A 72,089-nucleotide genomic window follows, 5' to 3' on the forward strand; every position below is an offset into this window, starting at 1 on the left:
ATAGAAGTATTTGTTTCGAAAGAATTTTTTCTTCCGTGTAATTCAATGTTTATATGAAAGTAGCTGTTTCAGGAGGACTTTCTTTCAGTTTGTGTCTGAAAGTTACTTCTTTGTATGATCTACACATCCTTGTATAGAGTTACTTATTTTAAAATTGATTACTTACTTCCTTTCCATGGAAGATTCCCTCATCCTTGTTTTTTGTATCAAGATGTAGTAGTAGAAAGCCAAAAACTTTCTTTCCCAAAACTCTGAGTCATTTTGGATACTCTTTTCATTTCGATTCTACTTGACCTAGTATGTCTGTTCCATAACGTCCATTTGTAATTTTCTTAGGGTTGCATTGAAATTTCGAATAATGGATAGTTCTTTACTGAAATATCTAATCAATGTTCGTCGTTATTTAGCATGTTGATTGAATTGGTGAAAAATTCATCATCTGAAATATCTGAATTACCTGTTACTGATTTGAAAATCGATACAATTCGGTCAATGCACCCACGGCGCGGCGTTATCTTTCAGCACTTTGGGGAATTTCTTGAAATTCGATTTGAATATATTCCGAAATTTCTTTGAGCAAGCCGATATGCGTTTGGATTTCTGAACATAACGTGTTCATGGTGTGTTCCCGAGTTGAAGTCATGTAAATTGATGAATTGAGTATCTCAACATCATTTTCGAAGGCTTTTCTATACTGCGATTTGTTTTTGTCAACGAACAGGGTTCATTTATCGTTCGATACAACAAAATTATTTTTCCCATGATAATATACGCCTTCAATATTATTGATGGCTTCAATTTCGTGTAAGGCTACTGTTCCGAACATTGAACTAAATTGATTCTCAAAATGAGGTTTCATTCAGAGTTATTTATTTCTTTGATCAGTTTGCAGATTCAGAAGTATGACTGAGTTTTCAAGCAGCTGTTCTATAATGAATGGGTTTTCAAATTCATTCTCCAGATTACCTATGATTTGCAAATCTTCCTTTGTCGCCGAGTAACAGTCAGGATTCAATAGGTGGCAGTCTAAAAGGATCTAATACTTGTGACTGTAACAATATTGATCCAACAATATTCGACCATTCAAATATCACGTATATAACGTTGACTCTAAACGTTGAGATTTACTCCAAAGAAAAAATACATCTGAATTTTGTGAAAATACATTTTTTGCAAGCCTTTTCCAACTAGGCACATTTCGGTCTCGTCTACAGAATTACTATTACTAATCAACATAATCCTTTCATCAATATCACCGGCTTCACACAAAAATGTCTCTTTGTCATCGATTGTTCCAACGAAAGTATCAAAATTTCTAGTGTTGATGTGAAGCAGCTTGAAATTAAAGTATCTGAAGGATTTCTTCAAAATACACGAGCGTATTGCACTGTCATTGAACACCTTTCACTCAGCGGAATTGTTAAAAAGTGGAACTAATTTAGAGTTTTTCATCTGATGACAATTGCAAATCATGAGACTAGCGTCGTCATGGAGCACACGTCGTCATTGGTGTGTCAGACTGATTTGAAAAAATGTCAGTCGTTGTTTTTTTCCTATCTTACTGACGAACGGCCAATGATGTACATTTGAGACTACCTGTATACGTCTCGGACAGATCTTATTCAGGTCTAGAACAGGTCTCGATCAGGTCTTGAACAGGTCTCGAACAGGTCTCGAATAAGTATTGATCTGCTTAGCATTTTGAGGCATTTATCTCCCATTACCGTGTATTTTTTTTCTTAGACGAGACACCCTGTTTAAACGATGTATTTCAAGGCACTCTGCAGATGGTTAGCGAAACGCAATTTATGGTGGCCGTTATTGTTTCTCCTTAATCAACTATCATGTTGGAGACCACCTGATATATTGCATATTTCTTGTCTTTGAAACGGATCAGCTCCGTCTACTACTACCAAATGCGTCACAACGAATAACTTGTGGGCGATGCTAGACTGGCCTCTATCGGAACACGTGTGCCCTTTTGACAAAATACCCTCTCTGGTCATCACCTCTAATATACACCAACAGGGTGTACAATAACCCACGGCATTCCATTGTTCCCGGGGGTTCATTCATTTTTTGCAACTCTTCGCGTACCCACGTCACCCCTACAGCTAAGGGTGGAGAGAACTCGATGATTGAGTGCAGTGGATAAATAAACACAAATTAGCTTTTTTGGAATATTCGCTTCATCTTTCCTATTTTTGAAATAACAATTTTATAAAAAAACTACGACCTCGAAGGTCACATACAATAATTATTCGAATTGAAACCTCAAGAATGCAACAGAATTATCAATTATGGTAACTAATTGCGATCTCAAAGGTGACGTTGACTTGTAAGACCTCATGATCGGCTCTCTCACACATTGAATAACATATCTCCGATCCCAGACAAACCTTATCCATCTAATATGTAACTGTAACGAATCTTGAACCGCCCCTGACCAGTACGACGGCCGAATCATGATATCACCGCGAAAGAATGCAGTCGGGAATCGCAGTTCTAGAAAGGACCGTTATCGATATAAGCACCACTTTCCGACCCAAGAGGGTAGTTCAGAAAGTGAATCGAGTGGCTAAACAAGAAATTCAAATAGTGAAAATGAATTAAGCGTTAGTTGTTAAGTGTTGTAATGAATAAATTAGTTGATGAATATTGAAATATTGTTGGAAATAAGTTCGTTTGAGACAGTTCATTCATTAATTTGCTACATAACAAATATTCCACCGGAATTACCAATTAACAATATCAATTCACATAATTTTGAAGTGCGATGATAAGTGGCAATAGTTTCACAATTTTTTTGAACACAATTTTTTCAACGATGGAAACATCAGTCATAGTCATTTGTGAATTTTCAGTTTCAGTGTTCATATTCACTTCGAAGACTTTATCGTAGGATAAATTGAAAGTTGTCAATGGGAGTTGTCAATGGCAAGATACTTCGAAAATACCCCTCTGAATTTTGGTTTCAATTCACTTTCCATTACAGTTTCCGCAATGAATGATGTATCATCCTTTGCTTTTTGCATCACCTGTTCAATGTGATATGTATTGATCACCTATTTTTGATATAATTCAATTTCTTTCGAAAGTCAGTTACTTCAATAAACTATCTCTTCAAACATATTCCATCTCCATTTTTTCCCGCCATAATGTATTCACTACAAGAATCTGTACAATGAAGTGTCATCAACACTACCTGGCACTCAAATGATTCAATTGCGTTATGGAAAAGAATACTATGCTTATGAAAGCATCGTATTTTTTTCCATAACGTCCATAGAACACTTCTCGATCCTTATCAATTACTAGAAATCAATATTTATCTTCCCAACATCTCACACACATATCTTGAATTTAGTTGTATGTCACTTCTGGTGACACGTAGTCGGAAAAAATATGATTGTGGTTTATATAATCTTGCTTTATTTCAAATTATTTGTTCCTACACTCGTGAATATATTTGGGCTGGATAGAAGCAATCCAATTTTTTATGACGACTCATATTGGAATATGATCGTTTAACATTCTGTTTCTTACCCATTATGTCATCAAAAATTGATATTGCATCTGACGGCTTTACTATTTCAGTCGCATTACTGGCAAAAGTGTAAAATCCCAATCCTATGATTGGAGCTAAAACTTCACGAGAGTACTCATATTAAAGTTGATGAACATTTGCAAATCGTAATCCTGAAGGACGAGTAAGCAGGAAAACATTACATTAGTCTTGCTACAACTAGAAGGTCCAATAATCACACTTCACTTCGAACGGATAGTGGAAGTAAAAATCAATGACGTTGTTGACCACAACTTTCCGATCAGTTCTGATAATATTAGAACTAGTAGTGGATTGGTCAATTCCCTAAATAATAATCTACCATTAGAATTGAACTTACCTGTCTACCAGTATTGCGGTCCTAGTACGAAATTGCAGAAGACATTGGCAAGAGGTTTTCCGGGCATCAATCAATCGGATTTCGCATCCAACAAGCAGATATAGCATATTAAGAGAATTTCGACAATATCAATGTAATGAAAGGAAAACGCTGATTCGGTATGGTGTGTTCCAAGCCACGTATACAGTAAAAGAGGTATTATATCGGCAAAAGGAAAGCTGCAAAAATTTTGAAATATTCTATGGTAGTAGTTTTCATCTCCGGCATCGTTGGGAAAGTGCACGATGTTCTACACGAAGTGGAAGGAAGTGAATTTGTTGTGGAAAATCCTAAATGGACAGCTGAAGTCGCACTTGAGGTAGCACGCAAATTCAAGAAGGCTGCAGGTGGTAGAAAGAAAATTTGCATACCGAGAATTATCATCACTCATTTCGATTTTCGATGGTTTAAAGTTCTGCTGGTGCTACAGCTGGCATAACCAAAGTAGTTCAAGCAGCGAGAGCGAGTAGGGATGGTAAACCGTCATATAAACATATGGCCTAGAGCCTGAAGAGAGTAAGGCTTGTGCCAGATGGAGTAGGTTCCCTATCAGTCAGATGAGATCTTCTCACAACTGAAATTAGTTGAATTTGTGAGCATTTGGAAAATGATATCAAATCGATGCAATCTATTCAGGAAAAATCTTAATGAACATTAAAAAAATTGAGCAAAAACCATGGTGGTGAAAACTTCCAAGTATATAAGAAAAAGAATGCTGAAAATTTTTCAATAGGTTTCAGGATAGTAGCTTTTGGCTCCGGAATCAATCGCACGATGTTCTACACGAAGCGGAAGAAAGTGAGTTTGTTGTAAAAAATCCTAAATGAGCTGCTGAAATTGTACTTGAGGCAGCACGCAAATATATGAAGGCTGCAGGTGGGAAAAAAATGGTTAATCAGTGATAGATAGTTGAGCTGATGCTACAGCTGACACGATCAAAGCAGTTTGAGCAGAGAGAGCAAGTAGGTACATTTGAGTGAGATAAATCGCCATGATAAACACATGGATGCAATTGCTCCTGCTGAAAAAGGAAGTGATATATATTTGAAGCATTATCGTAAATGATTAGGACTCTATCAGAAGTTTAAAAATTTAGGAAACCCATAGATTTGCTACCTCAAAGAGCTCTCGCCTGATGTATCACACAGGGGTTATTTATTTATTTATTTATTTATTTATCTATTTATTTATTTGTATCCAGACCAAAGGTTCAATTATATAGATAATGAATATAAAATAATCTTTACATTTCAATAATTATAAATCATTAGAGTCAGTTGTGTACCTACTCAAAAACTTTGAGGTTGAATATTAATGAACTATATGTACTCTGTTATTGAATATAGTTTTGCAATAAATTCGATAATAATAATATATGCATATTAGTTTATCGAAAGAAAATCATATTCTTGCATAGATGAATATACTGAATATAATAAATATGTATACCGTATCAAACAGATAGATGTATTCAAGGAATAATCTGATATTACTCTACGAAATACTCCCTGATGTAGAGTCCAATCTAAATCTATAAGCACACAACATGTATTGGCCAGTCGTAGCATGGTCACGAGAGGGGATCTGTTCATTGCAACCACCAACGCAATATTGAATGGATAAGTTCTCCAAATTCTACGGGAAGGAGCATTGAATCTCACTAATGATAGGATTCCTAGTGTATTTATCCTGTTTTTTATTACATTATACAAAAAATACATAGATACTTCTTATAGAGAGAACTTTGAAGTCATGTCTAAGTTGATTGGATCTGATAACTTTATCGTCAGCCCTAATACGGTACTGTTCATAATATAAATACTTGAGCAATTTATTTTGTATTTTCTCGACTGCATTGATTGTGGACCGATATTCACGATATTCACCTGACCATATCATACTTTCAAATTCCAATTTAGGTCTCATAAGTTAGTAGTATAATAATTTTATAGCATTGTTATTCGCAAAGTCCCAAGTTTGTCTAATAATGAATCCTAACATTCAATTTGACGATTTAACAATATTTTGAGTATGTTTGGCAAACGATAAAGTACTGTTGTAAGTTACCCCAAGATCTCGAAACTCAGAACATCTGTGGAGGACTTCCCCATCTATCATATTATCAAAATTACCAGGATCCTTCAAACGAGTTATTGTCATGATGCTACATTTATTAATATTAAATTTCAATTTATATGTGATGTTTCATTTATAAATACTGTCGATGTCCCTTTGCAGATCAACACAATCCCTAACTGTTTGTATCTGTTCATATATTTTCAGATCATCGGCAAAAAGCAATGCAAGCAATTTCTTCAAAATGAAAAGGAGATCATTTATGAATAGAACAAATAATAGTAGTCCAAGGTTAGATCCTTGAGAAACACCAAAGCTAGCATGAAATTTACCTGATGTGTAACCGTTGTGTTTAACACATGATTTTAACAAATTCTCAGAAAATCCAATTTTATTCAGTTTATATAACAAAACATCGTGGTCTACTTTATAAAAAGCTTTTCTGACATCCGTGAATATAGTATCGAGTTGACTCTTCATTTCTAGTGCATTATATGCATAATTAGTAAAAATGAATAGATTGGTATTGATTGATTTATTGTTCAAACCCGTGCTGTTTTTTCATGACATATATTTTGGGTAGTGAAATATTCCTGTATAAATAATTTGCTTAAATAACTTGGCTGGAGCACACATTATGGAGATTGGTTTTCCACAAATCTGAAAGACTTTTGACTTGACGGTGAGGTTGAATATGTGCAGAAGTGGTATTTTTACCCAATCGCCACAAGCTTCCAGAATGTACGGGAGAATTTCATCAATACCAGCCGCATTCTCTGGTTTCAATTTCTTTATTGCATTTTCAAAATCTGACTCTCCTATTTCCCTAATGTCGCAAAAATTGTTAACTATATCAGCATCATTTATGAAATTGAGATTATATCTGGATCAACTTGTCTCATAAACAGATGAAAAAAAATTTGCAAATATCTCAGCTGTATCATTGTCATCTATTCGAATATTTTTGTAACAAAATTTTCCTGAAGTCGACGATTTTTTACTATTATTAATATAATTCCAAAATTGATTTACATCGGTTTTCAATACATCTTCTACATTTTAAACGTATTCTTTAGATTTCAATCTAATCAAGTTCTCAATTTTTTTTCTCAATTCTTTATACCTTCTTTCGTAATAGTCCGATACACTTAACTTTCTGAATATATTTTTTTCTTTTTATCAAACCAAATAAGAATTTTTCTTTCTTTTCGAATATTGTTACATTTGGGCACGCATTCATCAATAATTGTGTTCCATATAATAAAAAATTCATTTACAGCCTTATCCACAGTATTCTCAAATAACACACCATCCCAATCAGTATCTCCATATCGTTCACTTACTATAAGAAAATTAGCTTTTCTGTATATAAATCTTGGTTTTAATAATTGGTTCACACGTTCTTTTCCACGCTAAATTTTTATAGTGATTTCTAAGGCAGGATGATAAATATCTTCCTTGACAAATGATAAAGAATCCCTTTGTACAGTGGGTACAATTATTTATATTACCTCCAGAAGTGATTACCAAGTCCAGTGTTTTTCCCTGTAAATTGGAGCTAAATCTGCATTAGGCCAAGTAAAATATTGTGGGTCAACCAGGCAGGACTGACAAACCAGATATCACATCCACCGAACTCTGAGGGAGTCTGACCACATAATACCAGACCAACAGGATTGCTTTCAGATGCGACATGACGCCAATAGCACAATGAAATGAGAGTTTATTTTTTTGAAATACGATTTGATACGAATGTTTTCAAACGTTAGGCTGGGATTTTTATCCAATACAGGATAGAATCGGATCATAGGTATGATTCATGTATTGTTAATGAGATAGACGACCTGACGTATTGGTGAGTTCGAGTAAGGGCAGCACAAAGCTCCAATTTTGGCAATATATATGACTTCATAGGAGCCACGCGAGATTTGGATGTAATTGAGCAGATGCACACTCGGCCTTGGGAGTTAATGAAGCGCAGGTATAAGCTAGCGCCATAAGCCTTCTCATTTGCATCGCAAAACCCATAAAATTGAATATTCTTTGCATCAGGCACAGTAATTGAGCGTGAAAACCACAATTTTTTTTATCCAAGGTAACTGATTATGAAAAGTGAGCCACAATGTTAGAATATCTGCTGGAACAGAGTCATCCGATGCCACGCCCAATTTCAATTTTACCTGTATGATGATTTTTACATAAATTATAATTGGACCAAGAATCTTAGAGGATCAAATAACTTACCAATTCGTGATGAAATAGTTCTGTTGGTGTGGTTGTCCTGGTCAGAAATATCCACCGAGTAGAAAAAATAATTCCCGCGTGAATTCCATCGAATGTTTAGAGTTTATTTGATGAATCTGGATCCAAAGGAATTTGATAACAGTCTGAATGCATGCTCATGATTTTCAATAAGTAGCTCAGGATGATTGTATGTTCATTTTCTCAAAGGATTGCATAAGAACTACTTACAAACTACTATCCAAAAATGTTCCAAACCTTTTACAACTGAAGACAGGGCTTTAGATATAATGAGTTCAGAATCAATCACCAGGAAAATATCAGGTGGAGTCAAAGCTTGCGAAATTAGAAATGACAGAAAGAGCCAGACTCCAACAGTGGGCATTTGAAAAAACCCAGCGATTGTATAGAAAGTACATTAACAAAGTAAAATTATATTCTGGTAGAAAACTCTGACCGTATACTTCCAATAACAAGATTGCAATTTTGCAATAGCAAAAATGTTCCCTTTGTCGTTAAAAAGGTGTTGAAAATAATAATGATAAGAGATATGGCCAAATATTCACTAGCAGAAAAGATTCAAATAGTCACAATTTCAAGATTATTCGAGCCTGCAGTCCAAACAATCATATTATTTCATTGAAGGGACGCAAGCTCCAAGCTCTCAAACTGTGGATTTCCTAACCCGAATTCCATTAAGAGCTCATGTAATAAAATGTTTCAAACCTTTTACCACTGAAGGTGGAGTGTACCAAATTAGAGGTGGGTGTACCAAATTAGAAATGACAGAAGAAGTCAGACTTCAAAATTGGGCATTTGAAAAACAAAAACACTGATAGTACAGAAAGTGCATTAACAAAGTTTATTAACATTCAAACTACGACCGTATACTTTCAACAACAAGATTGCAATTTTGCAATTCTCACAATTTCAAGATTATATTAGCCTGCAGTTCAGACAATTATATTATTTCATGAGCCGGACGCAATTGCAGGCTCTCAAGCTATAGAGTTTCCAACCTAAATTCCATTGGAAGCTAAGAAAATAAAATTTTGACTCTAAAACATTTCTAGCAACGTAACATCTTCAATAACCGAAGATGTTATCAGTCTCTGCTCTAAAGCTTCATTTTGTTAAATTATAGCTTGATCGATCTTTTCAATAACAAATTTGAAATCAGTTCATCAAGATACAGTTAATTTAAGGCTGAAAAAATATAAAATATGTTCTCCCCTGTTACGATGACAATGATGATGTTCACTTCTTGGATTGGTAGATACTGGCTGTTATCATCGACGTCGTCACAAATACTCATCAACTACAAGTCCTATGGAAAAAAGTTAGGGAGAAAAATTATAGATAATGAGAAGATCTAAAACTTTTCACAATTTTTTTACATAACCTGAAAATGTATGTGAAAAATTCAAATAACCAAGATTTGGTTTTTTATTTTTAACTTTTTCAAAAAAAAATTTTACGAAATCTGGTGAGAACCCACCTATCTATGTCCCAAATACACTCTGATTCATTTGATTCAAAATATTCATTTTTCCACCTTATTTTGACTCGATATCAAAAAAGCACCCTAATTTTCAATCGAAAATTCTCGCATCAAAATATCAGCTTTTTTCAAAAATTTGGTGTTCTTTTTGTTCTTTGAAGTCTCTACTTTCTCATAGTGTATAAAAATACATGAAAAAGTGAGTTTTCATTAAATTTCGCTGAAAAAAATTCTCTGAAAAAGATGAAAATAAAATAACAAAAACTTCATTATTTGAATTTTTCACATGAATTTTTGAGTTATGTGAAAAAATTGTGCATACAAAAGTTTTAGATCTTTTTATTATCTACAATGTTCATTCAACTTTTTCCCGTAGGACTTGTAGTTTTGCCACAAATCGAGACAAACCATTTTTCACCTTTGAAAGCTCATCCTCTCCCACTTTTCGAACTCAGATCGCCCATAATTCATTTTTTCTTTCATTTTTATTATATCTTTTCCCTATTCTAATGGATTTCATACTACTATTTTTTTTTCACTCTTTATCATTTTTGAAGGCTTCAGCTCTGGTCTAAATGGGGTGGAATCATCAGCCCCAGAAATTCCAGAAATTCCAGAAATTCTAAAGTCATCTAATAGTGACATTTCAATGATAGTTTATTCGAGTTGATTATTGTATTTGTAATTCTCATTACTGAAATTCCAGAGATGGCCTTCTTTCTGATACTTCTGCTTAAAAAACTTCATTTTTTGAACAAAGAATTGTTCAGCAAATTTAAACAATTTGGTAGTATTGTTGATTCAATTTCATTTGTTGATCTTCTCAGTTATACCTTCAATGAGTGTATAAATAATTTATACACAATTATTGTGGAAATGGGATACACTTCTCGAAAAAAAAATTGAAATAATTCTTATTTGTCGAGAAGTTGGAATGTGCTCACGAAGGGCGGCATCACTTTTAAATGAAAGACATCCAAATTGCAATGTTTCTTATCTGGATGTGCTTGTTTTGGTGAGGGAGTATTTCAAAAGAAATTACTAGGATACTAAATGGAAAAGCTTGAGAATTGAAGTAATGAGAACATTTTCTGCAAAACCCACAAGATCCTCACGATCAGTAACAGAACAGATGAAAAGCACTGAAAATATTTAAATTTCATCCTCATGAAATGCAGTTTATTCACGAGCTCCATGTGGATAATTATGATAAAATAATATTATTTTGTGAAACCATGACTCACCAGAGTCGATGCCATCCTTAATCTTTTGTTAAATATAGTCAGCGATGAATGCTCACTTTCTCTGAATGGTAATGTTGATCAGCAAAATTATCGCTATTGGATTGATGAAAACTCTCATATTTTTTGAGGACATACATAATAATCACAAAAAGTTAATGTCTGGGCTGGTATTATGGGACACGCCATTATTGGTTTTATATCAAATTGATGCAGAAATTACCTTTCGCAGGAGGATATGTTACATTTCCAGCAGGTTGGTGCTCCACCTCATTATTTTCATCCCATTCGACAGTGGTCAAACAAACAATTTCTGAATTGAGTGGTTTCCGAAATCACAGAATTCAACTCTCCTAGAGTTTTTTTCTTCGGGAAAATCTTGTATTCGTTGTTTATAAAACACAACCTGATGATATCAATGAAATTGAAGGACAAATTATAGCAGCATATCGCTCCATTCTTAGTGATGTTTTCCGAAACGTTTGAGGGGAGTCCCAAAACAGAAAACACTACTGTTCAGAGCAGAATGTACAATATTTCGAACAGTTTACAAGATAGATAAGATGGTTTAAATTTGTTGCTCACTATCTGAATTTTTTGGAAACGTGAAATAACCAACAAATCAAAACTCAGACGTGTAGATAAATGTCTGTCAATCAATGATTGGAACTATAACACCTATCCTTCTAACCATTTTCATTATTATGAGAGTTAATACAACAATATTTGTTTTAATACTAACCTAAGCTTGTTATAATTATTCTTTACTATTGTCTGTTCATTTCGTTCAATGCGTCATTGTTGTATGTTGGGTCCCTCGAACATTTGTTTCAGCACCACTAAACTATCCCTAACGTTCACCCAACTATAAGTCTTTGAAATTGGTAGAACAGGCATCTTGTTTTCCGTCATTTCAATATTTTCCGCTCAAAATATTTCACTTGATATAACATAGTTCACCATCTATGAGAGTCCACCATATTCAATTTAGAATAACGTCATTTCATTTTTCATATTATTTCAACAGAACCTTTCATTTCGTATTATGGGGGTGCATAAACAGACTAGTCCTTCAACTTATGTGATTCGCCATATTGGAAATAGAATTACGATGTCATTTCATATTTCGTTATTATTTTCTGCAAATTCCTCCATCTGACACCCATATCTTGAAAGCGAATAAAAAATCCAGCTTGCCATTTTGAGCGGTCCAATATATTGTAGATGTAGAATGGTGTCATTAATCTGATCATGCATTGTCATCCAATTTGAATGTGTTCCCAAAATTTCAACTCAATCGTTTGAGGATAACCATCAAAGTTCATCTGCAATATTTGACCCGAACTGACATATATACATACATACAGAGCATGTTAAATGAAAGCTTGTAATGAAAAGATATCCCTGAGATACTCTAGCTTACGATAACATTTCTCAGATCGATCAACCCAAAGGAAGTAACGTGCTTTTTCACTAGCACAATGTTATTTTTAAAATGATTAATTCAATTCAGTTCTGATTTTTCCTGAAATTTATAACTTTCTAGTTAGCATTGAATCGCAGTAAATATTTCATTCTGAGATATAAACGAGTATCCTGGGATTCGAATGCAACTCTGTCACCATTTATTCAGTGGACGAATGAAAAAATAAAATCTTGTATGAAATATATTTCCTACATCCTAGCATTTCTTTATCATGTGACAAAAACGTTGTATGTGATTGAATTTGTAATTCTCTTGGGCAAAAGAAGGCTCTTGTTCAGCAAAGAGAAAATAATTCTGAACTCCATCATAAAATGTCAAATATGTTCACTGCTATTCTTCTTTGAGGCACTATTCTCAGATAATACTCAGAATTGCATATTGAAGTTAGAGATACTTGTCTTTCTTTTTCATCGCACAACAATAAATATGTTTTTCATTAAGTGTTTATCTAAAAGAGAAGAAGAAGAATAGTAGCTCGAGAAAAAAACAGGTAATTTACTGTGTGAAATATTAATTTCGAAGGCAATATTGTGCATAAAACTGTGATCGATATAGCTGATTTCACTTCTGTTACAGGAACACTCATTTATGCGCGCTCAAAAACAATTGTCACAACCTCGATTGTCTTTGCGCGTACTATAATAACTGTCATAACCTAGCATACCGAAACCGAACGTCACCAATTTATTCTATGACTTTTTTTTTAATTTTTCAAACGATTCGTTAGTTCTACTGTTCAGGAGTTGAAAATGATATGACTAACGCGATTTGGAGACTTTCTTTCGTAGATAGTTTTTCTTGAATACTTAATTTTTTAATTATTCTCCAATTCCGAACGAAGAAAAATCTAACAAGTCAAGAAAGTTGGTTCATCCACTCTTGATTTATGAATACTGTAACTGACACGATTTTTAGACTTTGTTTTTCATATTGAATAGTTTGCTTTACACAACTCTTGTTGAAATGTGCTTTCGAAAAAGAGAGAAATACAGAAATTGAAATACGAAATAATATCGAAACAATAAAAAAAATCATGATTGAACTCTATCAGTCTTTTTAAAATAGGACTTACCCATGTCAAACTGAGTTTTAAGTCATTAATCCTAAATGAGTAATTTATCTTGCATCTGCATGAAACTGAACCACATTACTGCACTGAAACATCATTATTCTCTCAATGATCAGTTTCATTCTGACACATTTTCACGTCAGTGAAAATAATTGAAAAGCCTAATTGAATAGTCATATTAATTCATTCCATTGATTCTATCTGTTTATATATTCCATTCTCATGTTCTTTGTTAGTTCAGATAATTAACGATTTCATCATTTGGATATACAGCAAATCTTTGGTTGAGACGATTTGTAAAAATTTCATATAATGATTCATAATAGGTTTGTGTGAATTTATATTCTGATGAAATATTTTTCAACTACGCAAGTTTCCAAACTTTCATCTATTTGGGGTCTGGTATAAAAAAAACAATTCATTTCGTTGTATTGGACCCTGAAGTCTTCCAAAGAGAGGTAATCTCATATAGTCTAGAGGACAGTCTGGTTTTTCATGTTCTGATAATATTCTGAAATCTGAAAAAAGTAGTTTTTTTTTTCAATTTAATACAATGTAAAAAATTAGATACAAAGTAGGAGCAGGAGGGTGTAGAATGAGAGCTATCGTGCACCTCTGCACGAGGTTCGATGAAAAAATATGTTACCAGAATCTGACTTCATCATTGCTACGAGGAGCTCACAATGAATATCTCATATGATTGTGAACTGTTTAGGAATTGATGAAAAATAAGACAAGGTGGTGAAATAAACGTATATGTTGTAAAATAAGATAATACAATTTAGGTCAAACACTTGTGCTAATCTATTCTGAAGGTTATACAGAATGTTGAGTTTGTGATTTTTTTAACATTTGTTTTCAAATTTCTATTGTCAAATATCAAAGTATAATAAATCTTGTAAAAAAAAATCAATAATCCAAAGGAAAATTAATAGAATAGAACTGGCAGATACTTGATGGAAATCCATATTCAACTAATGAATACAGTTTATTGTATGAATTCCACCATAGAGGGTTTTACAAAAACCACGACACGTGTTTCGCTATACATTAGCTTTCTCAAGCATAAACTGAAAGTTACTTCCAAATTACAACCATTTTATATCCTAAATGATCAGGTATTGTAACCTTACCAATCGATGACAAGGGTACAAGTCACCTGTCAAATTAACCCGAGACAGGTGGGTATTTGTGACTAGTCTCAGTGAAGACAGGGGGGGGGTTCTTGGATGATATTTCAAGATTTAGATTTCAAAAAAAAATAAATGGGCGCCAGGTAAATTGCCTCACAAACACCCTGAATGTGTCAATATATATATATATATATATATATATATATATATATATATATATATATATATATATATATATATATATATATATATTGTTATAAATATATAAAATTAGAAGAGTATTTATAATTTAATTAATTTGATTCTTGATTGTTATTCTGTTAGTTCAAATAATTTGAAAATTTTCTGTGATTTCAAAATTCTTAGTGCTCCGGCAGATACCTGTCCTTACCTCTAAATCTTACCTCTATTCTTCAAGGTTGCTCAGCTCAATCGAAGCTCATGCAGCTCTCTTTCTCAGAGTAGAGTTCTTGGAAAGGTGTTATAAATAAAATTTTGTCTCAAAGTTAAAAAAAAATATAATGAATGTGAAATTTTTGTAAATGTTTTGTCAAACCAAACTTAAATTACCCTAAAACTGCGCCAAAATACCTTATGCTAAGAATTGTTACAGTAAATGTTAAATTTGAAACAAAAATATTCTTAGAATTGTGTTCCGTACAGTTAAATTCACGTGTAACGGCAAATTAGTTACTTGAAAACTTAAGCTGTCTGTGGTTCGTGCGTGGGAAACGATTCTAAAAATATCTGTGCTAAATGTTAGTGAATTTTTCAAATTTTCCTAATAATAAATCCAATAATAGTTCATGTAAATAAAATGATGAAATTCGTTGATAAATAAAAGTTCAGAAGTAGTGATTTTCACACTGGAAGTTCCTTGTGACTGGAAAACTTTTGATTCGATTTGGAGGTTATGAATTGTTCAAGATTTTCAAAAAAATGTATTCTTCTTATGGATTGGGAATTATAAATAATATTGTAATACCTCAAAACTGGTACAGCGTCCCTGGATTGGTTTTCCCTTGATTGGAATTTTGAATTCTTCCAGACACTCTAAAATCTCCAGTAAGTATCCTTTCTTGTTATTATTATTTATACTCTGGCTCCTATTGATGGATTTATATTGATAAGAACATGCAAAACGGCCTTTTCCCTTTCTTTTCCCTTTTTTAATTTCTAACAGCTCTTCAAAAAAATTCGCGTCTGGACAGTTCAAAAGCTTCACTCCTCTCTCCTTATTGATTCACCCCTGGCAACCAGACAAAATTTTCCTGCCTACTGCTTTTCATAACAATAATTTTGAAATTTCTTCAATTTTGACACTTTTCACTGTTCACACATATTATATTTACGATTTCTGTTTCCCAATTTTCACTAATACTAATAATGATTAATTTTGATTACATTTCATCACATTTTGTTTTCAATTTTTCTAATTTTGAATCCAAAATTCATCATTTTTCAGAAGTTGTTAACACCTCCTTTTCAATTTATCAATCTGATTGGCTACTCTATAGTTGCATCCAAATCATGTACTGAGTGTTCTTATCGTTTTTCAGATAAAATTCCTAATGTCAGTGTTAATTGAATTTTTGTTATTAATTTGTAGTGTAAATCTGTTTTATTGTATGTTATTATGTTGTATTAATGTCTTTACTGTTTTCAGTGTATTTATCCCGATGATTGATGGTTTCTGGTTAGTTATGCTGTTTGGAAATGATCTGAAATACTCTAATACTGATAAGTCACAACTTTGCCTGATCTGGGCATGAACATTACTCCAAATTATACAGATAAGAATTTGAATAAAGGTAAAGTATCTGGCTTTCTAATAAAATTAAACATCTAAGAATAACTTTGATTTTCACAAACTTTCAACACTGAACTAACAAAATATGTGAACTTTTAACATCAAATTAATAATAATATGAAAAACTTTTAACATCGAACTATCAAAATAAATACAAACTTTTAACTTTTAACTACAAAAATAAATGTAAACTTTTAACTAATTAAAATTTGAAAATCTTTAACTTTGCAATAATCTTATAAAAAAACTTATCATAACAAAATTCCCCCAAATTTATGTTTGAAATTTTGGAACGTTTTCTTAAAATTCAAACATAAAATTTCCTTTAAATATTTTCATGAATTCACTTTCTTGTCATAATCGAGATTTCTTTTTCTATTTTATTTTATTTTTCATATTTATAAATACTCTCAATATTAAAAATACCTCTCACAGTTTTATTTATTGGGTGTATTAATTTATAGCTGTTCGTGGGATTCTCTGTCGCAACTTCATAAGGTCCTTCAAATGGTAACATCAGTTTGGCACATTTATCATTTTTATTATCTGGCATTCTCATAGCCTTAACAATAACTAAATCTCCCTTTTCAAACTTAACTTTTTTACCTCTCCTTTTACTTTCTCTTATCATATATTTCTCTGCATTCCTTTTAATTTTAATATTCACTTTCTCCATTATATCATTCATATCCTTCTCATCACTAATCCATTCTCTCTCTGGCATTCTTCCATTCATAATCAACTCTGGACATTCTTCTGTAACAGTATTTGGTACCTCATTAAAATATTTCTCAATTATACTGATTTTATTATCCCAAGTTCTGTGATTTTCTTGTGAAACTATTCTCAAATATTTGATTATTTTCTGTACATATCTTTCAGTCGGATTTGATGCAGGATGTCTAATGCTGGTAAAATTTAACGGAACCAACCAACCAACCAACCAACGGAAAAAGTGGCTTCATTTTTGAGAAATAGAGATATTAAAATTGCATATAGAACAAGTAATACGTTGGGAAAGCTAGTTAAAAATAATAAAGATAAGACATCTAAATTCGAGAAATCAGGGGTATATAAATTAAAGTGTGGAACGTGCCCTAAGGTATATATTGGTCAAACTGGCAGGACATTTAGGAATCGAATCCAGGAACATCATAAGAGCTATGTAAACAAGAAAACAAATTCAACGTATTCAAATCATCTTCTAGAAGAAAATCACATCTTTAATGAAGAATTCGAAATTTTGCACATTGAAAATAAAGGTTTCAAACTGAATCATTTAGAAGCAATGGAAATTAATAAACTTAAAAATTCAAATATTCTAATGAATGACCAATTAGATTTGAATAGATCACCATTATTGAACTTGTTTTCTTAAAAACCCATAAAGAATTATTATTGATGTAGATGGTAGGCAATTTGCTTTAGGTAAGCATAATCGAGCAGGTATGTGATGTAGAGATTCAGGTAATTTCTTACAGGTATGTCTCGATTGTGGTTACCTGTAGTATATAAATATGAATGTAAGGATGCTTGGATGTATTAATCATTTGAAAAAGCTAATGTTTTAGCGAAACATGTTATGATTATTTTCAATAAAGTTAGTGGAGATCAAATCGTTTAAGTGTAGTTTGTGAAATTACTATGGATCTTCATCAAGTAACGGCCGAATCAATCAGAAAATTTAATTTAATATTCAAATTATGTGCAAATTTCTTCATCCTGTCGTTATTGAAATATGTTGCGTTATCTAGGATTACTTGTGTTGGTTTACCTAGTTCTACCGTAAATTTTGTTAATAAATTTTTAATTTATACCTCATTATTATTACTCTGTACCTCATTCGTAGCGTGTGTCTGTTGTATATTGTTTAGCTGTCTAATTTCTTCTACGCTTCTACTTCTCCTATGTCTGTACATATCATCATTTCTTTCGTCATCGTAATCCCTATTATCTCTGTAATTTTGACTGTCTGTACTATTAGTTCCATGTCTGTATGTATTATTATTGTTGTTTCTATTATTAATGTTATTATATCTGTTATTATTGTTGTTATAGTATCTGTTATTGTGATTATTATTGTATTCATTATATCTGTTATTATTACTGTTATTATTTCTTTGTGGATAGTTATTATAATTTCTGTTATTAAATTGTGTATTATTATTATTGTAGTATTGTCTTTGATTATTATTGAATTGTCTGTTGTTGTTATGATTATTATTATTGAAATTTGTTCTATTCATATTATTTTGTTGATATCTATTGTTGTCATTTACTCTATAATAATTATTATTCTGTTCCCTTTGTTCATAGTTATTATATCTATTATTGTGAGACTGATTATTTTGATTATTATAGTTATTTGAAAATGTTGTTCTGTTTTGATCATTTCCTCTATTTCTATAGGATAATGTCCTTTCTAATCTCATTAAATAATCACATAACCTGTCCATGTTTCTGATTTCATGCATGCTAATAATTTCAAATATTTCCTGCCTAAAATGCCTACTAATATATCCTACCATTTCATCTTCTCTCATTTTTGGTTGTAGATATTGTGCTGTTGCATATAATTGAATTGCGTAATTATTATAATTTTGACTCCTGCATTCGTCAAATTTTCCAAATTGAAGTTTATCTCTTATTTTCAATTGCGCATTTTCCCCCCAATACTGTCTAATAAATAAATTCTCAAAATCTTCAAAAGTTTGAATATTGTTTTCCTGGCTGTTGAACCGTATGCATGGTTGATTTGCCAGATGTTGCCTAATTATGTCTTTCATTTCCTCACCCTTCATTTTGTTATTAATTTTATTCTTTAAGATTTTAATAAATACAATTGGATGTAACTTTTTAATATTGCCCTCAAATTTGTTATTGTTTTGTACATTTTGGCACAGTCCTATGTAGGTGGTTTCTACTTTGGTTTTAAGTCCATTTTCCTCTATTTCCCTAATTTTATTTTCTAAAGTGATGAATTTATTTTTATTTTCCTCATCTTTCTCATTGATGATTTCATTTGTGCTATTTGTATTTATTTCTAATCTATCATTTACATATTTAATTTTCCCTAACACTTCTTTATTATTGTTTTTAATTTCAGTCCTAACTTTTTGAATATTTTCACTGTTTTTATATATTGAGTTTTTAATGTCCACTATGTCCTGTTTTGTATTACTGTAAAATTCATCATTTTTCTGCTGCATTTTATTTTCAAAATCTCTATATAATTGAGCCATCTCCTGTTTATTTTTTTCTAATTTAGTTTGTACCATTTCTTCTAATCTGTCCATATTTGCTTTCACACCTTCCATGCTTTCTCTCATGCTTTATTTCATTTCCTCCTTCACACTTTCTATGCTTTGTCTCATATCTCCTTTCACACTCTCTATATTTTCTCTCATATCCTCCTTTACACTTTCTATGTTCTCTTTCATATCTCCTTTTACACTTTCAATACTTTCTCTCATATTTCCTTTCACACTTTCAATATTCTCATTCATCTTAACCATGAATTGCATCAGCATTTTCATTTGGTTTTCCTCACTCAAATCTTCTTGCACTCCACTAACTTCTCCTTGTTCACCTCCAATTTTCTTACCATCTCTCAAATCCATTTTATTAAATTTTTTAAAGCTTTTCTATAAGATTCACTCTAATTTTTGCCTTTCCAAATGTGCCTCACGTTTTGGCGCCAAAATTGTTATAAATATATAAAATTAGAAGAGTATTTATAATTTAATTAATTTGATTCTTGATTGTTATTCTGTTAGTTCAAATAATTTGAAAATTTTCTGTGATTTCAAAATTCTTAGTGCTCCGGCAGATACCTGTCCTTACCTCTAAATCTTACCTCTATTCTTCAAGGTTGCTCAGCTCAATCGAAGCTCATGCAGCTCTCTTTCTCAGAGTAGAGTTCTTGGAAAGGTGTTATGAATAAAATTTTGTCTCAAAGTTAAAAAAAATATATTGAATGTGAAATTTTTGTAAATGTTTTGTCAAACCAAACTTAAATTACCCTAAAACTGCGCCAAAATACCTTATGCTAAGAATTGTTACAGTAAATGTTAAATTTGAAACAAAAATATTCTTAGAATTGTGTTCCGTACAGTTAAATTCACGTGTAACGGCAAATTAGTTACTTGAAAACTTAAGCTGTCTGTGGTTCGTGCGTGGGAAACGATTCTAAAAATATCTGTGCTAAATGTCAGTGAATTTTTCAAATTTTCCTAATATTAAATCCAATAATAGTTCATGTAAATAAAATGATGAAGTTCGTTGATAAATAAAAGTTCAGAAGTAGTGATTTTCACACTGGAAGTTCCTTGTGACTGGAAAACTTTTGATTCGATTTGGAGGTTATGAATTGTTCAAGATTTTCAAAAAAATGTATTCTTCTTATGGATTGGGAATTATAAATAATATTGTAATACCTCAAAACTGGTACAGCGTCCCTGGATTGGTTCTCCCTTGATTGGAATTTTGAATTCTTCCAGACACACTAAAATCTCCAGTAAGTATCCTTTCTTGTTATTATTATTTATACTCTGGCTCCTATTGATGGATTTATATTGATAAGAACATGCAAAACGGCCTTTTCCCTTTCTTTTCTTTTTTTTAATTTCTAACAGCTCTTCAAAAAAATTCGCGTCTGGACAGTTCAAAAGCTTCACTCCTCTCTCCTTATTGATTCACCCCTGGCAACCAGACAAAATTTTCCTGCCTACTGCTTTTCATAACAATAATTTTGAAATTTCTTCAATTTTGACACTTTTCACTGTTCACACATATTATATTTACGATTTCTGTTTCCCAATTTTCACTAATACTAATAATGATTAATTTTGATTACATTTCATCACATTTTGTTTTCAATTTTTCTAATTTTGAATCCAAAATTCATCATTTTTCAGAAGTTAACACCTCCTTTTCAATTTATCAATCTGATTGGCTACTCTATAGTTGCATCCAAATCATGTACTGAGTGTTCTTATCATTTTTCAGATAAAATTCCTAATGTCAGTGTTAATTGAATTTTTGTTATTAATTTGTAGTGTAAATCTGTTTTATTGTATGTTATTATGTTGTATTAATGTCTTTACTGTTTTCAGTGTATTTATCCCGATGATTGATGGTTTCTGGTTAGTTATGCTGTTTGGAAATGATCTGAAATACTCTAATACTGATAAGTCACAACTTTGCCTGATCTGGGCATGAACATTACTCCAAATTATACAGATAAGAATTTGAATAAAGGTAAAGTATCTGGCTTTCTAATAAAATTAAACATCTAAGAATAACTTTGATTTTCACAAACTTTCAACACTGAACTAACAAAATATGTGAACTTTTAACATCAAATTAATAATAATATGAAAAACTTTTAACATCGAACTATCAAAATAAATACAAACTTTTAACTTTTAACTACAAAAATAAATGTAAACTTTTAACTAATTAAAATTTGAAAATTTTTAACTTTGCAATAATCTTATAAAAAAACTTATCATAACAATATATATATATATATATATATATATATATATATATATATATATATAGTTCAAAGGATATCGTAGATCAATAATTATTTTTCGGGATTGTAAAAGATTATTCTACAAATAGACAAGACATATACCTATACATATAAGCACCAAACAGTAGCTACCACGGTTAGAAACGATCGGTAAATGAATATGAATTCAGCAAAAAAGGCATGTATCACAACCTATTCAAAATAACACACCAACCCGAATTTGTCGCTTGAGCTCTCCCGACCAAATACATCTTCGTTGCCACATACGAACTGGATAAAACGGAGGATGCAAATGACTTGGGAGCAATATATGATGTCACTGAGAAACTGATGGAAGTAGCCCAAAAGGAGAGTAGAAACAAACTACAGATGGTGATCCCCGAGGGACTAAATCAAGAACAGATGAGGAAGGTGCTGGAGAGCACTGCAAGGAAACGGGACCTAGATATTATAATACTAACCGCTAGCGACCCATGCAAAGGAACTAGTAGTAAGCAAACACCAGAGGAAAATTGTGCCATTACCATAAAGGGAGGGAGTAAGACATACGCCGACCTGGTCAGAACAGTGAAGGAAGGCATGGCGGGCGAGGAAACAGGTATCAGAATAACGAGGATGAGGAAAACCGTGGCTGGGCACATGATTCTGAATGTTGATGGAGGCGAAGCGCGGGCAAGGAACCTGAAGGATATGATAAAGGATAAAGCAAGAGACCTACAGGTGAGCTTAGTTACTAATAAGGCCACTGTGGTTATAACCGGTATGGACGTCACCACTACTGAAGAGGAAATGGCCGAAGTGATATCGAATGAAACGAGATCCGATATTAGCTCAATCGAAATAAAAAACGTAAGGAAAGGAAGGTATGATGAACTAACAGCAATTGTGGATGTGCCGAGAGACACTGTCGGCAACATATTGAAGAAGGGAGCTATTCGGATAGGATTACCAGAATGCAGGGTAGTAGAAAAGATCATGATGCCAAGGTGCTTCAAATGTCTGAATTTTGGGCACAGGACCAGTGAATGCAGAGGAGAAGACAGAAGGGACCGGTGCGTGAGATGTGGACAGGAGGGGCATAAGGCGAAAGAATGCATAGAGGAACCGTTCTGTTGGAACTGTGAAAGGAAAGGACATAGGGCGGATCAAATGAAATGTCCAACATATAGGAAAGCAGTCGAGGCACGTCGCAAGACACGCCTTAAGAGGATGTAGATGAATATAGGTCTATCCTCAACAAAATGCAACTAAAAATACTGCAAGTCAACGTAGATAGAAGACGAAACGCGCACCACCTCATACAGCGAGTGGTTTTAGAGGAGGAAATAGATATTGTCCTGGTACAAGAGCCGAATAAGACGATAGTCAGCAAGGACACAAAATGGATAGTTGGGAAGAGTCAAAATACGGCAATATGGTGTAAGAATAAGGCATGCGGCATAACTGGGCACGAAACCGGAAACGGTTTCGTAAACATTACCTTCAAGGACTGGTCGATCTACAATTGTTATATCTCCCCTGATGTCGAGCAGAGGACATATGAGAAATGCGTCGACAGAGTAATGCAACACGCCAGACAAGGTGGGAAGGAGGCCATATTTGCTGGAGACTTTAACGCGAAGTCAACACTATGGAACTCGACGACAACGGATAGAAGAGGTGAATACCTGGCGGATTGGGTGCAAGCGTTGAATCTCACTGTGGAAAACAAAGGTAACATTCCGACCTTTGTTAGAGGAGCACAAAATTCCATCATCGACATCACTCTGTCGACGCAAAAGATGGCGAGTAAGGTTACAGACTGGAGGGTCTCCACGGAGGAGAGCATGAGCTTGCACAGACATATCTTTTTCAAGGTTCAAACAGTTGGCAAGAACAGGAGGAAAGAAGGCTTCGTCAAATGTAGAATTGATAAAGAACTGCTGATTGATACTTCCCAACTAATGGGCGACAATATTAGCACACTGCAGGAATTGAACACTGCCCTACATGATGCACAAAAGGCAGCGACGAGCTGGGGGGCAAGAGAGGAAAGAAGGGAGGAACCTGTCTGGTGGAACGACACCAGACAGAGTCAGCCTCAGGGCAAGGTGCAATTCACACAGGAGGGCGCTGATACGGGCGAGAAGAAGACGGCCAGATCCAACAGAAATATCAGACTTGGAGGAAAGATATAAATGTGCTAGACGCGAACTGAGAAGGGAGATAAATCGCTCCCAGAGGGAATCGTGGAAAAAGCTCTGTGATACACTGGAGGAAGATCCTTGGGGACAGGGATATAAAATTGTTACCAGGGGGTTGAAACATCACAATGCCCCATACGATGTAAGTCAAGAGCAAAAAATCGGAATCCTGAATGAACTTTTTTCGCAGTGCGCAGCTGTTCCGTACGACCTGGAACAACCGGAAGATATGCCTCAGCCAGTCACACTTGACGAAATACATAGAGTGGGGGATAGGATGAAACCAAAGAGGTCCCCAGGCCCAGACGGCATTTTACCGGAGGTAGTGAAGCTGGCAGTACAAACTATACCGGAGAGGATTAGACAAATCGCCGACAGAATGCTGATGGATGGTGTATTTCCCGAAAACTGGAAGACCGCTAAGGTTGTGCTCATTCCAAAAAGTAGTACAGAAGAGGGTATTACTAAATACAGGCCAATATGCCTTATCGACACGCTGGGTAAATTGTATGAGCATATACTGAAGTATAGGTTGGAAAACGAACTGGAAATACAACGGGGACTTTCGGACACACAATTCGGTTTCAGGGCTGGAAGGTCCACAACAACAGCAATAGGGCATATGTTAGAGGAGGTCAAAGCGGGTACAAAGACATGGGCGGCAGCAGTATTGATAGACGTCAAAAACGCCTTCAATACGGCTAAATGGCACCTGATTGTGAGAAGGCTGAAGGAACTGGGCATAAGCAGGTACCTGGTTAATCTGGTAGCCAAGTATCTGGGAGATAGGAAAATACAAACGGGCAGGCAGCTAAGGGAAATTTCGCAGGGAGTTCTACAGGGATCGGTCCTTGGACCCACCCTGTGGAACATACTGTACGACGGAGTTTTGAGACTCACACTGCCACAAAACTGTCATACGATAGCTTATGCCGACGACCTGGCATTAGTGGTCAAGGCTGATAAAAAAGAGGGGTTGGTGATTAGTGGAAACCAAGCTGCAGAGCAGATTATAAGATGGATGGAAGAGAACGGACTAGAAATAGCTCCACAAAAAACAGAAGCGATCATCCTCATGGGTCCTAGAAAGAGGGAAGGTATAACATTCCGGATACGAGGAATAGCGATAGCCCCTAAGAAGTCGGTCAAGTATCTCGGTGTTTGGCTCGATGACAAACAAATCTGGAACGAGCACATCAGACAGATATGTGCAAAAGCGGACAGGCAAACAGCAGCCTTAACCAAGATATTGCCAAACACCAGGGGACCTGGCAACCAAAAAAGGCGCCTACTATATTCGGTGGTACAATCAACGGTTCTATATGCAGTACCGGTGTGGAAGCAAGTTATCAGGGTGAAAAAATATAGGAAAATGGTTCTGGCAACGCAGAGGAGGATGCTCCTGAGAGTGGCTGCGGCATACAGGACAGTCTCTCAGGAGGCAATCTGTGTCCTGACTAGTACGCCCCCCATAGACCTCCTAGTAGGAGAGAGATCCCGCCTTGATAACTTGGTACAGGTAACCCCCGATAGTAAAATCGCTGAGAGAGAGGAGACCATCAGAATATGGCAAGGGGAATGGAATGGAAATACGTCCAAGGCTCAGTGGACCAAGAGGTTGATCCCGGACCTGACATCCTGGCTGAACTGCAGTTTCAAGAACACTGATTACTATACAACTCAGGCCTTCAGTGGACACGGCAGTTTCCGTAGCTATACGTGCAGGATAGGGAAAAGCACGGACGAAAACTGCATATACTGCGCGCTTAGGGATGATCCAGAGCACACAATTTTTTACTGCGATAGATGGGCAATACCTCGTGCAAGTTTAGAGATAGAGTGGAATATCCAAATGACACCGGAGAATCTCATGGCAAACATGCTATCAAGCAGGAAGAAATGGAATAGAGGTGCAAGTTTCTTGAGGCAAGTGATGAAAAAGAAAGAGGAGGAGGAAAGGGAAAATTAAAGGCATATAAGGTAATTTTTTAAAGATGCCGCTCATACCCGAAGTATATCCTTTGGACAGTTCCGGGTACGAGAGAGGGCAAGGGGGGTGGTTTTAGTGCGGTGCAACTCCCACACTACCGGGGAAAGGCGGAACCAGTACCTGGTGTCCAGTGATTTCCACCCCCGGCAAAAAAAAAAAAAAAGGTTGATTAGGTTAGGTTAGGTTAGGTTAGGTTAGGTTAGGTTAGGTTAGGTTAGGTTAGGTTAGGTTAGGTTAGGTTAGGTTAGGATAGGTTAGGTTAGGTTAGGTTAGGTTAGGTTAGGTTGGGTCCTAGGGACTAAGGCGATCTCACCGCCTGAATAAAAAAGGTGAGGGCGTCGGGGAAAGTAGCAATACTTTCCTTTTCCAGGTCGATGTGATGCGAAGCTAATAGCCTCTCCATCGGCAAGATCGTTGAGTGCCTACTCGTGGCGGACCTGTCTCTTACAGAACTCAACGGATCTAGAGAGGGAATCCTCGAGAAAAAATCCTTCTGGAGTCACACATCTGGTGTGCAGGCATGGCGACCCTGGGATTTCTCTAGCCCGGATTCCACCTTTCTTCAACTTGTCTTGGGTGGATCTGTCTTGATTTCTTTCATCTTTGATCTATCGACCCCCTTCGGTCAACTCTTCTTCTTTCCGATTCTGATGCTAGTAGAGTATCCGAGGGCTAGGGATCACTATTTTCAAGACTGTCCTCGCCCAGGGAGCAAACCCTTCCAAAAATCCGTAACCTAAGGTGTCACGCGACCCGTGCCGAGAGGTGAATGACCAGACGTTATATGGTCACAAACGGAGCCACTGGGAAATTGGCAACCTCCCGGTGTAAAATGCCTTACCCCTGCAGGGGCAGACTGAACAACCCCTAGCTACTCGTGGGAACATCATGGAAAAAATTATAAATGAAAAAGAAAAAAGCGTAGAGACAATTGAAGAGAGGAAAGAAAGGGAAGAGAGAGAAAAGTTCGAAAGAGAATTATTGCAAAATATGATGGGCAAAAAACTCACTAGGTCACCACAGGCCTCAGAGACGAAAAAACCAGATGGCGATGAAAGCAAACAGTTGGAAACCGACGAGGTATTCAGGACCCCAGATAAAAAACAGGCCGATAAACAGGCAGAAGACAAAAAGAGGAAATGGGAAGGGACTCCGGAAGAAGAGAGCAGGAAGAAAATGGCGATAGACGACAAAACGAGAGAGTTTTTGAACCTAAGGAACCTAGTCGAAAAACTCGCTAATATGGGGGAACAGATGATGACGCTTATCAAGGATAACACCAACACTAAGGTGGAAATAAAAAAACTGGCGAAAAAGATCAACACGGAGACAGGCCACCTTAGGAAAGGAGTTCAATTCTTGGAACAAGTGGAGGAGATACTTGCAGAGATGAGGAAGGAAAGTGAAAGGGAAGGAGAAGATAAAAACAGCAAAATATCGGAAGAAAATGATGAAGAAAAGAGTGTAGCCGAGGAGGAAGCTAAAAGAGCAGCAGAGAAAATAGAAGAAATGAAAATAACCATTCAAAAACTGGAAAAGGAACTGGAAAAAGAAAAAGAAGATAGAAAAAAAAGAGAAGGTGAATGCAAATGCATGAGCAAGGTCATATCAGAAATACCAGACATCGAAATAAAATATGACAACTACCTGGAAATGGAGAAATACGAATGGGGGGAGGAAGCATTCAGGAAAACGAAAATTACAGTGGGAAACCCCCTGGAAACCGGCGATGAGGTTACAAAGGTGGTGATGGTGGATCCTGGAGACGAAGACATGAGTGCTGGAATACAGAAGATGTATAAAGAGAAATACCCGGAACTCGCAGGTATTAAAGAAGAAATAGAGGTGATGGAACAGATCACTAAAACGAGGAGAACTGGCAAACAAACAAGGAAAAAAGTTATAGAAGTGAAGCTGGACGGAACGCACGAGGGCACGTGGAGAAGATTGAAACAACTCAGAGAGGAAACAAAGGAGGATGAGGAGATTTGTCTGCACCATATCAAAAGTATGAAGCTAAAAGCTTTCCAAAAGATGGTAGAAGCAGTATTTAATCAAGGCATGACGAAAGTAGGAATATATACACCAGTCAGAGGAGAACAAGGAATGAAGAAGAGGGAAAGGAACACGTACGGAGTCCTTATCTCGGACGGAGCAAAGACCTATAAAGAGGTACTGGAAAACATTAAAACTGTTATGAATGGAAGAGGAGCTGTTCAAAGCATAAGGGAGATCAAGAGCACCAAGGATGGGAGGACGTTGATGACCCTGGACAAAGATCGTGGAGCACTCAAAGAAATCAAAAACGCCCTAGCCGAGGAAGGAACAATGAAAGTTACTACCTTGGGAGAGGAAAAGCATCTTGAAAGCATACATGTTAGAGGAATGCTATGGGACACCTCAAAGGAAGACATAAGGAAAGCAATAGAGAGATGCGTTGGAAAGTGGGAAGAAGGCTGGGGTATCAGTGAGACGAGACCATTGGAGGGGGATACCCTAGCAGTAACAGTAAGGGTCCCCAAGAAAGAAGCAGAAGAACTGGTGAATAAGGAATATATAAGAATAGGACTGGCAAGGTGTAGAACGGAGAAAAGACACAAGGTGGAGTACTGCAAAAGGTGTTGGAGCTATGAACATCCCACAGACGGATGTAATCAGCAAAACAGGGCAGGAAATTGTTACAAATGTGGTAAGGAGGGTCATAAGGCAGCAGAATGTGAAAACCCGACCTACTGTACAGCGTGCAACATCGAAGGGCACAAGCAGGGATCACGAGGGTGTCATGCATTCAGAACAGCACTGAAGAAAACGAGGCAGCACTATAATCGGGGCAGAGCAATGAAAGAACGGAGAGAAGGGAAGCAAAATGAAGAGGGATATTCTTTGATGGCAGCTATGGACAAGGCGTACAGAGAAGTTGAAGAAAGAAGGGAAGAGGAAAGAATCGAGAAAGAAGAAAAGGAAACAGAACGGAAAGAACTGGAAGAGGAAGAAGAGGAAGAGGAGGAAATGGAGGCGCAGGAAGACAATGTTGAGGATGGCGTCGGGGGTAACCTCCAGAGCTAAGGGTACTGCAAGTGAACGTGGGAAGGGCGTCATTGGCGCATGATCTGGTGGAGGAGTCGGCTCTAAGAGAAAAGGTGGATCTGGTAATAATGTCGGAACCAAATATAACACGAGCCAGTAAACAAGGGTGGATACTGGACAAGGCAAAAAATGTGGCGATCCACATAAGAAATAGAAACTGTGGGATAGAGCAAGTGGTGAAGAAGAAAGGCTACATCAGGGTGAAATTCAACAAAATGGAAATAATAGCATGCTACCTACCCCCTAATATAACAACAGAAGAATTCGAACTAAAAGTAGAGAACATAATGGAAGATGTAAATGATAGAAATGGAAAGTGGAAGGTGGTAGCAGGGGACATCAATGCCAAATCACCGCAATGGGGAGCACCACAATCGGACAATAGAGGAGAGATTTGGACAGAATGGATGAGCACCCTTGATCTGGTGGCAGTGAATACGGGAGAACCGACATTTATAAGGGAAAACTCTCGAACACATATAGACGTCACATGTTGTGAGACCAGAAAAGCCAGCAATATAAAAAATTGGAGGAGTGTGGAGGAAAACATATTGACATACCACACCCATATAAGATATGACATCCTCACGGACCAGAATGGAAAAGCCACCAAAGAGAAATCACGGAAAATGTACGATATGAATAGATTATCAGAAGAAATAGCGAGAATAGGAACAAGGCGAGACATACAGGAGAAGAACCTGATAGGGCAGATAAAAAAAGGAATGGAAAAGGCAACAATTAGCAACAGAGATGAGCATGAAAGAAAAACTCCTTACTGGTGGAATCAGGAGATATTTGACCTGAAAAGGCAATGCCTGAGAATGAGAAGATTAATGACAAGAGCACACAGAACGGATTCAGAGGAGCAGCGGAGAATCAGGTACCAAGAAATGAAGGAGAAGAAGAAACAGCTAAAAAAGGCAATCAGCGGATCTAAAAGAGAATGCTGGAGAAAACTATGCGAGGAGCTCGAATCGGACATATGGGGCCAAGGGTATAAAATGGTGATGAGAGAACTAAACCCTTCACCTCCATACCAACAAACCGTAGAAAGTATGAAGGAATCTGTCAGACTACTGTTCCCAGGGAAGGACGACATAGAGGAAATAAGAGACAAAGAGGATCAGGTACCGGAAATAACCCGAGAAGAACTACAAAAAGCAGTAAGAGGGATGAAGAGGAATAAGGCCCCGGGACCAGACGGAATAACGGCAGAAATCATGAGAGTGGTAGAGGAACAAATACCAGAGACGATCCTCAGCGTCCTGAACAAGTTGATAGCGGAGCAAAAGTTCCCAGAAATCTGGAAGGTGGCAAAGCTAGTGCTAGGGAAAACCAGCAGAAGACCCAAAGGCGTATAGGCCCATATGTTTGATTGATGTACCTGGGAAAATATACGAAGCAATCATTAAAAACAGACTGGAGAGACAACTTGAGGAATCAGGACAAATATCGCAACACCAATACGGGTTCAGGAAGGGAAGGTCAACGGTACAAGCAGCGAAACGGATTCGGGAGGAAGTAGCAAAGTGCAAGGATAATTGGATGGCTATGGTGACGATAGATGTCGAAAACGCGTTTAATACTGCGACATGGAGTTTAATAATACAGGCACTGGCCAGGAAGGGTATAGAGGCATACATTATTAACATAGTGAACGAATACCTAAAAAATAGGAAGATACAGATGAGAGACGGCACTAAAATGAAAATAAACGGAGGAGTTCCACAGGGATCTGTGCTTGGACCGATACTGTGGAACGTGCTATATGATGGAGTCCTCTCTCTGCCTCTAGACCATGGAGCAAGAGCAATGGCATATGCAGATGACCTAGTTATCCTTGTTCAAGCAAAAACGAGAGAAGGGATGGAAAAGAAAGCAAATTCAACAATAAAAAAGGTGGAAAAGTGGATGACCGATCATGAGCTGAGAATTGCAAGCCAGAAAACCGAGGCTGTTATATTGAAGGGCACCAAGCAAGAGAGAATCAGAAATAAGATAGGATTCAAAGTGGGAGAGGATGTGATACGACCCAGCAGAAGCCTGAAGTACCTCGGAATTCATATGGATCACCAAGGTACTTTCGGGATACATGTAACTGAAACTGCTAAGAAAGCCGAAAATAGGATGTCCATACTGGCTAGATTGATGCCGAACATAGGGGGGCCCAGCAGCAATAGAAGAAGAATGTTGTATGGAGTAGTACAGTCCATCCTATTATATGGAGCTCCGGTGTGGCACGAGGCAATGAACATCGAAAGACATAAATTGAAAATGATCAGCGTTCAACAAGTGCATACAGAACAACGTCAGCAGCAGCACTCCAAGTGATATCGGGAATCCCACCAATACACCTACTGGTAGAAGAGAGTGCATATATCTATGCAAACTTGGACGGGAATAGGAAAGGAGTAAGAGCGACAGCTAGGGATATAACGATGAGAAGTTGGCAGAAAGAATGGGAAGAAGATCGTGGAAGAGCAGAATGGACAAAAGTATTGATACCAGAGGTGGAGCCATGGGTGAAAATAAAATACAGGAAAACAGATTACTTCTTCACACAGTTTCTTACTGGGCATGGAGCGTTCAAAAAATACACAGAGTGGATCGGAAAAACGGAAGATGATAGATGCGAAGAGTGCGGCAAAAAGGATACACCAGACCATGTTGTATTCGAATGCCCACGATATGAAGATGAAAGACTCAGGATGCGAAAGGAGATAGGAGAAGAAATAACATCAAGAAACATAATAAGCCTCATGATGAATGATGAGAGAAAGTACGAGATAATATTCAGTAGGGTAAGGAGAATTATGGAAAAGAGAAACGAAGAAGAGAGAAAAAGAGGAGGATGAAATGAAGACAAAGCGCCAAACTGCCTGACGCTAACCGGACGCGGTGGTACCGGTCAGTTTTGGTGAACAGAACGGAGGGGTTTTAGTGGGTAACTGACTGCTAGAGCAGCGGAGTCCCACACTACCGTCAATAAGACCCTTATGACGTGTGTCCATAAAGGATTTCCCCTCCAACAAAAAAAAAAAAAAGGTTAGGTTAGGTTAGGTTAGGTTAGGTTAGGTTAGGTTAGGTTAGGTTAGGTTAGGTTAGGTTAGCAGCAGCTGGACTCACAGTGAGAACAAGCGTCACCCAGGCGGACCGGGGGGAAGTCGCAATCCACGCCAGAGGCCTAGACGAAACGGCAACAATGGAAGATGTCCAAGAGGCCATCAAGAAAGAACTGGGAGACCCAGAGGCACTCTTCAGGTTGAGCGGGTTGAGGTCAAACGCTTGGGACACACAAGCAATTACCATAATCGCCAAGGCAGAGGTCGCGGAACACCTACTCAGTAAAGGAGAACTGAGGATTGGCATGAGCTTATGTAAACTCCAGAAGAGGATACATCTCCAAAAATGTATCAAGTGCTGGGGCTACGGACACACCAGAAAAGACTGCAAAAGCAGACATGACAGATTGAATCTGTGCAGGAATTGCGGCGAGGAGGGGCACATAGAGAAGGATTGTACAGCACAGGCTAAATGCCCGGCGTGCAAGGAGGCTCATAAAATGGGCACTGGTAAGTGCCGCATTTTCAAAAAGGAATTGTCTAGATGTAGGAGGGAGGAAAAGCAGTGGAGAACGTCCTTGCAACAGACCGCCGCACGGCAGGAGAGCACAGGAAACCCTAGCCAATGACACTTAAAATCCTCCAAATAAACACGGACAGGAGGAGAGACGCATACCATCTGCTACAAAAGGTAATCAAAGAGAAAGACATAGACATCGCACTTATACAAGAGCCGAACAAATTACTAATAGGGAAAAATCCCAAATGGATAAAAGATCCCCAAAGCGATACGGCCATATACTGTAACAACCCTAACTGTGGAGTGGTAACACATGAAGTACGCCCCGGATTCATATGCCTGATATTCAACAGCTGGGCACTGTATAACTGCTATATCTCCCCAAATTGTACGTTCGAGCAATACCAGCGATACGTGGATAGCGTTATGGAACACATTCGTGCAGGGAAAAGGGAAGCAGTGATGGTTGGGGATTTCAACGCTAAATCGGCGCTGTGGGCCTCGGCCACCACTGATGTACGAGGGGAATACCTTGCAGAGTGGATCCACGCTCAGAGCATGGTAGTAAACAACGAAGGGGACACCCCCACCTTCGTCAGAGGTGCCCAGAGCTCACATATTGATATCACGTTATCCACCCAAGGCATCGCAAGAAGTATCCATGGATGGGATGTCTCCACTAAAGAAAGTATGAGCCTCCATAGATATATCTCCTTTGACATACGGAACAAAAATAAGATACCCAAACTGGAATGGCGGGAGGCACAATACATAAAGGAGAGGGAATTCAGGACGAGAATTCAGGAAACGGAGCCGTGGATAACGAATATGAGGGAGCTTATAAATGTCATCACAAACACTCAAAAAGAATACCTCGTTAGAACATCTGAGGGCGGACTACGACCACAACCAGTTTGGTGGACGGAAAACATCGAGGATAAAAGAAGAGACTGCAATAAAATCAGAAGGAGGCTGCAGAGGGGGAGAGCATCCTCGGTAGGGAAGGACGTAATTGAACAGCTGGAAAGCGAGTACAAGAACATCAGAAGGGAACTCAGGAGAGAGATAAGAAAATCGCAAAAAGAACAATGGGGAATTTTATGCGACAGACTGGAGAACGACATATGGGGCCAAGGATATAAAATCGTCACGAATAATCTCAAAAACTCTAACACAATCTACAACTTAGACCCAGGTACAAAAATGAAGAAAGTCAGAGAATTGTTCCCACAATATCAGGATGTGCCAAGGACAACCATAACGGCATACAGCCCCCCACAACCATTCACAATGGAGGAACTGACAAGAGCGGTAGAGAGAATTAAGACTAAGAAGTCACCAGGCCCTGATGGGATTCTTCCAGAAGCGATTAAGATGACAGTGAAATCAATTCCAATAACGACGTTGAATGTGTAGAATGAACTATTGAACGAATGTAGATTTCCCACATACTGGAAAATAGCCAAGGTCGCACTGATACCGAAGGGAAACCAGGCCGGCCCACAGGGCAAATATAGGCCAATCTGCCTACTTGACAGTATTGGGAAATTGTACGAACACCTGATCAAGTATAGACTGGAAGAGGAACTGACGGTAAAAGGCGGCATCTCAGGAAACCAATTTGGCTTCAGACCCAAAAAATGCACAGTCGACGCGGTCAAACGTGTCATAGAAAGAGCTTTCAGAAATACTCATACATGGGGAGCTATTATTCTCATAGACGTGCAAAATGCTTTCAATACGGCAAAGTGGAGCGTTATACTGAAACAACTAGACAAGTTGAAAGTGAATGGTTACCTAATCAGGATACTCGAGGACTATCTTAGCGAGAGAACTCTACTCTGCAATAAACAGAAAGAGAGTATAACACAGGGGGTACCACAGGGCTCGGTGCTTGGGCCAACCCTATGGAATTTACTTTATGATGGGGTTTTACTACTAGACATGCCAGAGGGATGTTCTACTGTGGCCTACGTAGATGACCTTGCGTTAATAGTAAGAGCGGACAGGAAAGAGGACCTCATGAGGAACGCAAATCGCGCGCTGTCAAAGATAGAGAGATGGATGGGGAAAAACGGACTTGAGACTGCACCATCAAAAACAGAGGCAATCATTGTCAGAGGGCCCAGGAAGAGGGACGATATATCGTTCCTCCTGGCAAATACAGTGGTGACACCGAAAAAATTCGTCAAATATTTGGGAGTATGGATAGACGATAAATGTATCTACAATGAACACGTTAAAAGAACGTGTGAAAAGGCCGATAGGCAAATAACTGCACTCGGGAAAATACTCCCAAATATTAGGGGACCTGAATACGGGAAGAGACGACTCCTGTATGGGGTGGTGCAGTCGATAATACTGTATGCTGCCCCTGTCTGGTGGCGCGCGATGGACGTTAAAAAATACAGGGCGATGGTAGCGTCATCCCAAAGGAAGATGCTGATAAGAACAGCATCAGCATACCGAACAGTGTCTGCGGAAGCATTGACGGTCATCACAGGAATTCCACCCATAGACCTACTCGTGAGAGAGAGGAAATCGCTGGACGACATTGATGAAGTAAGTAGGGAGGAGAAAATGCAAGCAAGGAATCAGACCATCAGAACCTGGCAAAATAGATGGGAGGCAAACTATGAAAAAGCTCAATGGACAAAGAAGCTCATACCAGACATAGGCACATGGCTGAACTGCGACTTCAGGAGGCCAGACTATTTTCTGACACAGGCGCTAAGCGGCCACGGGTCTTTTAGAACCTATACACAGAGAATAGGTAAAACTCCGGACGACCGATGCATATACTGTGGGCAAAGGGATGACCCCGAACATACCCTGATAAACTGCGACAGATGGACAAGAGAAAGGGCAAAATATGAAACTGGCACAGGAATGGTAACGACAGCCCAAAACTTAATTGGCAACATGATGCGCACGAGGAAGGCATGGAAGGAAGGAGCGGACTACATTAAAAATATCATGAGACAGAAGGAACAAGAAGAAAGATTACACCAGAAAAATCTTTGAACAGGAAGCCCCAGGAAAGTGAGGAAAAAGCGGATTAGACATGCCTGATCCATCCGATGTATATCCTAAAAGGAAGGTGCCGGACGGATCAAACGTGGCGAACAAGGGGAGTTTTACTGGCTAACGAAGCACCAGTTGACCATAGGAGCCGGTCCTTGGTCATTCGAAGGTCTTTCTCCCCCTCCCCCAAAAAAAAAAAGGTTAGGTTAGGTTAGGTTAGGTTAGGTAAGGTTAGGTTAACACCAAGCCGCTGAGAGGGCCAATAGACCCCGATAGTAAACGAGCGAAACTGTGATATTTTAATGTTGTTTAATATTTATTTATCTTAACTTGTGATGTCCCACTTTACAAAAGTAGCTACGTTTAATGTTGTTATTTATTTATTTTAACTTGTGATGTCCCAGTTTACAAAGTAGCTATGTTTTTACCGTTGTTCTCGTGTTTTTCTTTCCACTTGTCCCCGAAGCAACATCCATATGGACAGTCCCGGGTACAAGGAGGAGTCAGGGGGGTTTTTAGTCAGAGTAGCGCCTGACACTGCCGAGGGCTGGTTAGGTTAGGTTAGGTTAGGTTAGGTTAGGTCCCGTCTACGTTCTAACCAGCACTGAAGATGAGCCGGAAGGTAACCAAGAGCACCTGAAAAAAAGAAAGAGGATGGGAACCCCAGAGAAATCAGAAAATACTAGATTAGAAGTGCAAACCCAGGAATTTGTTAAATTACAGGAAACGGTGGGAAACATGGTGGGGATGGTTGAGCAGCTTATGGAGATGATTAAGGCGAACGTAAATACAAAAGTTGAAATAAAGAAGATCTCTAAGAGAATCAGCACAGAGACTGGAATACTAAAGAAGAGAGCAGGGTTCCTCACCAGGGTCCAAGATAGCCTGAAAAAAATTAATGAAGATATAGTTAGAGAAGAGGTCCTAAAAGAGGCTAATGCTAGTAGGGAAAGGCTGATGGCAGAGGAAAGGGCGGAGAGATCCGAAAAGCGAGTGGACGAGCTCGAAAGGACTATTGCCCAGCTAAAAGAGGAATTGAGAAAGAGGAATGAGGAGGAGAGGAATAGTGGTATAAGTACAATGGACTTAACCGGGCTGGAGAGTATAAAAAAGAGAGCGTGCACATGTTCATGCACGTGTTTAGCCTCGACCTTAACGCAACCGGGGGATTTGGAGGTCGTCGATGACTTTGATGAATACAAAGATCTAGAGAAAAGGAGGTGGGATAATGAGGTGTTCACGAACACAGAGGTGGTCATCGGCAATCCGTTAGCTACTGACGACGGCGTGGTGAAGGTGGTCATCGTCGAGCCCGATGATCCACAGATGGATACCAGTATACAAAGATTATTCAAGGACAAGTTTCCTGAGCTTTCTCGGTTAGAGGGGGAAATAGAGGTCATCGAGCAGCTGACCAAAATCAGGGGAACTGGTAACACGACCAGCAGGAAAATAATAAGAATCATGTTCGACGGAACATCGTCTGATCTTTGGCATAAGCTGAAGTCCCTGAAACAGGAGACAGAGGCGGAAGCCAAAATATGTATACATCACCTCAAGGAAATTCCAACGGAGAATTTGAGGAAAATGGTGGAGGCTACCTTCCATGGGGGCACAACGTTTGTGGATATATATACCACAACCCAACAGAAAAGTAGGGTAAGGGAGACAACTAACTACGGAGTACTGATAAGCGAGGCAGGGAAGACATATAGAGATATTCTAAGTTCAGTGAAGACTGCAATCGGAAGTACGGAAGCAACAAAGGCGATTAGGGGAATAAGGAAAACCAGAGATGGAAGCCTTTTGCTTACAATGGATAAGAACCCGGAGGCATTGGATGAAATAAAGAAGGCGTTAGACAGCGAAGGCCATATAAAAGCCAAACAACTGGGTAGGGAAACTATGGAAGTATACTACCTTAGGGGCATGGAGGGTGATGTTGAGGAAGGCGAAATACGGGAAGCTATCGCCCAAGTGATCGGACAATGGACAGAAGGCTGCAAAATGAGCCCAATTAGAATACTACGGGACGACACAGCCGCGGTCACGGTTACCATCCCTACGAACATGGCGGATGGTCTTCGACAGAGGGACGAGATGAGGGTAGGTCTTGTAAGATGTAAAATCGAAAAAAGAGTGGTAGTCCCCAGATGCAGAAAATGCTGGAGCTTAGCTCATAAAACCGGAAATTGCGATGGCCCAGATAGGACCCGCAACTGCTACAAATGCGGAGGAGAGGACCATATGGCTCAAGAATGCCAGAGGGACGAGTTCTGCCCAGTGTGCGAAAAAGAGGGCCATAGGGCGGATAGCATGAGGTGTCCCACCTACAGGGATGCGGTAAGGAAGGCTAGAGAGAGTGGTAGAAACAGAATGAGGCTGACCGCTCTTCCCGGGGATGTCGAATTTAGAACAAAGTTAGCAGAAGGTACACCACGTGAAGAAGACCGTGAAATAACAGATAGAGAGTTAACAAATTCGACTCAGCGTACTATCCTGAACACAGTAGGAGAAGGTAGTGAGTTGCAAATTCCGGTAGTGGCGGCGGAGGCACCTTCAAATAGCCAGTAAATGCCCTTACAAATTTTACAGCTAAACACAGATAGAAGAAGAGGAGCTCACCAACTCCTTCAGAAAACCATGGAAGAAGAAAAAGCGGACATTGTTCTAATACAAGAACCTAATCTAACGATAATTAAAAAAAAACGCGCGTTGGATTACAGATAAAAATCTGAACACAGCAATCTTATGTAATAACCGGAACTGTGGAGTAATGGACCATCATAGGGCACAAGGCTTCACATGCCTATATTTTAAGGAGTTTTCAGTGTATAACTGTTACATATCTCCGAACACTACCTTGGCGGAATTTGAAAGATACGTGGACACAGTTATGCAACACGTTAGAGGGAGAGGGAAAGAGGCGGTAATAGTAGGAGATTTTAATGCCAAGTCGTACCTCTGGCACGCCGGAACAACGGATCGGAGAGGCGAATATTTAGCGGAATGGATAGATTCCATGGGTATGACGGTCCAGAATGTAGGGCAAGCCCCCACTTTCGTCAGGGGACCACAACAGTCTATTATAGACATAACCATCTCTACCAGAAGGATTGCCAACAAAGTGAGGAACTGGAGAGTTTCGAGTAAGGAAACCCTGAGTCTTCATAGGAATATTACCTTCCAGATAGAAGAAGGCGCGATAAATAAGAGGGTTGGATGGCAAGCACTGGGGTACATAGATGCTCAGATCTTCCAGAACACACTGCGCCTACTCGCACATGAGATGACGGACGCTGAGCAGATGGCGAAACACATAAAGTCTGCCCAAGCAAGTAGTATAATAAGGGAGACAGATGGCAGAGTTAAACTTCAACCGGTCTGGTGGAGCAGCGAAATAGCAGTGCTGAGGAAGGGCTGCAATAAAGCGAGAAGAGACCTAACGAGGCTCCGCAGACGGCACGCAGGAAACGTTAGAATTGATGAGGCCGAAAGAATATATAAGGAAAAGAGACGGGTTCTGAAAAAAGAGATCAATAGAGCACAGAAGGCCGAGTGGAACCTTCTCTGCGATAGGCTGGAGGAGGACCCATGGGGTCAAGGTTACAGGATCATCACCAGGAGCACCAGGACTCCATACGAATTGCCCCAGGAAAGAAAGGAGAGTCTAGTAAGGGAACTTTTCCCTGATCATCCTAGGCATGAAGAAGAAAGAACGGGACCCAGCCCTCCCGGGACACCCTTCAATATGCAGGAATTGATGCTCGCAGCCGGGAAATTAAGGCAGAGGAAGGCGGCAGGACCAGACGGGGTCCTACCGGAAGCCATGAAGATGGCCGTAAAGTGCATACCGGATTCCATGCTACAAATCGTGAACGGGCTCTTAATAGACCAGATATTCCCTAAACCCTGGAAAAGGGCGAAGGTCATACTGATCCCCAAGGGAGGCGGTGAGGAACCAACGGACTACAGGCCAATAAGTCTCCTTGATGTGGAAGGCAAGCTCTATGAGCATATGATTAAACTGAGGCTGGAAGCCGAACTAGAGGACCGATCTATTATTTCAGACAGACAATTTGGCTTCAGACCAGGGAGATCCACGATATCGGCGGTGAAGTACACCATTGGAAAAGCCAACAGTAGAGAAGCTAGATGGGGAGCCGTGATAACAATTGATGTCAAAAACGCCTTCAACACGGCTAAATGGCAAAAAATCGTAGAACGTATGAAGGACGCGGAGGTGAGCCCCTACCTCATTGAGATAATTTGGCACTACCTTATGGAACCAACCTTATGGAACCTGCTATACGATGGGGTTCTGCGCCTGAGCCTCCCAGCAGGCTGCTTTACGGCCGCATACGCGGATGACTTAGCGCTCATCATACAGGCAAGTCACGAGGAGGGAATGCTGGGGATGGTGGAAAAGGCCAATACTAGCCTGAATCTGGTGAATAATTGGATGATTGAAAGCGGATTACAGCCAGCCCCGCATAAAACAGAGGCAATTATCATCAAGGGACCGAGGAAGAGGCAGGGGATTAGCTTTGTTTTTGCAGGAACTCAGGTGGAGCCAAAGAAGTATGTGAAATATTTGGGGGTTTGGTTAGACGACCAACTGATCTTTAATGAGCATATCAGAAAGACCAGGGAAAAGGCTGATAGACAGGCGGCCGCCCTGGCTCGGATCCTCCCCAACATAAGGGGACCGGGATGGCAAAAGAGGAAGGCAATCTATGGGGCAGTACAATCGACACTTCTGTACGCGGAACCGGTATGGGGGCGAGTGATGCTGGTCGACAGATACAGGAATATGCTAACCGGAGTCCAGAGGCGAATGTTGTCGAGGGTCGCAATGGCGTATAAAACCGCATCTGCCGATGCCCTGAATGTTATCACCGGTATACCCCCCATCGATCTGTTAGTGGAGGAAAGACGGCGGCTGGATGATAGGGAGACGTTCACGAAAGAAGTAAGGGCCGAAGAAAGAAACAGGACGATAGGGAAGTGGCAACAGAGATGGACAGCCAACACGAGTACTGCACAGTGGACAAAAAGACTGATCCCAAACCTTAAGCCATGGCTAGATTGTAAATTCAAGAACCTAGAATATTTCGTCACGCAGGCGCTAACAGGACACGGCTCCTTCGGAAGCTTTACCTTTAGAATAGGGAAAACAGCGGATGCTCGATGTAGGTACTGCCAAGCGGACGATGATCCGCAGCATACCATTTTTGCATGCCCGAGATGGCATTCTGCAAGGCACGAATTGGAAGCCGCCGTTGGAGATAGGGTGAGTCCGGATAACTTTGTGGGGTTTATGATAAGCGAGCAAGGAAACTGGCGCGCAGGCGCCACTTACCTCCGCAGCGTGATGGAAAGAAAGGAGAAAGAAGATAGGGAAGCACAGAATCAGGAAAGACGGTGAGAGCATGTATCCTGCTGTGACTGCTGACAACGAGTAAGGGACCGGATATAATAAACTGTGATATAAACTGTGATATAAACTGTGATATTTACACCTGTTGGTACGATGTGGTATGCGTAAATTGCGTAATTTTGATTTAACACGCCGCCTGTACTTGATGTTATGCCACATCGGCGGTTCCGAGTCAGGAGAGGGCGAGGGGTGGTTTTAGCCGGTACGAGTCCGGCACTACTGGCTCGCGATGGACACCAAGCGGCCAGTGCCCATGAGGGTTTCCACCCTACCACAAAAAAAAAAAAAAAAGGTTAGGTTAGGTTAGGTTAGGTTAGGTTAGGTTAGGTTAGGTTAGGTTAGGTTAGGTTAGGTTAGGTTAGGTTAGGTTAGGTTAGGTTAGGTTAGGTTAGGTTAGGTTAGGTTCAAGGGTGGATACTGGACAAGGCAAAAAATGTGGCGATCCACATAAGAAATAGGAACTGTGGGATAGAGCAAGTGGTGAAGAAGAAAGGCTACATCAGGGTGAAATTCAACAAAATGGAAATAATAGCATGCTACCTACCCCCTAATATAACAACAGAAGAATTCGAACTAAAAGTAGAGAACATAATGGAAGATGTAAATGATAGAAATGGAAAGTGGAAGGTGGTAGCAGAGGACATCAATGCCAAATCACCGCAATGGGGAGCACCACAATCGGACAATAGAGGAGAGATTTGGACAGAATGGATGAGCACCCTTGATCTGGTGGCAGTGAATACGGGAGAACCGACATTTATAAGGGGAAACTCTCGAACACATATAGACGTCACATGTTGTGAGACCAGAAAAGCCAGCAATATAAAAAATTGGAGGAGTGTGGAGGAAAACATATTGACATACCACACCCATATAAGATATGACATCCTCACGGACCAGAATGGAAAAGCCACCAAAGAGAAATCACGGAAAATGTACGATATGAATAGATTATCAGAAGAAATAGCGAGAATAGGAACAAGGCGAGACATACAGGAGAAGAACCTGATGTACTGGTATAGCAAATAATGTGGAACAATAACAAATTGAGAAATAAACAATATTCTAATTAGAACACCTAATACGTGCCAGGACAGCTCTTTTCGATGTATGCCGATCTTATGTTATTAAAACATTATGTAACATTGAGATAGGGAAGGATTACGACGAGGATCATGTAATTGAAACAAGGTAGATCAATTTGAGTTATTCTGAATAGAGGAAGTTTTTCTACGAAGTCGTTTCATTCCGTTCCTTATAAATGAACCTGAAGTGAGTTTATTACATGGCGATCCTGCCAGGATGATTCCAGGATTACCACGTATGTTATTAACGGGTAGATACTGAGAAATAGAGACGAGTTGCATTTGACATCTTCCAACATGGGATCCACAGAGAGTAAAGAAGAAGTAATCATAAGCCAAGCCGGGAACAGTGGTGGAGTTTCAGCTAGCAATGGGTTCTCCGTTTCCGAAGTACTAGGCATAGTAGCTTTCGCCTGTTTCATTTTGGCACTCGGCGCATTTCTAATAAAGAGGTGCCAGAAATCATTAGAAAAGAAGATAAGAAGAGAGATAACGAGGAGTCAGGAGTTGGTATAGGCGTAAGGAGTGAGAAGAAAACGAATTTCATGGGTGGTTCACGCATTCCAAAGTGAAAACCAACAACAAGTAGAGTGGAAATTGGATGACACATGGAAAGACATTTTAAGGTCGTATTTATTTAGTATAAGTTTGTGTATCAATATATCGATTTATTTTCGTCTTTAGCGTAGCAAATGAGCATCATAGACTTATTTAGATACTCGTTTGAAGAACTCAAAGTTTTTAATAGGAATTTAAATAAAGATAGCAAAGAGAGGCGAGTCGATCTAAAAGCTATAAATCGCAAGTTTGAAGAATTAAATAGGATTGAATCAGAGTTAAATGAAGTGAAAAATAAATTCAATGCGGGCCCTAAAGATGCAGATATAATTCAAAAAGTTAAGTTATATGTTGAATCTTCAAACAAATTATTAGTCGATATTCGAAATACCTTAGAGACTAGATTAGCTAATATTACAGAAATTACTAGAAGTTTTACAATAATGGGTGAAAAATTTGATCTCAGAATAGCGTCAAGCTTATTGCCTATAACCGACAATTCGGAGGAATCTGTAAAACAGTTAATAGATGCCATTGAATTATACGATAGTCTTTTAGACGATAATGGAAAAATAACACTAACAAACTATGTCCTTAAAACTAGATTGTCACAAAGTGCAAAGATGAGATTAGAGTCGTCATATCCGTCTAATACTGATTTAATTAAAGACATCAAAACACACTTGTTGACAAAGCATTCTGCCGCAAGTTTATCAGTTGAATTACATAACGCAAAACAAAAACATAAATCAGTGAATGAATTTGGTAAATCAATCGAGGAATTACTGGTCGATTTGACAATAGCGCAAGCCGATGGAAATGTCGAGGCAATGAAAATTCTTAAAGTTGCGAACGAAAAACTGGCAATTCATGCTTTCGCGAACGGACTGCGAAGTCACGATCTGGGAACTGTCATAAAAGCTAGGAACTATAGCGCTTTGAAAGATGCTATAACGGGAGCTGTAGATGAGGAATGTACGGGAGGTGCAACCTCTTCTTCGCAGGTGTTTCACATGCGAGGGAACTCAAAACTTAATAATTTCAACCGTACGAGTCGAGGATTTCAGCAGAATAATAGGGGAAGACCAAATTTCAGTACCGGACAATTCAATAACTCACAATCGAATAAGATCAGAGGAAGTAGTTTGCATAGTAAAAATAATTTTAGGGGTCGAAACCAGGGACATTTTCGCGGAAATTTTAGAGGGCGTTGGAATAATCACAACAACCAAACTTTCAGTCCATCTCGAAGAGGGTTTTTTATGGAAAACGCTCAGGATGCTGAATTAAACAACCCTTCCCCGCAAGCTAATCAGTTTTTTCGGTCGAGTCAGTGAGAATGTAGGTGATTATAAGGTTTTAAGTATGAATGGTCTTAATTATGTATGTATGAAAAACGGAAAAAGTGAGTTGAAATTTTTATTGGATACGGGTGCTTCGGTAAGCGTAATTTTTACATCATGTATAAATAAAAATCAGTTTGTCGATACGACAAATAGAATCAAAATAAACGGCATAGCGGGTTTTGTCTTCACGCAAGGCTCGGCTAATATTACATTAGAACTATCTGACGTTAAGATAGGTCACGAATTTCATGTGGTGAATGACTTTGGTAGTGATATGAATGGTGTTATTGGGTCAGATTTCTTTGTCAAGCACTCTGCAATATTAAACTACGAATTATGCACATTCTCTATATATATAAACAATCGGAAACTGTCGATTCCACTGCAATCCAAGTATGAAAATTATATAACGATTCCACCAAGGTGCGAAATTATTAAATATTTGCAAGTACATAACTCAGATGATTGTATTATCATACCAGAAGAAATTTCAGAAGGTGTTTATACTGCGGGAATTATCGCAAAGCCTCACAACCACATTATACCTGTTAAAATTCTGAATATTACGGATAAAGAGGTACACTTGAAAAATTTTAGGCCCAAAACTGAAAATATTTCAGAATTTGATGTTCATACTTTTGGAAACACACACTTTTCAGTTGAGCGTATAGATAAGTTACTCAACTCCATAAATACCAAAGGTCTTAATAAGCAGGAAAAAATAGCTATTGATAAAATCTGTGCAAAATATGCGGACGTATTTCGCTTTGAAAATGACCCACTGACGGTGACAAATGTCTGTAAACAGACCATACATTTAAAAAAGGATGCCATTCCGGTATACGTAAAACCATACCGGTTACCGCATTCGCAGAAAGCGGAAATAAATAAACAAATTGACAACATGCTGTCAGAAGGAATTATAGAGGAAACAAGGTCCGAATGGTCGGCACCATTGTTAATAGTACCGAAAAAAGAGGATAGTAAGGGTAATAAACAATGGAGGATAGTTATCGATTACCGTCTGTTGAATAAACGCATTGAGGATGACAAATTTCCATTACCTTGCATAGATGAAATTTTAGACTCACTCTCCGGAGCGATGTACTTCTCACATCTTGACTTATCTCAGGGCTATTATCAGGTTGAATTGGATGCAACATCTAGAGCTTACACAAGTTTCACAACCGATAAAGGTCAGTATCAAATGACGAGATTACCGATGGGGTTGAAACTGAGTCCAAGTGCTTTCTCTCGAGCGATGACCATAGCAATGTCAGGGTTAAATTATGAGAGATGTTTCATTTATTTGGACGATTTGATAGTTTTCGGGAATAATTTGGAAGTTCATAATCGGAATTTGGTAAAAACTTTGCAGCGATTGAGACAGGTCAATTTAAAACTAAATCCTTACAAATGCGAATTCTTGAAAAAACAGATATTGTATCTGGGTCACGTGATTTCATCTGAAGGAATATCTCCAGATTTTGAAAAAATACGTGTTATACAGCAATTTCCGGTTCCAAAAGACTCGAATGAAACTAAACGGTTTGTAGCATTTGCGAACTATTATAGGAAGTTCATTCAGAATTTCGCGGATATCGCAGCACCGCTTAACAGATTGTCAAAAAAGGGTGTAGTATTCGCTTGGAGCGAAGAATGTCAAAAAGCATTCGAAACGCTAAAGCAGGCGCTGGTACAACCACCAATTCTCGCATATCCTGATTTTTCGGAATCAAACGTTTTTAAATTACGTACCGATGCCTCAAATTTGGCTATCGGAGCAGTTCTGTCAAATTCAGATGATAAGCCGGTGGCGTTCGCCAGCAGATCGCTGAATAAAGCTGAAGTCAACTATTGTGTGATAGAGAAAGAATTACTTGCTATTTGTTGGAGTGTGAAAAAATTTCGTCCTTATCTTTACGGGAAAAAGTTCATTATCCTTACAGACCATAAACCATTATTATATCTTTTCGGTATGACGAATCTTTCAAGTAGACTAACGAAATTTAGGTTAACACTAGAAGAATATGATTTTACAATAAGTTATGTTAAAGGAAAAGATAATGTAACGGCTGATGCATTAAGTCGTATAAAAATTGACTCCGACGAACTGAAAGAAATGTCAGTTAATTCCTGTCAAGTCATGAATGTCGTGACAAGGGCACAAACGAAGAAATTGGGCAACAATTCACGGGAAAAGTCCAATATCTCTTTCGATAACAGGCCTGATCATCCTGGTGTCGTAGAATTATTGAAACCACCTAACGAATTTGTTCAGTTGTATCCTTTGTCGAAAGTTGAGTTTCAAAGAAAAAAACGTTCTGAGTGTAAAATAAAAGGGAATATATTATATGATGAAAAGGCAAATACTATTTATATGAATCAGGATGAATCTCGATCAGCGACTGCATTCGGTGCATCGTTGAGAGACCTGAAGGAAATTTGCCAAGAATATGGAATTCCAGAATTAGTTATAGTAAAAGAAGATAGATGCGCATCGTTATTAAAAAACATTTTGGAAATTCCCAATGAAATTCGAAAGGCAGGTATAAAAATAAATATAATAAAAGCTCAGCAACACATAACTAGGAAGGAAACCCAGCAATTAATTTTGAACGATTACCACATGTTACCAACGGGAGGGCATGCTGGAATTAATCGCATGTATAACAATATTAGAAAACTTTACTTTTGGTCTGGTCTCCGAAAGGATATCGAAAATTTTGTAAAACGTTGTGATGACTGTCAGAGATATAAGTACTCAAGACCGCATCGGCAACCAATGAAAATAACCACAACGGCTACCTCAGCGTTTCAGAAAGTTTTTCTTGACTTGGTGGGCCCTTTAGACCAAGACAGGGAAAATAACCGATACATTTTGACGTTGCAATGTGAGTTAACAAAATTCGTAGAAGGGTATCCATTAGAAAATAAAGAGGCAGTAACAGTCGCGAAATCATTCGTAGAAAATTTTATTTTACGATTTGGTATTCCAGAACAAGTTGTGACAGACAGAGGCACTGAATTTCTAGCGTCGACCTTCAAAGAGTCGTGCAAACTGCTAAAAATCGAACAGCTGAATTCAACGGCGTATCATCACGAAACCATTGGAGCATTGGAAAACACACATAAAAATCTAGGTGATTATTTACGCATACATGCATCAGAGCATCCAGACACCTGGAGCTCATGGATACCATATTGGTGTTTTGCATATAATAATACAGTGCATACGGAAACTCGGTATAGTCCATACGAATTGGTTTTCGGCAAAATGAGTCGAGTACCATCGAGCATTGCTACACAAGTCGACCCTGTATATAATTTCGATGATTACCCAATTCAGTTAAAATTTAGATTGCAAACAGCTTGGAATGACGCGAGAAATAATTTAATGGTATCAAAATCGTTACGAAAACAAAAACTAGATATTAAAATTAATCCTGTTAATGTTAGGATAGGTGATAAGATATTAGTAAGGAACACATCTTCAAATAAGTATGATCCTATCTTCAAAGGTCCTTATATTATAGTAGAAGATAAAGATCCAAATGTTGTAGTTAGAATAGATAATAAGCTGGTAGAAATACACAAAAATAGGACAAAATTGTTTATTGAATGAAAAAAAAAAAATATTGTTTAAAATTTTTTTTTTCGTCATCGGGGGGAGATGTACTGGTATAGCAAATAATGTGGAACAATAACAAATTGAGAAATAAACAATATTCTAATTAGAACACCTAATACGTGCCAGGACAGCTCTTTTCGATGTATGCCGATCTTATGTTATTAAAACATTATGTAACATTGAGATAGGGAAGGATTACGACGAGGATCATGTAATTGAAACAAGGTAGATCAATTTGAGTTATTCTGAATAGAGGAAGTTTTTCTACGAAGTCGTTTCATTCCGTTCCTTATAAATGAACCTGAAGTGAGTTTATTACACTGATAGGGCAGATAAAAAAAGGAATGGAAAAGGCAACAATTAGCAACAGAGATGAGCATGAAAGAAAAACTCCTTACTGGTGGAATCAGGAGATATTTGACCTAAAAAGGCAATGCCTGAGAATGAGAAGATTAATGACAAGAGCACACAGAACGGACTCAGAGGAGCAGAGGAGAATCAGGTACCAAGAAATGAAGGAGAAGAAGAAACAGCTAAAAAAGGCAATCAGCGGATCTAAAAGAGAATGCTGGAGAAAACTATGCGAGGAGCTCGAATCGGACATATGGGGCCAAGGGTATAAAATGGTGATGAGAGAACTAAATCCTTCACCTCCATACCAACAAACCGTAGAAAGTATGAAGGAATCTGTCAGACTACTGTTCCCAGGGAAGGACGACATAGAGGAAATAAGAGACAAAGAGGATCAGGTACCGGAAATAACCCGAGAAGAACTACAAAAAGCAGTAAGAGGGATGAAGAGGAATAAGGCCCCGGGACCAGACGGAATAACGGCAGAAATCATGAGAGTGGTAGAGGAACAAATACCAGAGACGATCCTCAGCGTCCTGAACAAGTTGATAGCGGAGCAAAAGTTCCCAGAAATCTGGAAGGTGGCAAAGCTAGTGTTGATTTGGAAGAAGGGAAAACCAGCAGAAGACCCAAAGGCGTATAGGCCCATATGTGTGATTGATGTACCTGGGAAAATATACGAAGCAATCATTAAAAACAGACTGGAGAGACAACTTGAGGAATCAGGACAAATATCGCAACACCAATACGGGTTCAGGAAGGGAAGGTCAACGGTACAAGCAGCGAAACGGATTCGGGAGGAAGTAGCAAAGTGCAAGGATAATTGGATGGCTATGGTGACGATAGATGTCGAAGACATCTGTCGTCGATGTCGAAGAAGATCGTGGAAGAGCAGAATGGACAAAAGTATTGATACCAGAGGTGGAGCCATGGGTGAAAATAAAATACAGGAAAACAGATTACTTCTTCACACAGTTTCTTACTGGGCATGGAGCGTTCAAAAAATACACAGAGAGGATCGGAAAAACGGAAGATGATAGATGCGAAGAGTGCGGCAAAAAGGATACACCAGACCATGTTGTATTCGAATGCCCACGATATGAAGATGAAAGACTCAGGATGCGAAAGGAGATAGGAGAAGAAATAACATCAAGAAACATAATAAGCCTCATGATGAATGATGAGAGAAAGTACGAGATAATATTCAGTAGGGTAAGGAGAATTATGGAAAAGAGAAACGAAGAAGAGAGAAAAAGAGGAGGATGAAATGAAGACAAAGCGCCAAACTGCCTGACGCTAACCGGACGCGGTGGTACCGGTCAGTTTTGGTGAACAGAACGGAGGGGTTTTAGTGGGTAACTGACTGCTAGAGCAGCGGAGTCCCACACTACCGTCAATAAGACCCTTATGACGTGTGTCCATAAAGGATTTCCCCTCCAACAAAAAAAAAAAAAAAAAAAAAAGGTTAGGTTAGGTTAGGTTAGGTTAGGTTAGGTTAGGTTAGGTTAGGTTAGGTTAGGTTAGGTTAGGTTAGGTAAGGTTAGGTTAGGTTCCTTAAACTGGCTATCGAGACCGTTCCTGAGAGGATCCTGTTGGTCATGAACAACCTTTTGGCAGAGAGGGTATTCCCAGAGGAATGGAAGAGAGCTAGGGTGGTTCTCATACCCAAAGGCGAAGCACAAGCAATGAAAAGGAGACCTATCTGCCTTATCAATGCCCCAGGAAAGCTCTACGAGCACCTATTGAAGGCCAGACTGGAGCAACAGCTGGAAGAGAGAGATGGGATCTGTGACAGACAGTTTGGCTTCAGATCAGGTAGGTCAACGGTGCACGCAATTGAAGAAGTGATAAACGAGGTTTCGAGCAGGGGTCCCACATGGGGTATAGTTGTGTTTGTGGATGTTAAAAACGCCTTCAATACAGCGAAATGGCCGAAGATTATTAGACGACTACTAGAATTAGGAGTCGATGGGTATATTAGGAATGGTCAAGGCGTACCTCTCAGAGCGCAAACTGATATGCGGGGGCTACTGCCAGGATATGTCTCAAGGCGTTCCGCAGGGCTCAGTTTTGGGGCCGACACTGTGGAACGTCTTATACGACGGGGTGTTGAGGATAAGACTGCCTAGAGGGTGCACAACGGTCGCATACGCGGATGATCTTGCCCTCGTGGTAAGAGCGGATAAAAAAGAGAGACTCGTCGAGAAAACCAACGAGGCCCTCAATCGGATTAACAACTGGATGGTTGAGAGCGGATTGGAAGTAGCTCCGGAGAAAACGGAGGCATTGATAGCTACAGGGCCCAGGAAGAGGGACGGCATCGTCCTAAAGATGGCTGGAGCAGAAATCACCCCGAAGAAGTTCGTGAAGTATCTTGGAGTCTGGCTGGACGACAAACTCATCTTCAATGAACACATAAGGAAAACCAGAGAGAAATCTGAGAGACAGACTAAGGCTCTTGCGAAAGTCCTCCCGAACATAAGAGGCCCAAACGCTAGGTTAGGTTAGGTTAGGTTAGGTTAGGTTAGGTTAGGTTAGGTTCCCTCTCTACGGGTCTCCACCTTGTCGTGGTGAGAGGGCTTGCGTGCTGCAATGAAGTGGCTAGCTGCGTCGGCGGCAGCTTGGCTGCTGGTAGGGCCTCCCATGCCGAACAGGTAGACACAGAGCAGCCAGACTAAGGGAGTCCCAACACGCAGGAGTAAACCTGATAAAAAAAATCCGAAATCCGAAAGTGTCATGCGACCCGTGCTGATGGATGAATGGCCACGCGTGAGTGGGTCACTAACGGAGCCTACAGGGACTTGGCTATCCCCTGTAGTAACTTAGCCTTAGTACGGTAAGGGCGCACTGCCGTACCTGACTCTTATCGACCCTACTCGTGGGAACCACATGAATAGCAAAACACAAAAAATTAAAGAAGACTCAGGGCGAAGGTATTCTTCCCCCCAACTAAATATTCCCTTCAGAAATTCAGACTCGAACGCACCAAAGGGTGCAAATATTGTCACAGTGGACTTCCAGTGGGACGAAGGCAGAGAAAGGTCCATAAAAAGGCAAAGAGAAACCGACGAAGAAGGCAGGGGTACAAAAAGGCCGAATTCTTCAGAAGCTGAAATCCCAGACCCCCAAACATATAAGAAAAGGATGGGCAGTAAAATCAGGACCCTAATAAAGGATGCGGATAAGCAAACAAGGGAGATTAGCAGGATTGTGAAAGAAAACCCGAATACCAAAAAAGAAATAAAAGAGATACTCATGTCAGTTAGGAGCATTATGAGCCAGCTGATGACCAGCGAGGCCCAGGAAATCCTTGGCAAACTGGGGACCCCTATGACTATAGATGATTCACCGGACTGCGTTTTAGTCGATACCAACCAGAAGGGCACGCAGACGGAACCAACTAACAATACAGTTGATAAAAGAAATGTGGAAACACAAACAGAGCCATGGCATACTGGCCAAGCTGAAAGCATTAAGAGCATCAGAGGAATTGAATCATTCGAAGAATGGGAAATAGCAGCTCAAAGGGAATGGGACGAGGCGGTGTACCGGAAAACCGAGGTTATCAGGGGAAATCCCGTCAAAACAAAAAATAATGTAACCAAGGTACTTATGGTCGACAAAAGCCAAGAAGACAACACCGAAACTATAATTAAACTATTTAAAGAAAGATTCCCAGAGCTAGAGGAAGTCGAGGAGGACTTCGAAATACTAGAGGAAATAACCAACAGAAGGGCCAGTGGCCAGCTACAGGAAACACGTAGAAAAGTCATCAAATTCGACTACGATGGAAGCACCATGGACCTTTGGAATAAGCTCAACAGGGTGAAATTAGAGACACCCACAGACGAGCACATAGCACTTCATCAACTGAGAGGTATATCCACCCCGCAGCTCAGGAAGATGGCAGAAGCCATCTTCATGGATGCCAACCCGCTCCTCACAATATACACACCCCAGGAAACAACCGGAAAAGAGAAAAGGCCAGCAAAGGATACCTACGCCCTAGTAGTGGGGGAAAAAGGCCAGAACTATAAAGAGGTCTTAGAAAAGGTGAAGGACAAATTTAGGGACCGCCCCGAAACAAATAAAATAAAAGGTCTGAGGAGCACTAGGGATGGGCGCTTACTGATAACAACCGAGAGAAACCTAGAGACACTGAAAATACTCTCAGAAATCGTGCAGGGTGAAACCCAGGAGTTGAAAGTCCACCAATTTGCGGAAAGGCTAGATCAAAAAAAGGTATTTGTCAGAGGCATTGACGCTACCATGACCCAAGAGGATGTAAAATGCGCCATACAGGATAACTTGGGCCTGGAGAAACCCCCGCCGGTGAGCAACCTCAGGCCAGGACCAAATGACACACAAACAGCGATCGTTACGCTCGTGTCTAAAGATATAGAAAAAATTCACAGGCAAGGATTGAGAATAGGCATAGCGAACTGCGAAATCCAACAGAAGGTGGACCTCCCTAAATGCCGCAAGTGCTGGCAACATGACCACGTCGCACCGCAGTGTACAGGTCCGGATAGAAGCGCGCTATGCTTTAAGTGCGGTAAAGAGGGACATGTAGGTAAAGAGTGTACTGAGAACGAATTCTGCCCCATCTGCGAGGAGGGGGGACACATGGCGGGAAGAGGAAAATGCAAAGAATTCAAGAGGGCGTTAACTAAGATCAAGCAAAATACACAATACCCAAATGTTTAAAGTCCTTCAAACAAATTTGGGACGGAAACGCGCTTCGCATGACGTGGCGTTCGCATACGCTAAGCAGAACAATATTGATATGATGGTGGTCGGGGAACCTAACATAAAGTATACAAGCGGCCCCCAATGGCTACGTAGCAAGGACAACAACATGGCGGTGATATTCCTGAATAAGAACACCATCGTAAGCAAATGGGAACCGCACGACGGCTATGTAACCATAAGGATGCCAAACATCGGGATAACATGCTGCTATATCTCCCCGAACATCAACATAAACACTTTCAAAAACATTACGGACGCAATAATGGATACGGTGCAGCAAGGAAAAAAGTGGATCATATTAGGGGACATCAATTCGAAATCCCCCGAATGGGGCTCCCCAACCTGTGATGCCAGAGGCCAGTACTGGGCCGAGTGGGCAGCAACCCGAAACCTCGTGTTCGCTAATACCGGGGGCGAGCCAACTTTCGTGAGAAGGGACCAGAAGTCCCATATAGATATAACATGTAGTACCGCGAAGGCGTCGATGGACATAGTTGACTGGCGGATATTAGACGAGGAGACCCTCACGGACCACAGATTTATCCGATTTGGTATAGCCAGTATTGGCCAAAAAAAGCCAACTGCAAGTCAACGCCCATCATATGATTGGACCGTCTTCAGGAATATAATGGAACTAAAGATCGGAAACAGGCAACCCGGACTGATCGAGTACACGGACGCCCTAAAAATGGCTACCTCTGGATGCATTAGAAGACGAGAGGGGCGCCTGAAGCCAGACCCTTATTGGTGGAACGAGGACATAGAGCAAACCAGAAATACGTGTAATAAAATAAGAAGGACCCTTACACGTCTAAGACGGCTCACAAACAACGAACCGAGGGCTAGGGAGGCCATGGAGGCATACACGAAGGCTAGGAGAGAGCTTAAAATGAAGATCACGAAATCAAAAAAGACCCGCTGGAAACAAATGTGTGACGAACTGGATAATGACATCTGGGGAGATGGGTACAAGGTTGCACTAAGGAGCCTTCGCCAACTTAGGCCCTATGAACTGGATCCAGACGTAAAAATGGAAACAGCAAGAGAGCTTTTCCCACCCGGTCAAGAACATAAAGAACCCCTCAAGCCAATTAGAAGAGCTAAGGCAAGTAGTCACCCGCATGAAGGCAGGCAAAGCACCCGGCCCTGACCGAGTGCCAACGGAAGCCATAAAAGTTGCCTTCGATACGCATCCCGACGCGATCCTGGCGATGATGAATAATCTGCTATACGAACAAGCCTTCCCCAGCGAGTGGAAAAATGCTAGACTAGTACTCATACCAAAGGGAAAGCCGGGACTAAATAAGTATAGACCGATCTGCCTGCTAAACGGTCTCAGTAAAGCCTATGAAGGGCTGATCAAGCTACGATTAGAACAAGAGCTCGAAGAGAGAGGAGGCCTCTCAGATAGGCAATATGGCTTCCGTAGGGGCAGATCCACGCTGCAGGCCGTCGAGCGGGTAGTAAGTCTCAAGAAGAGGGCATGGAGGTGGTGTGTGCTGGTTTCGGTTGACATCAGAAATGCGTTTAATACGGCCAGCTGGCCAAAGATTATGGAAGAATTGAAACGTCTGGACATCTCCACCTATATTACTAACACCATAGGCAACTATTTGAAGGACAGGGAAATCGAAGTGGCCTCCGGCTATCCTCTGGCCGTAACTGCAGGAGTTCCACAGGGCTCGGTCCTGGGACCCACCCTGTGGAATATATTATATAATGGAGTCCTAGAGCTAAGCCTGGGTACCGGAGTTACACAAATTGCTTTTGCCGACGACCTCGTCATAGTAGTGGGCGCGTCCAGCGCAGAAGATCTTAACACCAAAACAAACACGGCTCTAAGAAGGGTGACTGAATGGATAAACGACTGCGGCCTTAAGATAGCGCCAGAGAAGACCGAGGTACTACTCATAAAAGGGCCAAGGAAACGTGAAGGCATTAATATCAAACTGGGAAATACTCGCCTGGAAGTAAAGAAAACTACTAAATACTTGGGCATCGTTCTCGACGATCGAGGGACCTACGGGGCACACATAGTGCATGCAACACAGAAGGCGGAGGAAAGAATGGCGATGCTCTCTAGACTGATGCCCAACATTGACGGACCCGCTACGGGTAAAAGAAGACTTCTATGTGGAGTCGCACATTCCATCATTCTTTACGGAGCACCAGTCTGGCAAGGAGCCCTCACAATTGATAGGTATAGGAAAATGCTCGAACGTACCCAGAGGAAAGTACTTTTGAAAGTAGCCTGCGCCTACCGTACTACGTCACTAAGCGCACTCCAAGTAATTACAGGGGTTATACCGATCCACCTCCTGGTAAAGGAGAGGGGGAGACTATACTGCAGAGCCGATAGCAATACTGAGCCGGCCAGAAAAGCAGAGAGGGCCAAAACTATAGAGGAATGGCAAGCGGAGTGGGAGGCAAATAGAACGGACGCACAGTGGACAAAGAACGTTATACCAAACATTAAGAAGTGGGTGGAATCCGGTAGCCAAGTTGGTTACTACGTCACACAGACGCTCACAGCACACGGCTCTTTCAGGGCATATACCAAAAGGATTGGAAAAACGCCGGACGACAACTGCATATATTGTTCCCAAATAGACACGGTCGATCACACTCTCTTTGCCTGCCCTAGATGGGGGAGGGAAAGGCATGAACTGGAAGTAGAGACAGGGAAAAGCTGCTCCGCCGATCAAATCAGCGCAATAGTTGAGAACTTCTTTAAGGAATTTAAAAATTTTGCTAAAAAAATCATGAGCATGAAAGAAAGGGAAGAGAGAGAACAGCAGCGATAAGAATATAAGATGAATTTAGCAGGAGGAGGGGTTTTAGTGAGTACACGGGAATTGCACCACGTCCTGGATTCTCACACTCTCGAGTGAGGGCGGAACCTCACACTCGGGGTCCATAAAGGATTTCCCCTCCAGCCCTGGTTGATCGGAGATGCTATGTCTTCTGACGATTCCTCGGATCAACCTGACCAGAGCACAAAAAAAAAAAAAAAAGGTTAGGTTAGGTTAGGTTAGGTTGGGTCCGAGAGACTTGGATGCACTCACCGCTCAAAAAAAAAGGTGCTTGTATCGGGGCAAGGGGTAACCCTCGCCTTTCTCAGGCCGATGAGATGCGAATACATTAGCCTCTCCATCGGCAAGATCGTTGGGTGCCTACTCGTTGGCGGACCTGTCTCTTACAGAACTCAACGGATCTAGAGGGGGAATCCTCGATTAAAAAAAACCTCCCGGAGACACACGCCTGGTGTGCAGGGATGGCGGACCCTGGGAGTTCTCTGGCCTGTCCTACCCTTCTTCAACTTGTCTTGGGTAGGATAACTTCTCCCCTTTCCTGTCGACCTCCCTTGGTCAACTCTTGTTTGCTTCCAACCCCGACGCTATTAGGGCAACCGAGGGCTAGGGGTCACTCACCTTCTTCTTACAGGACGCAGGGGAGGCGGCTGCGTCCTCTTTTTCTACCAGTCTCCCTCTCGCTCGCCCACCGACGCGGGTGGAGCGAGTGGGAGATTACCGCGTCCCCCAATCCCAAGGTGTAGCACCATCGTGCCGAAGGGACGCATGGCACAGGGGTGACTAAGTGTGTCTCAAGCGATGCCCCTTGGAAATGGCGACCCAGGGGGGATTTTAGCCTTACCCCTGCATGCGGGGCTCTGCAGGGGTGGACCGGAAGTTTCCCTAGCTACTCGTGGGACGAAATATGGAAAAACTAAATACAAAACTAAGAGACAGTAAGAATGAGGAAACAGCAGAAGAGAAGAAGCTTAGAGAGGAGTACGAGAAGGAGCTCCTAGAGAGGGCGACCAGGAATAGGTTGTCGAGGTCTCCTTCGATATCCGCATCTACGTCGGAGAAAGAAGATACGGACTCGAAAGACGGAGATGAGGTGTTCAGTACACCTCGACGTATGGTGGAAACACCAGACGGCTTCTTGGACGAGGAGCGTAAATTCAGCCCAATATATGACCTCACGGTCACGGAGGACGATCCGATACAAGAGGACGAGAATTTAAGGAAGAGGAAGAAGGTTGGAACCCCAGAAACACCTAAGGAAACGAAGGTGGATGAACATAAACAAGAATTCGATAAGCTTAGGGAAGTGGTGGACACCATGATAGGGATGTCCTCACAACTAATGGACTTGGTTGAAATCAACACGAATACCAAAGTAGAGATAAAGAAAGCTGCGAAGCGCATAAACAGCGAAACAGAGATTCTGAGGAGAAGAGCTACATTCCTATCACGCGTCCAAGACAGTCTGAAGGAGGCAAATACCTCGCTGTGGAATAGAAGGGAATATAATATACGCCAAGAGAGGTTGTATAAAGAAAAAAGGGAGGCGGAGGCTAGAGCGTCGGAAGCCGCGAGAAGAATGGAAGAAATGGAAGCAACTGTGAGAGAGCTGAGAAAGCAACTAGGCGACTCAGAAACTAGGAACATAGAGGAACAGAAGGCTGATATAGGGCAAAGGGGGTGCAAATGCATCTGCACGTGTCCAGCCTCCGATCTTACGAGACCGGAGGACCTGGAACAAACAGAACACCTCAAGGCCTTTGAGATAGTAGAGAAGCGGAATTGGGAGGAACCCGTGTATTCGAATACGGAGGTCATCACCGGAAACCCCCTAACCACCGAGGACGGGATAACAAAGGTGGTTTTGGTTGAACCAGAAGATCCGGACATGACTATGAGTATACAGAAGTTGTTTAAGGAAAAGTTCCCTGAACTCGCTCTGCTGAAAGGGGAGATGGAGCAGATCGAACAAATAACCAAGGTCAAAGGTACGGGCATCATGACCAGCAAGAAGATAGTCAAGATCATACTGGACGGGTCGAAACCAGACCTGTGGAGGAAACTTGTAGACCTCGAAAACAACGCGGAGGAGGGTGAGAAGATTTGCATTCACCACCTCAAGAAGACCCCTACGGAACTGCTGAGGAAGATGGTCGAGACCATCTTCCATGCAACCTCGATACGGGTGGTGATATACACAACCTCACGGAAAGCAAGCGGAACCACGCAATCGAACAATTATGACATTGTAATGAGGGAAGAGGGAAAAACCTACAGGGATATTCTGGGCTCCCTCAAAACAGTCATTGGGGACAAGGAGGCAGCGAAAGCCATAAGAGGCATCAGAAAGACCAGAGACGGCTCCCTCTTGCTCACCATCGATAAGAACCCCGAAGCTCTCAATGAAATCAAAACGGCGATAGAGAGGGAAAGCCAAATAAGAACAAGGACGTTGGGCAAAGACGCGATGGAAACATACCAAATAAGGGGAATGGAGGGAGATATTACGGAGGCTGCAGTAAAGGAAGCCATCACCAGGGTGACTGGGGAATGGACCGAGGACTGTAGGATGAGCATCATAAGGTTGCTCAGAGACGACACAGCAGCGGTGACGATCACCGTTCCAAAGAGCCTAGCAGAAAGCCTACGCCAGAGGGACGAGGTGAGAATCGGTATGGTCAGGTGCCGCATTGAAAAAAGAGTTTCGGTCGCCAGATGCCAGAGATGTTGGAGTCTTGACCACAAGAAGGACACCTGTACAGGTCCCGACAGAACGGCCAATTGCTTCAGAAGTGAAGAGGAGGGGCACAGGGCCCAAGACTGCAACAAAGAGGAGTACTGCCCGGTCTGCGAAGTGAGAGGACACAAGGCGGGAAGCATGAGGTGTCCAAAATTCAAAATGGCTGTGAGAGAAGCCAATAAAAGCAATAGACCACGTAGGAGACTGAATGCACTTCCGGAAGATGTCGCCGTTGAGCCCAGAGCGGAGGAGGAGATGGATGTTCCGGAGAGTGGAAGAATCGAAGAGGGAGCGGAGGAACAGGTAGCTGGAAATACAGTGGATATTGGAGAAGATGACGCGGGTCGACATGGCGGAGAGATAATTTAGGGTTTGAAATGACTGCAAAACTAAAGATAGTACAATTTAATGCGGACAGACTTAGGAACGCGCATAATCTCTTAAAGAAAATCATACAGGAGAAAGAAATAGACATTGCCCTCATCCAGGAGCCAAATATGGCCTTAACAACAGGTAACCCGAGGTGGATTCTTGACGAATCTGGTACAACGGCTGTCTTATGCGAAAACCCGAGATGTGGAGTCACCACTCACGAAACCGGCCAAAACTTTATATGTATAGTTCTCAAGGATTGGAGCATATACAATTGCTACATATCCCCTAACATACCGATGAACGAATTTAGAAATAGGGTCGACAACATTATGGAACATGTAAGGGATCAAGGCAAAGAGGCTCTGATAGTCGGGGATTTCAACGCGAAATCCGCCCTATGGTCCTTGCCGATGTCGGACGCCAGAGGGGAGTACCTGGTGGAATGGATTAACGCGCTGAACATCTCAGTATGTAACGAAGGAAATATCCCGACTTTCGTGAGGGGAGCTCAAACCTCCTTTATAGATGTAACCCTAGCGACACAGGATATCTCAAGAAAGGTGACTAACTGGGAGGTCTCCACCCAGGAGTCTATGAGTCTCCATAGGTTAATATTCTACGAGGTGACGACAAATGTGAATAAGAGAATACATCCTTGGAGAGAACAGGGGGTCATCAATAAAGACGAGTTCAGGGATACAATATCGCTCCTTACCATGACAGATGCACACGAACTCGGCAGGGCAATCAAGATAGCACAGGAGCAGTGTACTAGAAGACTCCCGAAAGTCAGGAGAAAACAGCCGGTTTGGTGGAACGAGGCTATCTCTGAAGCGCGGTCCAAATGCAATAGGCTAAGGAGGATGATACAAAGGGCCAGGATAGCAAGAGTTGAAGAACGAATAACAGCTACGGAAACAGAATACAAAGAGGCCAGGAAGTCGCTGAGAGGCGAAATCAGGAGATCCCAGAGGGAGCAGTGGAGGGAGCTTTGCGATGGGTTGGAGGATGACCCATGGGGCCAGGGATACCAAATAGTTATGGGCAAAATCAAACAGCTCAGAGAGCCCTACGAGATGGACGAGGAGACTAAAACCAGGAAGATAAGGGAGCTTTTCCCTGATGCAGGACTCCAAGAAATGATTCTACCTCATGTATTGGTGGAAAACCAGACTTCTCCGTTCACGTTGGAGGAACTTCAGCTGGCAAAGGATAAGATGAAGTTAGGAAAAGCACCAGGACCTGACGGAATCACAACAGAAGCCCTTAAACTGGCTATCGAGACCGTTTCTGAGAGGATCCTGTTGGTCATGAACAACCTTTTGGCAGAGAGGGTATTCCCAGAGGAATGGAAGAGAGCTAGGGTGGTTCTCATACCCAAAGGCGAAGCACAAGCAATGAAAAGGAGACCTATCTGCCTTATCAATGCCTCAGGAAAGCTCTACGAGCACCTATTGAAAGCCAGACTGGAGCAACAGCTGGAAGAGAGAGATGGGATCTGTGACAGACAGTTTGGCTTCAGATCAGGTAGGTCAACGGTGCACGCAATTGAAGAAGTGATAAACGAGGTTTCGAGCAGGGGTCCCACATGGGGTATAGTTGTGTTTGTGGATGTTAAAAACGCCTTCAATACAGCGAAATGGCCGAAGATAATTAGACGACTACTAGAATTAGGAGTCGATGGGTATATGTTAGGAATGGTCAAGGCGTACCTCTCAGAGCGCAAACTGATATGCGGGGGCTACTGCCAGGATATGTCTCAAGGCGTTCCGCAGGGCTCAGTTTTGGGGCCGACACTGTGGAACGTCTTATACGACGGGGTGTTGAGGATAAGACTGCCTAGAGGGTGCACAACGGTCGCATACGCGGATGATCTTGCCCTCGTGGTAAGAGCGGATAAAAAAGAGAGACTCGTCGAGAAAACCAACGAGGCCCTCAATCGGATTAACAACTGGATGGTTGAGAGCGGATTGGAAGTAGCTCCGGAGAAAACGGAGGCATTGATAGCTACAGGGCCCAGGAAGAGGGACGGCATCGTCTTAAAGATGGCTGGAGCAGAAATCACCCCGAAGAAGTTCGTGAAGTATCTTGGAGTCTGGCTGGACGACAAACTCATCTTCAATGAACACATAAGGAAAACCAGAGAGAAATCTGAGAGACAGACTAAGGCTCTTGCGAAAGTCCTCCCGAACATAAGAGGCCCAAACGCTGAGAAGAGGCGTGTTATATACGGTGTCGTCCAGTCAGTGCTCCTGTATGCTGCTCCAATATGGGAACAAGTGCTCGATGTGGCAACATACCGGAATATGTTACAGTCCGAGCAAAGGAAAGCACTACTGAGGGTTGTCTGTGCCTATAGGACAGTGTCATCGGAGGCGCTCTGCGTACTGGCCAAAGTACCGCCAATCGATTTACTCACGCGGGAGAGGGCACGTCTACATAACAGAGGAAACGTAACGGCCGATGATAAGAGAAGGGAGAGAGAAGTCACAGTCGCTACCTGGCAAAGCAGGTGGCAAGAGATGACCAGCAAGGCACAATGGACCAAACGACTTATTCACGATCTGAGGATGTGGATAACATCGAGACACAACGAGGCGGATTTCTACTTGACACAGGTTTTGACCGGGCACGGATCTTTCAGGACGTACACCTTAAGGATTGGTAAAGCTATGGATGACAACTGCATATACTGCGGAAGGACAGATAGCCCTGAACACACCATCTTTGAGTGTGAGAGATGGCTCGAACCCAGAAGTAGACTAGAGATGGGACTTGAACAGCGGCTGAGCCCTCAAAACCTCGTGATTATTATGTCTGAGGATCGCAGGAAAAGCATAAAAATCAAAGACTTCCTGAGGAAGGTTATGAAGAATGAATCAGAAGAGGAGCTACAACACCAAGCCGCTGAGAGGGCCAATAGACCCAATATTTATTTATCTTAACTTGTGATGTCCCACTTTACAAAAGTGGCTACGTTTAATGTTGTTATTTATTTATTTTAACTTGTGATGTCCCAGTTTACAAAGTACCTATGTTTTAACCGTTGTTCTCGTGTTTTTCTTTCCACTTGTCCCCGAAGCAATATCCATATGGACAGTCCCGGGTACAAGGAGGAGTCAGGGGGGTTTTTAGTCAGAGTAGCGCCTGACACTGCCGAGGGCTGATAGACATCTATGACTCAAGGCCCTGGCGCCATGCGGTTTTCCCCCCGCCAAAAAAAAAAAAAAGGTTAGGTTAGGTTAGGTTAGGTTAGGTTAGGTTAGCTCAAGCGAGAGCTCAAGCGTATGCGCAATTCAAAAATCATAAAAAAAAACATTAAATTTCCGCCTTACAATAAAAAAAACGAAAGCACTAAAATATATCAACAGAAAGAAGCAATAACTTGCGTGAATTCCCACGGTGGTTGTAGATGAGCAAAATGTTCTTGAACTGTAAGTGGACTAATGATAATATCGAAGTCTCCGAGTAGCTTCTTTCCTTTCGTGCTGATGACCATGAACCGTTCCGTATGAAGGTGAGATTAACTCTTCGATAACCTCGTATATGGATTGATCTTCGACTACCAAAACGGCGAAAACTCTGGATTGAAGTTCCGTACAAAAAAACCCTAGGAAAATGATCATCTATCAAGAACAAAACTTGGACGATATTCCGATATTCTTTACTATTTAATCCCCGTATGGATAGCTATAGGTAGCACATGAATGAACTAATTTCAGCTATCTTCATTGTAAAATATGTACAACAAAATCATCAACAGTTTAATTTAAGGTGGGACAACCCGTATGTACCATCCTATTATAGGAAGACAAAAAACTATGAGACGATTAGCACAATTGAAAAAAAATAAGAAAAGTTTCTATCCTTTCTAACGTTTTTTAAAGCTAATTCACCCTGTATTTACATGACTGTTTTATTTTTTTTTTCCTCTCAGAACATGGCACCAATACTCGATAAATTATTTGGAAAAGAAACCACCTATATCATTCTCTTTGATTTTCGGTATCACGTTCAGTTTTCCTTGCTTCCTAATTATAACTATAACAATAGAAAAATTATCCATGAGAACATTCCAGAGATCCAAGAAATTATAGATCCAACTCGTTTAAATTAATTTCTTCCGAGTCGAAATTCAGTATTTCGACTGGAAGTAAAAAGAAACAAAAATACGCCACAAAAACATTACGTGACATTTGCTATATTTTGTTTCTGAAAAATCAGATCTCATGACGGTATATATATATATATATATATATATATATATATATATATATATATATATATATATATATATATACATATATATATATGTTATTTAGAAGTCATTGATAATAGCCAAAAGAAATTATATGATTAAATCAGCACAACAACGAAATGGTTTATTTTTCATAGTTCAACGTACCTTCTGAGTTGGTTTTTTTTTTCTCCTCTGCAACATGGTTGGCGACAGGAATCGTAGGTTTGACACAAATTTTCCCTTTTTGCTTTCCTTCGATCTTCCAAAAAAACACTGAACAACTACTTTTCCTCTAATTTGGAATCGTTCCAGCAAAAATTCGATGGAATTTCAAGAATGAATTCCGAACTCTACGAGAAATAAATTATATGAAATCCCAATTCCTGGTGAATAAGTGAACATGATGAAATGAAAGAAATGCCGACTCACATGAAAATTTTCTAATCCTCAATAAGAGAGTGGAATGCCACAACCAACAATATCATAAGTTCAATATAGAGCATAATTTTCACTAATCTCGGGCCCAGGAATATAATCCTCCAACGGAGTTGTTATCACAAACTTTTTATTCCACGAGCCCTTTAAAATTTTCTTCAATGGCTGGCAGCTACGATCTTCGAGACCAAGGAATTTTGACCTCGACCGGGAGAAGGAATTGCGTTCTTGCCTATTTTGAAAAAGTCTAGTGATAAGCGCGCATGCCCCTCTGACACTTAAGTAGCCCGTTGGCCAATCCGAGATCGAAAATCGAAAATTCATCATTCCAACTAATTATATAGTCCAGGTAAATTAGTCCAAAAGAAAACATTCGAAACCATGTTCAAAATAAATTAGGAAATATTTTTAACAAATCAGGGTATCATATATCCTCAAGTATTATAGGTTAGCTGGAAAATAAGATTTTCTATACTAAGAATTGGTTTCGTCGAATACTTACTGGGTGAGATGATATGGTCAAATTGATAATTGAAGCGTGATTTCAGAATACGGTATTATTTACTCAAAGTTATAAGGAGAAAACATTTACCGTAAATTTAACCCGTTACAGTATGAATTCATCAACTATATCCATAAATTTATGAAAAGGGCCGTAAATATACCTAACTAGTTTTACCTGTAAATGAACAGATTCAATAATGGCAAATCATTCAATTCAGTTTGATCGTTCATAAGATATTGAGAGTTTTTGAATTTTTTTATAAAGGTGAGATTATTCAATTTAGGTCAGAATGATGAGTTTTTGATTTTTTTCAACATTTGTTTTCAAATTTCTATTGGAAAATTTCAAAGTATAATGAATTCTCACACTTGTGATAAGGGAAAATAAATAACCGCGAGGAAAATTGTCACAAGGGTGAGAAATGTTGATTTTTGAAAACATTGTTTTGAGCTGGTTGCTTATGCAATCATATGGCACATAAATTATAGGAATGATAAGGAAATTCTGTTTCTAGATGAATGATACTTTGTAAAAATGAATCTGGAGGCATACATAAATTTCCAAACTGTTTGGCTTCTGTATCACTATATGCCTTGGAATAACTATATATTTGTTTCATTCAGTTTGATACTAGCCGCCGTGGCAAAATTTGTACATACTTTACATGAATGTTTTCCTAAACAATTTCCCAAAATATATCCGTAAACATAGCCCAAGCTGTTGCCTTTGGGAATAACTAGAGTTCTATAATCATTTGTCTCTACTCCCAAACGTTTATACGTATTCTTCAAAACTTCCACAAGAATCTTCACTCTATTCATGTCAGCATCTGTAATTTTAGATAGAATCTCACTAGTATCTTTTAGACAGTTAGTTACTTCTGCCTGTGTGGAATACTCAAGAGTAAATATGTTTTTGAAAGATTTGGTAACTTGAACAGGAGTTGGTTTTCTGGCATTTCTACAAGTATTTCTCTGTTGACCAAAATAATTTTCCACACAGTCCTGATTTACATTCCTTGTCGATATGAAGGAGTGTCCTTTCACTATGTAGGTTTTCTCAAAGTTGCAGAAATTTCGTAATTGTTATCTGCCACTCCTCAATGAATCTCATTTGTCCAGTCGTGTTTATTCCTATTTTTGATATTACAGTTAATTTGCTGAGGAATATTTCCATTTCTTTCAGAAAATCTATTTGTTTTGTTTGATGTTCCGAAAGAAGGTTTATTGAAATATATGACATCGTCAAATCGCTTTGAATTCAAAATATCAAATACTTTATCAATTTTTTCAATGAATGTACCCGTGCCCATTGCTGCTGATGGTATCTGATTGAAACTGGCATAAATATTCATCGCTGTAGTAACCGAATGACTGAAAACTCAACTTGCTGATTCAACCTTCTCCATTTGAAAGTTAGTTGGAAATGAATGAGAATCAGTAAGTTTGGGTGCTAGTCTATATTGCTTTTCTTTATCCAAGTTGTGAAGTTGTCCAAGATGACTCATGTTCGTTGTAAATTCATCAAATTTCGAAAAGTCATAGAAAAAATGGTTTCTGTTACATTACAGCAGATGAGGAGTATCAAAAAAGTAAAATATTTGTTCCTCATCAACAAAGAAATATGGCAGCTCTACAGTCACTTTGACATCTTTTCTGGCAAGTGTACAAATCTGAAATGACACCCCTAACTCTAAATGCAATTTTCGATAATTGCCTAACATCTTCAATCAGAATATTCTTCATATCCAGTATTGATGTGGGTGAATTGTTTAAAAAGTATGCAACAGTAGGCTCAAAAAAAAGTAATTTGAATATACATTTGATACTTTGGTTTTGCACAGATTTCAGTGGAAGTAATATTTTTCCTATACAAATACATACTAGCCAAATAAAAAAATGCGGTTGAACAATTATTTTCCTATGTGGATCAACATTGAAACTCCGATTGTTTTTTCATTTTATATCATCATTTTTGAGTCATATACTATTCGTAAAGTTGAATTTTGTCAAATTAATTTCATAAAAAAGTCTGCATATATTTGGTCTATAACAATTTATTTTATCATTTTCGTTATATGTTCATTACTTCAACCTACATAATGAATACTAGGAAAACATACTTTTTTTCGTCAATTGGAAATCGAAAAAAATTAATGCCGACATCACCCTGCGAATTACAGCAACTCACAGCTCGCCACTTGTTCATTTTGAAACTAGACACAAATTTTTCACAATTACAAAACCACCACTTACAACGAGTCACTCTGTAATAATATTCCATGCCTCAACTTGGCTCGCTTGGTAAACCCATCAAATTCAGTCGGTTGCGCTCGAAAGCGCAATTTTCAATAAAATTTTCAGTCAAAGATTATCAAATCATCATGCCCATTGAAAAATGACATTTATGTGAAGGTATGACATTTGTCAAACCAAAAAACTCCATTAATGTTTAACTTTTTTCGTCGATTTATATGTTCAATTAATTGTTTTTTACTCATTTTTACTGTAAGTATGATTTGTAATTTTATTCATTGGCAAAAAAACCCACAACTCATTAAATTATAGGCCCTGAAGAAGCTTCCCACACTAGAAGCGAAAGCTTGGCAGAGTAAAGCAGAGTTTTTGATTTTTTGACGGAGAGACCCTGTTATTCCATTCTATATATATATATATATATATATATATATATATATATATATATATATATATATATATATATATATATATATATATATATATATATATATATGTATATATATATATATCGAATTTAACAAACAGTCACTTGAAAAAGTTGTGTCTACGGCAATTTTATATCCATATGCCAAATTTCATGCAACGTATAACCTTATCCTATAAGGTTATACGTTTTGCTTATTTTTGACAGATATTCCCTTCATTTTAAAAAAAACAAGTTCAAACTCATTATGGAGTTTAACTTTTCTAATACATTTTTACTCATACGGACATTTTTAGACAGAAATTAAAAATTTGCTTTAAAAATTTTAACATGAGTGGTGCAAAGTTTCAATACTTGGCTATTTTCTTAAACAAACCTTTGATTTCGAAAAAGCAGAGGAAACTAAAAAAAATGCAAATAATTTCGATAGAACTATTATTATTATTAAAAATTTTAAACAACAATAATATTATAGAAAATACAAATGGGTACAAGAAATTACTTATTGATCTAAATGAGGTTGTCAAACACTTATCTATATTTCAGTATGTCGTCCTCCACGTTCAATACAAATTATGGTCCTTCTAATGACATCTGTTACTGCATTTTTAATAGATCGGGGATTGATATTTGCACAGCACTCGCGAATGGTATTTTCCAGATGTCAGTAAGTGGTCTACTTCGATACACTTTTTGTTCCAGGTAACCCCACAAGAAAAAGTCTAAAGGCGTCAAGTCGGGTGATCTAGGTGGCCAATAATGTTCCCAGTTACGTCCAATAACTTTGCCTCTGAACATTTGTTGGAGGGACTGTTTTACAGCAACCGTGTGATGTATTGGTGCGCCATCAAGCTGATACCATAGGTTATATTTAATATTTACAGGCATATTATCTTAAACTTCACTAACCTCATTATTTAAAAGGTTGAGATAACCGACGGATGATAAATTTTCCCTGAAGAAAAATGGCCCAATTATTTGGTCGTTAAGTATCCCACACCATACATTAGTTTTAAAAGAATACTGATCACCATATTCAACTGTGAAATTGTGATTTTCTTGGGCCCACCATCGGCAATTTTGAGAACTTACCGTTCCATTTGAAGAGAACACTTTCTCTCTTGTAATCGGTATTTTTTATAATATCGGTTATGCTCGTTTGCCCGTGTTCAATAACTTTTGAACAAATGTTGAGTTGGGCCTCCTCATCATATTTACTTGGAGTATGCTTTTTCTTAAATCGATTTGCTACGGATCCTGTTTCTCTGAATTTCGACATTATCCTTGACACAGTAGTATGTTGAACATTTTTTCCTGAATGCCGTTCATTGAAAATGTTAGCTACTTGCCGGTATGGTGTATTCTCACCACATATCAAAACTATTTCTATTCTTTCCTGAAGAGACAACATTATTGCAACAATAACTGTTAAAAATTTGACAAGTAAATCAACAACTTGACACTACCATAGCATGCATTTTGTTTGTCAAGACCTACTTGAAAATTTTATTCAACGTGATTGAGCATCCTTACCGCCCTAGTTAGTGTTTATAAATAATCTGTAAATACTGAATATTGAAATTTTAATGTAATTTCAACTCTAGTAATTTCATCAATACTTATTGCAGTTTTTGAGTTGTGTCTGCTTTTTCAAAATTGAAGGTACTGACGTTTGTTCAAGAAAATAGCCAAGTGATTGGAACTTTGCACCAGTCATGTTAAAATTTTTATAGAACATTTTTAATTTCTCTCTAAAAATGTCCGTATGAGTAAAACTTTATCAGAAAAGTTAAACTCCCTGATGAGTTTGTTATGTATACATGAATTGATGACAATTAACCGAACTTGTTTTTTAAAATAAAGGGGATATCTGTCAAAAATAAGCAAAACGTTAACTTTATCCTAATTACATAAAATTTGGCATATGGATATAAAATTGCCGTAGACACAACTCTTTCAAGTAACTTTTTCTTGAATTCGATCTAGAAATGCACTTTCACAATGAAGTGAAACTTCATTGAAAATTAAAAAAAAATTTCCCATATGGTTTTCACTTTAATGGTGACACTGTATATATATATATATATATATATATATATATATATATATATATATTCTAGGCACTCTTTTATCTGAACGTGTTATCTGTTGTGTGTCTTTTTATACGGTCCGAACGCCTCAATACAGGTACTTCTGTTGCTTTAGGTGAATTTGACTGTATTTGGATTACATCAGGTACTATTTTTTGTGTTAAATTGTTGATTTGTTTAATATACTGAATGTTAGGTCCTGTTGTGTTTAGATTTGTACTTGTTCCTCGATAAGTGATTTTTGACTGTTACATTTATAGTCAATGTCCATGCGGTTTCCCTTATTGACTTGTTTTATGAGTTTTATGTTCTCTGGTGGGGGAAAGTTATGTTTGTTTTATATGGCGTGTGTTGCGAAGTTTGATTTATATACTATTGGGTTCATGTATGCCTTTTTGTGTTCATCGTACCTTTGGATCAGTTTTTACTTGGTTTGGCCGATATAGAATTTGCAACAGTCCGAGCATTGTATACTGTATATCCCGTTTTGATTTTTGTATTCTTCTTTTTCATAGCTGTTTATTTTTTGCGTTATTTTCGTGTTTGGCTTATATGTGATGTTGATGTTCAATGGCGTGAAGATGTTTGTTAGTATTTTGGTTTGGTGTCCTACGTACGTGTGTTGTTGTATGTTGTGTTGTTTTGTCTGTTGGGTTGGCTTGATCCTTGTTGTATATTTTTTGTTTGATTCTGTTTTCTAATTTATCTATTGTATTTGGGTGTATCCGTTTTCGTTCGCTATTTGGTATATGATTTTCCGTTATTTATTCCGGGCTTCTTTCCTGAGTGGTATCCTTAACATTCTATATATGAATTCGTTATATGCAGCCATTTTTTGTGATGGTGGATGGTTTGAACTTGCGGGTATGGTGGAGCTTGTTTGTGTAGGTTTCCTGTATATTGCCATTTGAAATGGACATAACCATCGGATATAACCAGAACAAAACACAATTTCAAACCATAAATTTAACGGTCAAAAATCACTTTTCGAAGAACAAGTACAAATCAATACACAACAGTATATTAAACAAATCAATATACACTCCTAGACGCAAAGAAACTGGAGAAGATTTCACACAAAGAATAGTACCTGATGTAATCCAAATACAGGCAAATTTACGTAAAGCAACAGAAGTACCTGTATTGAGGCGTTCGGACCGTATAAAAAGACACACAACAGGATAACACGTTCAGATAGAAGAGTTCCTAGAAGATGACAGCACGACCAGCTGTCGAAAGCGCTCGCAGATAATCAAATAGAAGTTATAGAGCTTCAAATCCTTTTCGTAACTTACATTAATAGTAAAATACTGGAAATAAAGGAAAAATTAGTTGCATCATCCAATATATATATATATATATATATATATATATATATATATATATATATATATATATATATATATATATATATATATATATATATATATATATACGTATTGTGGAGTTAACGTTCAAAAATGGTAAAAGCGGAGTAATGTTCATGAACAACCTGGAAACATAATAAAGGGTAGAGTTTTCATGTATGTCGATGATACAACAATCATTGTGTCGTCCCCAGATCTATATGAAATTGAAAATAAAACGAAATTAGTATTAAATGAATTCGAATATTGGTGTAGAAACAATCATTCAATGAATAATAAAGATAAAACAACATTTATCCAGTTTTCGAGTATCAGCGCCCTCTCCAAATAAATTTAGGTTTCGAAACAACAAAATATACAAAATTCCTTGGAACACAACTTGGCAATAAATTGTCTTTCAATAATCAAATCGAACACCTATGTACTATTCTGAAAAAAACGTATTTTGCCTTCTTAACAATGAGATCAAATTTTTTGAGACATAATCTCTTGAATATATACTATGGTCTAGTGTATTCTGAGCTTAATATAAATATTAACATTCGGGGACACAAATCAGAAATAAATAGAATATTTATAATGCGAAAACGTTTCATTAGACTAATTTCTGATCTCAAATACAGAGAATCTTGTAAGAAGATTGTAAGAAGAAGAAGACATTCCAAGACAAAAAAAATTTCAAATTACCATGTATTTATCTTTACAAAATATTAAGCTACGTTCATATATTCCCATTCGCTAACAAGAAATGAAGTATGGAAGAGTATGAAAATAATATTTTTGTATAACATGTGTTGTTATTGATATAAGTGATATTAGATAAAATATCTTTTGTGACATGTGACGTGTCATATGTACATTCTTGTATCAAAAATGATGAATATATTTGATTTGATTTGATTTGAATCGACAATAACATTTCAAAATACGTTGTTTTGCATGAGTTACATGATCATAGTTCCCCTGACACGGCCTTTCACACGGAGATTCAGCTGAGTAGCTGTTTCTAGCTCTAGTAAGAGACAGTCGTCTCTAGTTTGTGGAATAAATTCTTTATAAAAAGTTATTTTCTCGTTCCAATCATTTAATTGGCGCAGTCGGTAGGATTTATGCAGCGTGAAAACGAACTTTTTGCATCGTGGAGTTTCAACCCCTTCAGCACAAATTCAACAAGAATCCTTCGAGTACCACCTAGAACGAGCGGAAAAGGAGACTACACAGCCCCAGGGAAGCTACAAGAAATCAACGGAGAAGGAACTAAAACTTACAAATAAGTGCCAAATATTTCCTTCTCGCCTTCATGAACCCTCTGTATAAGGACTTTGGTGAAGATATATAGTATCGTTCATTGCGACCAAATTGTTGTCTATTCGAGACAGGTAAAGCCGAGTATATGGTTGGTAACAGAACCGGACTCAATTCTTGGGACGCCTTAAAATCTGCTCTGAAACAATGTTTTTCGGACAGGAGAGATTTGGACTGTTTAGTTCAAGAATTAACTAGAAGTCGACTCCATAGGAGAGAAGGTCTAATGACTTTTGGTAGTACAATTCAATTAACCAAAAGTAATGTAGTTCAAAGGGTCAGTAACAACCCACACTTGACTCCAGAAGAAAAACTTTACCAAACAACTCACTATGATAAAGTAGCCCTCAGTATGCATCTCAACAAGCTGAAAGATGCCATGGCATACGTTAACGAGTTGGAACATTTTGAAAAAATTTATGGTTTGTTAAATGATCATAAATCAAAGTTAAATACTTTCGGTAGACA

The 72,089-nt window shown here is 39.2% G+C and overlaps 4 protein-coding genes across 4 annotated transcripts; all 4 read left to right on the forward strand.

Moving 5' to 3' along the window:
* Window positions 1-23,281: 23,281 nt before the first annotated feature.
* Window positions 23,282-24,217, forward strand: LOC141484010 (uncharacterized). Its single transcript, XM_074179148.1, has one exon. The coding sequence runs from the start codon at window positions 23,282-23,284 to the stop codon at window positions 24,215-24,217; it is 936 nt and encodes a 311-aa protein (XP_074035249.1).
* Window positions 24,218-26,388: 2,171 nt separating this feature from the next.
* Window positions 26,389-29,279, forward strand: LOC141483954 (uncharacterized). The gene has a single exon (XM_074179093.1). It carries the CDS (start codon window positions 27,102-27,104, stop codon window positions 29,277-29,279), a length of 2,178 nt encoding a protein of 725 aa, XP_074035194.1. The 5' UTR covers window positions 26,389-27,101.
* Window positions 29,280-51,519: 22,240 nt separating this feature from the next.
* On the forward strand, window positions 51,520-53,027 carry LOC141483825 (uncharacterized). Its single transcript, XM_074178670.1, has one exon. The coding sequence runs from the start codon at window positions 51,576-51,578 to the stop codon at window positions 53,025-53,027; it is 1,452 nt and encodes a 483-aa protein (XP_074034771.1). The 5' UTR covers window positions 51,520-51,575.
* Window positions 53,028-53,334: 307 nt separating this feature from the next.
* On the forward strand, window positions 53,335-54,222 carry LOC141484011 (uncharacterized). Its single transcript, XM_074179150.1, has one exon. The coding sequence runs from the start codon at window positions 53,335-53,337 to the stop codon at window positions 54,220-54,222; it is 888 nt and encodes a 295-aa protein (XP_074035251.1).
* The last annotated feature ends 17,867 nt before the right edge of the window (window positions 54,223-72,089 follow it).

This window comes from Leptinotarsa decemlineata, unplaced genomic scaffold (assembly GCF_025532065.1).
Source record: "Leptinotarsa decemlineata unplaced genomic scaffold, Ldec_3_MD MMD2_tig00004307_RagTag_RagTag, whole genome shotgun sequence".
Classification (NCBI taxonomy): domain Eukaryota; kingdom Metazoa; phylum Arthropoda; class Insecta; order Coleoptera; family Chrysomelidae; genus Leptinotarsa; species Leptinotarsa decemlineata.

Excerpts from the sequence above, each read along its gene's own strand:
- LOC141484010 (XM_074179148.1), top strand. The coding sequence starts at position 23,282 with ATGCAACTAAAAATACTGCAAGTCAACGTAGATAGAAGACGAAACGCG.
- LOC141484011 (XM_074179150.1), top strand. The coding sequence starts at position 53,335 with ATGGATACGGTGCAGCAAGGAAAAAAGTGGATCATATTAGGGGACATC.
- LOC141483954 (XM_074179093.1), top strand. The coding sequence starts at position 27,102 with ATGGAAAAAATTATAAATGAAAAAGAAAAAAGCGTAGAGACAATTGAA.
- LOC141483825 (XM_074178670.1), top strand. The coding sequence starts at position 51,576 with ATGTCAGTTAGGAGCATTATGAGCCAGCTGATGACCAGCGAGGCCCAG.